This window comes from Chelon labrosus, assembly GCF_963514085.1.
Source record: "Chelon labrosus genome assembly, chromosome: 21".
Lineage (NCBI taxonomy): Eukaryota > Metazoa > Chordata > Actinopteri > Mugiliformes > Mugilidae > Chelon > Chelon labrosus.
In genome coordinates this window covers 24,119,885-24,181,239 of record NC_140354.1, presented here as the reverse complement: position 1 = coordinate 24,181,239, position 61,355 = coordinate 24,119,885, and the positions used below count along the sequence as shown (strand labels likewise).

General features: G+C 47.8%; 9 protein-coding genes across 11 annotated transcripts; 3 read left to right on the top strand and 6 right to left on the bottom strand.

Annotated features, from left to right (window-relative positions):
• Window positions 1-1,492: 1,492 nt before the first annotated feature.
• Window positions 1,493-7,296, bottom strand: drg2 (developmentally regulated GTP binding protein 2). Its single transcript, XM_084569967.1, has 14 exons — window positions 7,230-7,296; window positions 6,971-7,085; window positions 4,818-4,978; window positions 4,645-4,734; window positions 4,276-4,336; window positions 4,112-4,202; window positions 3,721-3,793; window positions 3,442-3,532; window positions 3,256-3,353; window positions 3,108-3,184; window positions 2,947-3,035; window positions 2,283-2,341; window positions 2,110-2,163; window positions 1,493-1,742 (listed from the first exon to the last, which is right to left on the bottom strand). Exons 2-14 carry the CDS (start codon window positions 7,032-7,034, stop codon window positions 1,656-1,658), a joined length of 1,095 nt encoding a protein of 364 aa, XP_084426093.1. The 5' UTR covers window positions 7,035-7,085; window positions 7,230-7,296; the 3' UTR covers window positions 1,493-1,655.
• Window positions 7,297-7,334: 38 nt separating this feature from the next.
• Window positions 7,335-8,595, top strand: gfer (growth factor, augmenter of liver regeneration (ERV1 homolog, S. cerevisiae)). The gene is made up of 3 exons (XM_084569968.1): window positions 7,335-7,778; window positions 7,876-8,081; window positions 8,189-8,595. Exons 1-3 carry the CDS (start codon window positions 7,515-7,517, stop codon window positions 8,349-8,351), a joined length of 633 nt encoding a protein of 210 aa, XP_084426094.1. The 5' UTR covers window positions 7,335-7,514; the 3' UTR covers window positions 8,352-8,595.
• An 875-nt stretch (window positions 8,596-9,470) lies between these two features.
• syngr3a (synaptogyrin 3a) lies at window positions 9,471-13,028 on the top strand. Its single transcript, XM_084570999.1, has 4 exons — window positions 9,471-9,601; window positions 10,689-10,923; window positions 11,012-11,157; window positions 12,560-13,028. The coding sequence occupies exons 1-4, from the start codon at window positions 9,500-9,502 to the stop codon at window positions 12,767-12,769; spliced, it is 693 nt and encodes a 230-aa protein (XP_084427125.1). The 5' UTR covers window positions 9,471-9,499; the 3' UTR covers window positions 12,770-13,028.
• A 3,136-nt stretch (window positions 13,029-16,164) lies between these two features.
• znf598 (zinc finger protein 598) lies at window positions 16,165-22,197 on the bottom strand. Of its 2 annotated transcripts, XM_084570998.1 has the most exons (13): window positions 21,836-22,197; window positions 21,076-21,188; window positions 20,413-20,542; window positions 19,864-20,075; window positions 19,571-19,788; window positions 19,390-19,483; window positions 18,960-19,039; window positions 18,792-18,929; window positions 18,638-18,716; window positions 17,668-18,551; window positions 17,354-17,519; window positions 17,130-17,277; window positions 16,165-16,790 (listed from the first exon to the last, which is right to left on the bottom strand). In XM_084570998.1, the coding sequence occupies exons 1-13, from the start codon at window positions 22,007-22,009 to the stop codon at window positions 16,422-16,424; spliced, it is 2,805 nt and encodes a 934-aa protein (XP_084427124.1). In that variant the 5' UTR covers window positions 22,010-22,197; the 3' UTR covers window positions 16,165-16,421. The 2 variants fall into 2 exon arrangements, with proteins under 2 accessions (XP_084427124.1, XP_084427123.1); XM_084570997.1 differs by having other exon boundaries at window positions 18,792-19,039; window positions 21,836-22,196.
• Window positions 22,198-22,906: 709 nt separating this feature from the next.
• slc25a17 (solute carrier family 25 member 17) lies at window positions 22,907-25,647 on the bottom strand. The gene is made up of 9 exons (XM_084571589.1): window positions 25,489-25,647; window positions 25,097-25,157; window positions 24,933-24,999; window positions 24,697-24,848; window positions 24,480-24,596; window positions 24,245-24,393; window positions 24,038-24,133; window positions 23,455-23,543; window positions 22,907-23,232 (listed from the first exon to the last, which is right to left on the bottom strand). The coding sequence occupies exons 1-9, from the start codon at window positions 25,543-25,545 to the stop codon at window positions 23,079-23,081; spliced, it is 942 nt and encodes a 313-aa protein (XP_084427715.1). The 5' UTR covers window positions 25,546-25,647; the 3' UTR covers window positions 22,907-23,078.
• Window positions 25,648-26,251: 604 nt separating this feature from the next.
• On the bottom strand, window positions 26,252-29,042 carry rpusd1 (RNA pseudouridine synthase domain containing 1). The gene is made up of 6 exons (XM_084571450.1): window positions 28,954-29,042; window positions 27,787-28,003; window positions 27,589-27,712; window positions 27,413-27,515; window positions 27,218-27,319; window positions 26,252-27,133 (listed from the first exon to the last, which is right to left on the bottom strand). Exons 2-6 carry the CDS (start codon window positions 27,972-27,974, stop codon window positions 26,739-26,741), a joined length of 912 nt encoding a protein of 303 aa, XP_084427576.1. The 5' UTR covers window positions 27,975-28,003; window positions 28,954-29,042; the 3' UTR covers window positions 26,252-26,738.
• A 1,876-nt stretch (window positions 29,043-30,918) lies between these two features.
• arhgdig (Rho GDP dissociation inhibitor (GDI) gamma) lies at window positions 30,919-39,347 on the bottom strand. The gene is made up of 6 exons (XM_084570412.1): window positions 39,072-39,347; window positions 35,615-35,785; window positions 35,249-35,332; window positions 34,721-34,797; window positions 32,482-32,545; window positions 30,919-32,265 (listed from the first exon to the last, which is right to left on the bottom strand). The coding sequence occupies exons 1-6, from the start codon at window positions 39,142-39,144 to the stop codon at window positions 32,069-32,071; spliced, it is 666 nt and encodes a 221-aa protein (XP_084426538.1). The 5' UTR covers window positions 39,145-39,347; the 3' UTR covers window positions 30,919-32,068.
• Window positions 39,348-40,736: 1,389 nt separating this feature from the next.
• clcn7 (chloride channel 7) lies at window positions 40,737-50,981 on the bottom strand. 2 transcript variants are annotated; one of them, XM_084571317.1, is made up of 25 exons: window positions 50,363-50,981; window positions 49,125-49,202; window positions 48,449-48,514; window positions 48,275-48,340; window positions 48,062-48,194; window positions 47,181-47,290; window positions 46,853-46,933; window positions 46,707-46,769; window positions 46,527-46,610; window positions 46,356-46,449; window positions 45,783-45,847; window positions 45,570-45,686; window positions 45,435-45,489; window positions 45,295-45,355; window positions 44,185-44,326; window positions 43,846-43,939; window positions 43,583-43,755; window positions 43,104-43,155; window positions 42,895-43,022; window positions 42,319-42,404; window positions 42,109-42,241; window positions 41,945-42,004; window positions 41,688-41,864; window positions 41,526-41,606; window positions 40,737-41,425 (listed from the first exon to the last, which is right to left on the bottom strand). In XM_084571317.1, the coding sequence occupies exons 1-25, from the start codon at window positions 50,474-50,476 to the stop codon at window positions 41,339-41,341; spliced, it is 2,400 nt and encodes a 799-aa protein (XP_084427443.1). In that variant the 5' UTR covers window positions 50,477-50,981; the 3' UTR covers window positions 40,737-41,338. The 2 variants fall into 2 exon arrangements, with proteins under 2 accessions (XP_084427443.1, XP_084427444.1); XM_084571318.1 differs by lacking the exon at window positions 49,125-49,202.
• Window positions 50,982-51,934: 953 nt separating this feature from the next.
• slc2a6 (solute carrier family 2 member 6) lies at window positions 51,935-56,526 on the top strand. The gene is made up of 8 exons (XM_084570124.1): window positions 51,935-52,983; window positions 53,679-53,950; window positions 54,281-54,377; window positions 54,482-54,581; window positions 54,663-54,856; window positions 54,938-55,113; window positions 55,195-55,469; window positions 55,703-56,526. The coding sequence occupies exons 1-8, from the start codon at window positions 52,936-52,938 to the stop codon at window positions 56,029-56,031; spliced, it is 1,491 nt and encodes a 496-aa protein (XP_084426250.1). The 5' UTR covers window positions 51,935-52,935; the 3' UTR covers window positions 56,032-56,526.
• Window positions 56,527-61,355: the final 4,829 nt, after the last annotated feature.

The following is a 61,355-nucleotide window of genomic DNA, read 5'->3' as shown; positions in this document are numbered from 1 at the left end:
GTGTAGCCGGTAGTAAGTCGGACCTGTTCCCAGTGAGGGTTGGACTCCGCCAGGGCTGCCCTTTGTCACCGGTTCTGTTCATAACTTTTATGGACAGAATTTCTAGGCGCAGCCGGGTGGGGGAGGGTGTTGTGTTCGGTGATCGGAGGATCCCGTCCCTGCTTTTTGCGGATGACGTGGTCCTCTTAGCTTCATCGAACAACAACCTTCAGCTCCTGCTGGGGCGGTTCGCAGCCGAGTGTGAAGCGGCTGGGATGAAGATCAGCACCTCCAAGTCTGAGGCCATGGTCCTCAGTCGGAAAAGGGTGGATTGCCCACTCCGGGTCGGGGAGGAGGTCCTGCTTCAAGTGGAGGAGTTCAAGTATCTCGGGGTCTTGTTCACGAGTGAGGGTAAAAGGGAGCGAGAGATCGACAGGCGGATCGGAGCGGCATCTGCAGTGATGCGGATGCTTAACCGGTCGGTCGTGGTGAAGAGAGAGCTAAGCCGAAAGGCGAAGCTCTCAATTTACCGGTCGATCTACGTTCCAATCCTCACCTATGGTCATGAACTTTGGGTAATGACCGAAAGAACAAGATCACGAATACAAGCGGCCGAAATGAGTTTCCTTCGTAGGGTGGCCGGGCTCAGCCTTAGAGATAGGGTTAGGAGCTCGGACATACGGGAGGAGCTGCTCCTCCACGTCGAGAGGAGTCAGTTGAGGTGGCTAGGGCATCTGGTAAGGATGCCTCCCGGACGCCTCCCGGGAGAGGTGTTTCGGGCATGTCCCACCGGTAGGAGACCTCGAGGCCGACCCAGGACACGATGGAGGGATTATATCTCTCGTCTGATCTGGGAACGCCTGGGGGTTCCTCCGGAGGAGCTGGCTGAAGTGGCTGGGGAGAGGGCTGTCTGGGCTTCCCTGCTGAAGCTGTTGCCCCCGCGACCCGGACCCGGATAAGCGGAAGACGACGAACGAACGAACAAGTCAGTTCAGTAGTTGGACAAAAATAAAACCCAGTAGAATCAACATCTCTGTCAGTTATTAGAAACTAAAGCTGAAACACCAGAACCTTCATGGAGACTAGATTTAGAGCAGGAACATTTTTATACCACCTTAAACTTTAAAACATATTAAACCTTTAATACCACCTTAAACCTGTAATACCACCTTAACACATAAAACAATAATAGGCGTGTTCGACTTCATGCAGATCTGCTCGTCGAACACGCCTCATGAGATAGAAACACTGATGTCATCACAGAGTGATCCCTGCCCTCTGGTGGCCACACTGAGGAACTGCAGCTAAACAACAACAGACTACCAGGGACAGACTGTAGAAAATACAACCAGGAGAAACACTGGAAACAATGACTTCAAAGAATCTTAAACCTTTAATACCGCCTTAAAAAGACTCCAGGGAGGATTTAAATAAATCTCAATCATCATGTTTATTCTGTGTTGACGTGTGACAGCCTCTATGACTCTGACTCTGTCCATATATTTATGATAACAGAATTAAAAGAAGCCAGGCCTTGTTCAATGTTTTATGAGCTTTATTTCCTGACCAGGTTCAGGTGTGATGCGTCTCTCAGTCATTCTTAGTTTCATGTATAAAATAATGACGTTGGCTGATGTCCTTGGTATCTACAGTTTGTCTTTAATCAGCAGCTGGTTTCACTTCTTGACGATCTGGATGACGTCCTCGTGCTCCATGATGTGCGTCAGACCGACTCTCTGAGGACTGTACTTGGTGCTGGTTCCCTGAAACAGAACCAGAGGTTTAATCTGTGCTGTGGTTCTCATACGTCACAGAGAACATGTCTGAAGAACGTCAGGGACCTTTAAACCAGAGTTAACGTTAATATTAGTTTATTTTATTAGAAGAGAAGAAGAATCAGACTAGTTCATCAGATGTGTTTAACTCTGAGTTAAATAGAGTCTGATGGTCAGAGCCTGAAAGACTCCAGACGATGCTAACGCTGATGCCAACGCTGATGCTAACGCTGATGCTAACAGCTAGCATGTTTCTATATCTACAGCAGGCAGACTGGAAACTGGACTTGTTTCCATGTCTTATTGATGTGGTGTCAGACTCTGGACCAGGACTCAGCCTCAGAGATGGACTCACCCAGACCAGGGCGTATTTGAACTGGCTGGCTAAGGTTCTGTGGATGCGATGGCACTGAGGGGGAAACAGAAAGAAATGATCAGACAATGACAACGTCCACCACAACGTCCACCACAACGTCCACCACAACGTCCACGTGTCCTGAGTGTCTCCTCAGAGACAGTTTGACTCACCACATGCTCCACACTCGCTCCTCTCCTCATGATGATGGCGTCGTTAAAGTCTGGACGCTCTGATGGAGACAAGGAGGAAAGAGGAGGATCAGAGGAGATGAGGGGGGCGGGGGGAGGGAGGGAGGAGAGAGGGAGGGAGGAGGGAGGGGGGAGGGGGGAGGGAGGGAGGAGGGAGGGGGGAGGGAGGAGGAGGGGGGGTAGATGTTTGTATGTACGTATGTATGCAGTGTGTGTGTGTGTGTGTGTGTGTGTGTATGCTGTGTGTGTGCAGTGTGTGTGCAGTGTGTGTGTGTGTGTGTGCGTGTGTGTGTGTGTGTGTGCAGTGTGTGTGCAGTGTGTGTGCAGTGTGTGTGTGTGTGTGTGTGTGTGTGTGTGTGTGTGCAGTGTGTGTGTGTGTGTGTATACAGTGTGTGTGTGTTTATACAGTGTGTGTGTGTGTGTGTGTATGCAGTGTGTGTGTGTGTGTGTGTGTGTGTGTGTGTGTGCAGTGTGTGTGCAGTGTGTGTGTGTGTGTGTGTGTGTGTATACAGTGTGTATGCAGTGTGTGTGTGTGTGTGTGTGTGTGTGTATGCAGTGTGTGTGTGTGTATGCAGTGTGTGTGTGTGTATGCAGTGTGTGTGTATGCAGTGTGTGTGTATACAGTGTGTATGCAGTGTGTGTTGACCTCCTCTCTTCTTGGTGTAAATACAGATCAGAGCCAGATATTCCCACAGCGTCTCCAGGAGATAATCCAGGTTCAGCTTCATCCCACAGCTGAAACAATCACGAGGTTAAAACCAGGAGGTCACAGATAAGAACCTGGAACATGACGGAGAGAGGTCTGACCTGATGACCACACTGTTGGGTCTACGAGCCAGCCGGTCCACCTCCTCTATGGAGATCTGATCCACCTTATTATAAACCTGAGGACACAGAGACCACGTTAGAAGCTGTCCACCTGTAAGGAGGTGATAGCTGCAGAGAGGAGGCGTACGTAGAGGCAGGGCATGTAGACTCTGCTCCCAACGATGACGTCGATGAACTCGTCTGGCGTGCTGTCCTCTCTGAACAGAACCTCAGCGTTAAAGATCTCTGAGGAGCACGGTTAAAGGAGGAAACATGGGAGGAGGAGGAGAGGAGCAGCTTCAGAGGATGAAGGGATGAGAGGATGAAAGGATACTGTACTCATGGAGGATGAGCTGGACCAGCTTCTCTGAGCACTGGGTCAGAGGAACCGTGGAGTTGTAGGACAGACCGCCGCCTTTCTTAGGCTGCAGAGAGAACACATCAACATTTATCAACATTTAACAGAGACGCAGAGGAAGAGCAACTTTAGATCAGACTGATGAGTCCATCAACATGTGGATCAGTTCAAAGGTCACGACTGTCTACGTTGTCAGACATAAGCTGTTAATGATGGTGATGATGATGAAGATGAAGATGAGCAGTGAAGCTCTACCTTGAAATAAATATTTGGTTTCGTCCTGTTCAGTCTGATTCCCACTGACTCCAGCTCCTTTTCTAGAAGTTCCCTGAGGAGACAAAGATGAAGATGAGTAAAGTCACTGATGGTCAGGTTAAACTAGCCCCGCCCCCTCTCTAACCTCTGATGATCAGGTTAAACTAGCCCCGCCCCCTCTCTAACCTCTGATGATCAGGTTAAACTAGCTCCGCCCCCTCTCTAACCTCTGATGATCAGGTTAAACTAGCTCCGCCCCCTCTCTAACCTCTGATGATCAGGTTAAACTAGCTCCGCCCCCTCTCTAACCTCTGATGGTCAGGTTAAACTAGCCCCGCCCCCTCTCTAACCTCTGATGGTCAGGTTAAACTAGCCCCGCCCCCTCTCTAACCTCTGGACGTCTCCTTTGGTGGCGTCCAGCATCATGATGACAACGTCCGCCGTCCGGGCCACAGCGATGACCTGGCGTCCTCTGCCCTTACCTGGAGACACGTTACAATGAGGGACCATCACCTGTCAAACAGTCTGGTCTAAACCAGCGGAGGCGGAGCTAACCTTGGGCGGCGCCCTCAATGATTCCTGGCAGGTCCAGCAGCTGGATGTTGGCTCCTTTATACTGAGACAGCAGAGGACAGCAGAGGACATCAGGGGACAGCAGAGGACAGCAGAGGACACCAGAGGACAGCAGAGGACACCAGGGGACAGCAGAGGACAGCAGAGGACACCAGGGGACAGCAGAGGACACCAGAGGACAGCAGGGGACAGCAGAGGACACCAGAGGACACCAGGGGACAGCAGAGGACACCAGAGGACACCAGGGGACACCAGGGGACACCAGAGGACAGCAGAGGACACCAGAGGACAGCAGCGTTAAACACTGACTCTTCACATGATCAGAGCTGTGGCTGTGACTCAGGGACGTACCTCTATGACTCCAGGTATACAGGTGAGGGTGGTGAACTCGTAGGACGCAGCTTCACTGGCGGTGGACGTCATCAGACTGAGGAAGGTCGACTGAAGGACATGAGAGAATCAAACCAGCACGTCTCACACATGGTAGAGACGAGGACAAGTCTTCAGGCTGTGTGTTGACGTACCTTACCCACGGAGGGGAAACCAATGAGAGCGACTCGAGCGTCTCCTGACTTCATGACATCGAAGCCTTCACCTTTGGCCCCCGCCGACTTGGACGGCTCCAGGAGCTGAGACCGGTACTTGGCTAGTTTGGCCTTCAGCAAACCCAGATGGTACTCAGTGGCTGCAGCCAGGACCAGGACAGGGGACAGGGGACAGGGACAGAGACATGTTAATAAAACCTCCTCAACCAGGACCAGCACAAGACCAGGGACAGAGACACGTTAATAAAACCTCCCCAACCAGGACCAGGACAGGGGACAGAGACATGTTAATAAAACCTCCTCAACCAGGACCAGGACAGGGGACAGAGACATGTTAATAAAACCTCCTCAACCAGGACCAGGACAGGGGACAGAGACATGTTAATAAAACCTCCTCAACCAGGACCAGGACAGGGGACAGAGACATGTTAATAAAACCTCCCCAACCAGGACTGGGACAGGGACAGAGACACGTTAATAAAACCTCCTCAACCAGGACCAGGACAGGGGACAGGGGACAGAGACAGGGGACAGAGACACGTTAATAAAACCTCCCCAGCCAGGACTGGGACAGGGACAGAGACACGTTAATAAAACCTCCTCAACCAGGACCAGGACAGGGGACAGGGGACAGAGACAGGGGACAGGGGACAGAGACACGTTAATAAAACCTCCCCAACCAGGACTGGGACAGGGGACAGAGACACGTTAATAAAACCTCCTCAACCAGGACCAGGACAGGGACAGAGACACGTTAATAAAACCTCCCCAACCAGGACCAGGACCAGGACAGGGGACGGAGACACATTAATAAAACCTCCTCAACTAGGACCAGGACCAGGACAGGGGACAGAGACAGAGACACGTTAATAAAACCTCCTCAACCAGGACCAGGACAGGGACAGGGGACAGAGACATGTTAATAAAACCTCCTCAACCAGGACCAGGACAGGGACAGGGGACAGAGACATGTTAATAAAACCTCCTCAACCAGGACCAGGACCAGGACAGGGACAGACTGATGGATGAGGACTAGAGGTTCTGGTGGAAACCTTTACTTCCATGTGGACAGAGACATTGGAGACGTGTGGACATCTTCTTATACTCCACACGTTGAGGACATAGAGAAGGAAATACTACTTCTTCTTCTACTGTCCATACACAGCCCGGCCAAAATAAAAGTCTCCACCTGGCTATAAACTAATCAACAGGTGTTCACCTCCTGTTGGATAATTACTGCATGGGTGATTATCTTTCAGCTGACAACAAGTTATTTAAGCCCAACTGATGCAATGAGTAGCTTCTCATTTCTTCAACAACCATGTCTAAAGACACATCCTGTGGTCGTCTGTTTGAGAAGGGTCAAATCATTGGCATGCATCAAGCAGAGAAAACATCTAAGGAGATTGTAGAAACTACTAAAACTGGGTTAAGAACTGTCCAAGGCATTATTAAAAACTGGAAGGATAGTGGAGAAGCATCAGGGTAAGAAGAGAGGCAGATGAAGTGATGCACCCATCATGCCTAGTGTCTACTGTACAAGCCTGTGCTATGGGGCAGTGCTATGATCTGGGGTTGCTGCAGTTGCTCAGGTCTAGGTTCAGCAACATTATGAGGTCAGCTGACTACCTGAATATACTGAATGACCAGGTTATTCCATCAATGGATCATATTCCAAGATGACAATGCCAGGATTCATGGGGCTCAGATTGGGAAAGAGTGGTCTCCATGGAAACGGTTCAGCTCTGATCAGAATGTTGATTAAACACAGTTACAGAGTTTAATTGGATGTAAAAGTAAGCCACGCCCCTCGGTGCAGGATGAGTCATCAACATTTTAAACTCCACAATAACTTTAACAAAACAACAGAGTAACTCTGTATAAACAGATTTATAAATAGATTTATAAATCAGGATCAAAACTGTTAAACGTTTAGTTTCATGTGAACATTTAAAAGTTAACTCTAATTAAACCTCATCCAGCAGAGCTAGTTAACGGAGTCAGCTCCTCCTCTTTAATCAGTAGCACAACACTCACTCCAGCCTGCTAGCTGCTAGCTGTTAGCCTGCTAGCTGTTAGCCTGCTAGCCGTTAGCCACCGTGTAGCTAGCTCGTAGCTCCGCCCTCCCTCACCTTTGTTTTTCTGTGTTCGAGAGATCTCCTTCTCTATCTCCGATATCTTCTCCAGGATGCCCATGGTGGCGGGTCAGGTGAGCTCCAGGTGAGCTCCACGTGAGCTGCAGCTGCTCTGAGGAGGACAGAAGAAGAAGAAGAAACGTGTCAGCGTGAGCTAGCTCTGTTGTTAGCCGACATGCTAACACGTAGCACAGACAGGAGACACGGACATTTAAAGGAACAGATGTTAAATGTTTAAATAAAGAGAAGCGTTTACATGTGATCACAGACTGAACTCAGCGGCAGCACCGACCACTGACGTCACACACCGGAACCGGAACTGGGTCCGTCTCCGTCAACGCTCCGCCGGAAACAGGAAACAGACGAGACGCTGGTGTCGTAATGGTCTAGTGGTGACCTGAGCCGAGCCGAGCCGAGCCGAGCCGAGTCAACACGGAGGTAATGATGAAGATGAGTTCTCTCTGAGAGGAAGCTCAGGTGTCAGCTCCACCACGTGGGTCCAGGTGTCAGCTCGAGCTCACACAGCGGACAGAGAGGAAACATGGCTGCGCCCACAGCACCGGCAGCACCGGGGGGACCGGCAGCACCGGGAGCACCGGGAGGACCGGGAGCACCGGCAGCACCGGCAGCCTCCAGCCACACCGCCTTCCAAGGTTTTCCGTTCCCAGCGGCTGACAGACGGGACGGTCCCGACAAGGAGCCTCAGCAGCCTCAGGCCGGGGGGGCCGCTAAGAAGCCGTGCAGGGCCTGTACGGACTTTAAATCCTGGATGAAGCTGCAGAAGCACCAGACTGCTGCTGCACAGGTGACAGGAGGGGGTCTGGGGGGGTCTGAGGGGGTCTGGGGGGGGGGGGGGGGATGATGTGAGGACAGCTGACTGGTTCTGTGCTCTGATCCTACAGGAGACTCCACCACAGACTCAGACGGACCCCCAGTGTCCTCTGGACAGGGAGGAGCTGGGCCGTAGCACCTGGTCCTTCCTACACACCATGGCAGCGTATTACCCCGAGCAGCCGTCCTCCAGCCAGCAGCAGGAGATGGGACAGTTCATCCACCTGTTCTCCAAGTTCTTCCCCTGTGAGGAGTGTGCAGAGGACCTGAGAGGACGGTAGGACCATGATGCACTGCTGCAGACGACAGACAGGAGGTTAAAGGCCTCAGTAGGTGGTCAGGTGATTAAAGTCCAGGTCTTGTGTCTTCTCTGTCGTCTCACAGACTAAAGACCAACCGACCCAACACCAGCAGCCGTCACGCTCTCTCTCAGTGGCTCTGTCACCTCCACAACGACGTCAACGTCCGTCTGGGGAAGCCAGAGTTCGACTGCTCACGGGTGGATGAGAGGTGGAGGGACGGGTGGAGGGACGGGTCCTGTGACTGAGTCCTCCTGTCTTCACCTGTGTCTCTGGTTTTATGTTACGATGCTGATCAGATGAAAACAGAATAAAAGAGTGAACTCTGCTGAGAGACTTTTAAACTGATCATTTAGTTCATGATGTTTCTTTACTGTGTTTATGAATCTATTAAATATCTACTGATATAATTCTGATTAATTCTGTGAATAATATAAATATCTATGTTTATATGAAGATGACTGCAGACGTGTGTGTTTGGTTGTTTAAATTATAAACTGATGAAAGTTTAAATGATGTTGTTTTCTAATTACTGATGTTCTGTTTGTTCAAAGTTTAACATTTAACATTTAACAGGACACTTTATACAATAATCAGGTAAAACACAGATTAATAGGTTTATATAGAAATTATTAATATTCTAATGAACCAGTAGAGACACAAACACTCTTCACTCTATATTAAACCTGTTTGATTAATTGATCACTGACCTCTAGTGGCGGGAGGAAAGAATACATTCACTGTGGAGGGTCATGGGGGTCTGGAGTCTATCCCAGCTGTCATCGGTCTAGAGGGGGGGTCCACCCTGGACAGGTCTCCAGTCTATCACAGGACTAACACAGAGAGACACTCACACCTACGGCCAATTTAGAATCACCAATGAACCTAACCAGCATGTCTTTGGATGGTGGGAGGAAGCTGGAGAACCTGGAGAGAACCCACACAGACACAGGGAGAACATGCAGACTACACACAGAAAGGAACCAGTGGGAACATGATGGATTAGAACCCAGAACGTGAATGTGACTGTTGACCAGAGAGCTGAGGACGGACTGAAATAAAGTCAGACAATAACTCATGTCTCTATTTATGTCTCTATGTCTCTATTTCTAACAGACACTAGGACTAACCGTCTCTGTTCTTGGTTCATATCTCCATCTCACACATCTTCTACACTTTGACTCATTTATTCTTCTTTTATATCTGACTCTGAAGCGCGGCCACGACGCGCGGCCTGCACGTCAGCCTGTGCGGCCGCGCGCCACGCCGTGAGCGCGCAGGACCCGTCCCTACAGCGGCGCGCAGCAGCAGCAGCATCATCGTGCCGTGGAGCCGGGAGGAACCGCGAGGAACCGCGAGGAGTGAAGACACACACGGAGAGAGAGAGAGAGAGAAGATGGACGGAGTGGGATCGTTCGGAGCGGGACGGGTCGGGACCACCGTGGACCCGATCACCTTCGCCAAGCAGCCGCAGACCGTCCTCAGAGTGCTGTCCTGGGTGAGAGGCGTTATCACGGGGGGGGGGGGGGGGGGGGGGTCTGAGTTGACGTGTTCTCACTGCTAATAGCTGCTGATCAGGGTGTGAATGGAGACATGATGTTTATTTCTTTATTCTCTGAGGCCGGGCCTCCTCCTCCTCCTCCTCCATCCCGTCTCGGTTCATTATATAACCTCCTCCTCTCCTCTCCTCTCCTCTCCTCTCCTCCTCTCCTCCATGTCTCCACTCATCTTTTACTGATTTACCCTCAGCGGCCGTCGTCCGTCGTCATCTCACCTGTGATTGGTCCGCATGCGTCTTTACGCACGCGGCGCACGCAGGAGACGCGTCGCGCCCTGACGCATCAAGAAGCGCATCACCTCTGGGTGAAGTTCTCCTGTAGGGAGAAGCTGATCAGGGACGAATCTGATTGGTCGGTTTGAATCTAATTAGGATCAAATGTACAAACATTAATGATCAGATCAGATTTATGGAGGTGAAGGGAATCAAACCTGTGGCCTCCTGGTCCCAGAGCTGCTCCTCTGACCAGAGTCCAGAGTCAGAACAGATGTAAGAGCTTTAAAAGCTGAAATGATTCTTTATCAGTTTAATCATCAGGAAACTTTAACGTTTATTTTATAGACGAAACGTTTTAGTTTGTTAAAGTTTAACAGAAACTAAAAGTCACATTTATTAAAACCCTAGAGATTAGTCCAGACATGTGATCAGTGTGAGCCCCCCCCCCATCACATGTCTGTGTGTGTGTGTGTGTGTGTGTGTGTGTGTCACATGGCCCAGTTCTGCCACAGTGTGTCAGTCAGCTGATCCAGAACCCAGGGAAGAGTAAAGACTCCAAAGATGGCCGCCGTGTCCAGTGTGTTTACAGCCTGAGGACGATGTGACTGCTGAGGAGCAGTGAGGCGTCCTCCTCAGTCAGAGGGACGTCACTGAGGCGTCCTCCTCAGTCAGAGGGACGTCACAGAGGCGTCCTCCTCAGTCAGAGGGACGTCACTGAGGCGTCCTCAGTCAGAGGGACGTCACAGAGCTCAATGTCTCCGTTCTGAGCGCGCTCAGAGAGAACTTGACGTCTGACGTGTTTCCTCCTCAGATCTTTTCGCTGGTGGTGTTCGCCTCCATCGTGAACGAGGGCTACGTCAACCTGGGCAGCGAGCGCCTCCACTGCGTCTTCAACCAGAACTCTGACGCCTGTAACTACGGCGTGTTCGTGGGTCTGGTGGGGCTGCTGGCCTGCTCCTTCTTCTTCCTGCTCGACTACAAGTTCTCCTCCATCAGCTCCGTCAAAGACAGGAAGAAGGCCGTGATGCTGGAGATCGGCTTCTCAGGTGAGGAGGGAGAAATGAAACCAGCAGCTCTTAGAGAAACAAGAACAGGAACCATAGAGTTTGAGACATTATCTGTGTCTCTCTGCAGGGTTCTGGACCTTCCTCTACTTCGTGAGTTTCTGCTTCCTGGCCAATCAGTGGTCGAGAACCACCTCAGAAGATCTGCCGCTCAACCAGGGAGCAGACGCCGCCCGAGCTGCCATCGCCTTCTCCTTCTTCTCCATCATCACCTGGGTAACACAGACACCAAGAAAAACTACACTAGACTAACAAACTAAAACCAAAGAGCACAGGGTAACGCTAACAAAGCTACGCTAAACTAAACAACAACCTGAACTAAAATACCTCAGACACACATTCTGGTTCCTCATGAGGGAGTCCCTAGGTGTTCCCAGACCAGATATGACCTCTAAAGGTAGAGGTCTGGAGGAATCCTCTCCAGATGAATCATGAAGCAGCAGCAGCTCTACTCTGAGCTCCTTCCAGATCAGTCTGAGCTCTCGTCTCATCTCTAGAGCTGAGGTGGTCTCTCTGTAGACCGGTTTAACGGCGTCTCTCTGTGGACCGGTTTAACGGTGCATGTTGTCTCTCTGTAGACCGGTTTAACGGTGCATGTGGTCTCTCTGCAGGCCGGTTTAACGGTGCATGTGGTCTCTCTGTAGACCGGTTTAACGGTCCATGTGGTCTCTCTGTAGACCGGTTTAACGGTGCATGTGGTCTCTCTACAGGCCGGTTTAACGGTGCGTGCTGTCTCTCTGTAGACCGGTTTAACGGCGTCTCTCTGTGGACCGGTTTAACGGTGCATGTGGTCTCTCTACAGGCCGGTTTAACGGTGCGTGCTGTCTCTCTGTAGACCGGTTTAAAGGTGTCTCTCTGTAGACCGGTTTAACGGTGCATGTTGTCTCTCTGTAGACCGGTTTAACGGTGCATGTGGTCTCTCTGCAGGCCGGTTTAACGGTGCATGTAGTCTCTCTGTAGACCGGTTTAACGGTGCATGTGGTCTCTCTACAGGCCGGTTTAACGGTGCATGTGGTCTCTCTGCAGACCGGTTTAACGGTGCATGTGGTCTCTCTGTAGACCGGTTTAACGGCGTCTCTCTGTAGACCGGTTTAACGGTGCATGTGGTCTCTCTACAGGCCGGTTTAACGGTGCATGTGGTCTCTCTGTAGACCGGTTTAACGGTGCATGTGGTCTCTCTGTAGACCGGTTTAACGGTGCATGTGGTCTCTCTACAGGCCGGTTTAACGGTGCGTGTGGTCTCTCTACAGACCGGTTTAACGGTGCCTCTCTGTAGACCGGTTTAACGGTGCATGTGGTCTCTCTACAGGCCGGTTTAACGGTGCCTCTTTGTAGACCGGTTTAACGGTGCATGTGGTCTCTCTACAGGCCGGTTTAACGGCGTCTCTCTGTAGACCGGTTTAACGGTTCATGTGGTCTCTCTGTAGACCGGTTTAACGGTGCATGTGGTCTCTCTACAGGCCGGTTTAACGGTGCATGTGGTCTCTCTGTAGACCGGTTTAACGGTGCATGTGGTCTCTCTACAGGCCGGTTTAACGGTGCATGCGGTCTCTCTACAGGCCGGTTTAACGGTGCCTCTCTGTAGACCGGTTTAACGGTGCATGTGGTCTCTCTACAGGCCGGTTTAACGGTGCGTGCTGTCCAGAAATACCTGCTGGGTACAGACATGACGCTGTTCACCACCGAGCACATGGACGGAGGAGCCCCCACCCAGCCGTACCCCTCCAACTCACCTGGAGCAGGTCCCACCGACACCACAGACACCTACCAGAGCCCTCCGTTCACCGAGAGCAACGCCGCGCCCACGTACCAGGTTCCCATCTACTAGAACCCACAGAGCCGACGGTGGAAACAGATGTTACAGATGTTGATGTGTCGATCCGGGTTTAGACGGCGGCCTCTGCTTCCCCGTTTCCTCCTCTGGTTCCCGCTGCTTCACGACGTCCTCAAGCATCGAAGCAGACGACGGAGAACCCAGAGGAGGAGGAGCGGAGGTGGAGGCGCTCGTACAGTACAGCACCTCGTCTTCTTGGTTTCATTCAAACACGGAGGTGAACGCTCACCTGCATGTTCCACGCGTAGAGATCAATAAGTGCCATACTGTGTTCAGACAGTGACTTCATTTCCTCATGCTGTAAAGGTGTTCTGTGACCAGGTGCATCATGTGTCAGCTGTACTGTAGGTAGACCAGACGCCGCCTCACGTCACACACCGTCAGCTCCAGGTACAGGTGTGTGACGTGGGACGGCGTCCTCTCGTCAGGTGTCGTTTAAACGAGATGTTCTGGATTAATTCGTTTGTGTTTACGTTTCTGAAGCTGCCAAACTGCCCTGAGTTCTTACTGCTAACGGCCGCTAGCTGGCTAACGCTACCATGAGGGGAGGGGGGTTGTTATTAGTTGCCATGGGGACGGGGCTGGGTGGATGCGGGTCACCTGATGTAGATAGTTGCCATGCCGACCATGTCAGTGTGTAGCAGTGTCTCCGTGTTGTGGTTCATCGGCTGTAGCTCGGTGTGAACGGGTGAATGTGTGTCCAGTTGTCGTGCTGCGTTCAAGTGTAGAGGCAGAGGAGGAAATCACAACTCCCCCACATGAAGAGTGTTCTCTCAGATAAATGTCTAAGGAAATCTGAATGAAGGTAGTTTTTTCTAAACCGACTCTTTACCTGCTGATCAGACTTATCAGATAATGATGCATGAATTTATTATATATTAAAGAGAAGAAGAGTTTATAAATGTGGCAGCTCTGCTGATCACGTTTCTATTTATGTGTCAGAAACAAGTCAGATAGTTTCTAAACGGTAAAACAAAGACGACTGGAGACGTGTTCAGCTCTAAATGACTGATGGAGGTTAGTTTAACATCTGGTTTCCTCTGTTAGTGGCTCTGTCAGAGTTAAACTGAGACTGATGTTAAAACCTGAACTCCAGACGTCGTTTACTCTGTGAATCTGTCGACCACTCGTTTATGTTCATGTATGTATTAATATGTAATAACTCCACACGTCTGTAGACCTGGAGCCAGAGCTAGTGTCTGTAGACCTGGAGCTGGCGTCTGTAGACCTGGAGCTAGAGCTAGCGTCTGTAGACCTGGAGCTGGCGTCTGTAGACCTGGAGCTAGCGTCTGTAGACCTGGAGCTGGCGTCTGTAGACCTGGAGCTAGCGTCTGTAGACCTGGAGCTGGCATCTGTAGACCTGGAGCTAGTGTCTGTAGACCTGTGAAGACCTGGAGCTAGCGTCTGTAGACCTGGAGCTAGCGTTTGAAGACCTGGACTAGCCCCAAAGACCAGTGACGGAGTTAAAGATCTAAAACGAAGACGTCTGGAGCTGCTGAGTTTTACTGAAGACGTTTCACCAGAGTAGAAGGTCTGAGCTTCAGCCAACAACGTAACCTGATGTTTACCTCCTCAGAAACGTTGCATCACTTCCTCCCTCCTTCATCCTCCAACAAACCGTCTCCTCAGACCCAGAGATTTCAGTCAAACTGTTGATCCACGTTATAAACTTCCAGCCTGATCAGTCACCACCTAGAGCTTTAGAGGCGTCATGACAGAGCACAGGTAGAAATGGAGACTCCTCAGTTACAGGAGAATGAACCAATGTTTTATTTGGAGCTATTCTGCCTCAAATGCATTCTGGGATACCTGGCTGCACCAAGTCCACACAAGACCAGTTCTGTTCAAAGAACCAGAACCCCGTGGCTGAAGGTTCCCCAAACCGTTCCCCAGGAGTCCTCCATGGCTGGATGGGTTAAACCACCTCAGCCTGGTGGTGGGGGGGTCCACCTGTAGGTCACATGACTAGAGTCTGTTCATCACCTGATGCTCCCTCCAGGTGTAACCTTCCAGATGTTTCCTCGTCTCAGTCCAACTCCTCCTCTCTGAAGAAACGTCTTCAACAAACCTCAGCGTGTCCAGTCTCAGATGAACCTTCACTGACTCGTCACATTAAAAGCTCTGATCAAATTAATTAATAAAAGGTTTAACTCGTTTCTCCAGAACTATTTAAACGATGGATGTGTTTTTATTTCTTTACGTTTTATTCAGAACCGTCAGTGAGTTAAATATTAGTCTGAAGGAGGAACGGAGGCTGGGATGAGTCTAATACCTGGAGTTAAAGGACTACACGTTGTGTGCCGACTACTTCCTGCTGCTTTTAGTTCTGTTCAGACCGATCAGCCATAACAATATGACCCCTGGTTCTCTGGTTCTGGGTTTATTATTTGACCGACAGAGTCGATGTTAGCCCTGGACCCAGGACATCATTAATGAGCTCATCAGTGTTGGTGGTTTTAATGTTGTGGCTGATCGGTGAACTCACCAGAACGATTAAAAATAAATTAAAAACATGTGTGACGTATCTGTCAGTCGTTTCTCTGCAGGAATTAAACTGAGCGACTGATGGTTGATGTTTTAGGAAGTGTCTGAGGCGGCGGCGTGGGTGGGCGGGGATGTTGGCGGCGGCGGCGGCGTGGTCCTTTAAGTCCTCGGTGTTAAAGCAGTGTCGGGTTCTGTGGGTTCTTCTTGTTCTCAGTGCTTGAGTCAGTGTTCTAGATGAAGTAATAAAGCTGTGTGTGTCGTGCTCCGGCCCACGTTCACCGCCGTGGTGTTGATCGATGGTTATTGAAGTGTGATGCTGTCTGGGCTCCGGTTTGTCCCGTACTACTGAAAGAATAAAACCATCAGTGATGATGAAGCAGAGTGAACTCTTTGTCCCACGGCTCTGAGACGAGCCGGACGTGATCGGGCTCAATAAACTGCATGATCTGATGTAAACTGACGTGTTGGTGTCTCTGTCTGTGACATGAATGTTTCTGACGTCTCCAATAAAGAAGAGGTCACGTTTTAGAGCTTTATGTTTCTGGCTTTAATGTGTGAGAGGCTGAACGCTGCGGCTTTAGAACCACAGAAGAAGAAATACAGGAAGAAACTGGAAAAGTTCAGACTGGAAATCCTCTTCCTCCTCTTCTTCTTCTTTTCCATTTCCAGTAGATTTGATGCTCCACATCATCAGAACCACTTTATCAATAAAGTTTTAGTGATAAACGTTTTGATGTAAACACATAAATCTGATCACATCATTTTATAGTGTTTATTATTAATTATAACCTGGTCATCACTGATGCGTCCCAGCCAGAAGGTTCTGGGTTCCCTAAACAACTTTAAACGTACCTTAAACGCGTCCTCTCAGCGTTACCGTCCCGTAGAAAATAAAAACACAGGTGAACATGAAGATGACTTTTATTGGAGGCAGACTAAAGCTGCTGTCTGATGGTTGGACCAACGCTACAGTTCATTCACTCTGAGCTCAGTGTGCCTCTCTGACTTTAATGAGAACTCATTTTAACGTATTAAAAGATAACCTGCTGATTCTGATAATGACTCGTTAATTAACCGCTGACGTCAGCTGATCATGAATAAAATTAGAGTGAAATAAATACGGCGCTGGAACGGTTTATTGTGGTGTTGGACTCTGGAGAGGCTAGCTGATGATGCGGCTGATGGACTGCAAGGAGGGGAACTCCTCGCTCTCCCTGTTGTGCAAGGTCTTGTGGGAGTTGAAGTCTTTGGGGGCCAGTACCTGTCTGCAGGTGGGACACACGTGGCAGTCGAGCTCGGCGGCCGTGCTGGCGGGCGAGGCCGGCGTCTGCCAGGCGCTCTTCTTGTTCCTGCTCTTCTTCCCTCCTCCAGACTGCTTCTCCAGAGCCCTGCAGTCCCCGTGGGCCGTCAGCAGCTCCTGCTGCTTCCCGGTGTCCGGCAGCAGAACCAGCAGCTCGTTGAAGATGCGGTTGAAGTCGTCTCCCAGGAGGTCCTTACAGCAGCGGTGGTACTGAGCGGCTGAGATCAGACCCTGAGGACGAGAGGAGACCAGGTCAGACCAGGTCCTTCAGAGCTGGAGCTGATCCTATTTAACATATTTAACCTTTGACCTGGTGACAGAGTTCAGACTCATCCAGATGTAGTCTCCTCTGTCCTGACATCAATAATTAACGGTTGCTAACACTTAGCACTGAGACCAGAACGTTACTGGAAGTCTACCTGGTTCAGTTTTACATGCTAGCTGTTAGCATCACCATTAGACCACGCCCCCAGGCTCTGACCAACCAACCAACCATCAGACTAGACCAGGTCCTGGCGCTGCTCTGGCTGGTTGGAGGTCAGAGGATCTTCTCCAGTTGCTGGTTCTCACCTGTCTGAACTGAGCTGAGTAGTTCTTGAACTGGTTGAACTTGGACTCGTCGTTGTGGAGGTACTTCCTGATGGACTGGATCAGCTCCAGGTTCCTCTGGTGGAAGTCCTCTGGAACCAGGTACCCGCTGCTCGACACCTTGGGGGGACTGAGAGATAAAACCCCTGAGTACCAGACCAGGTCTAATCACAGAGATGACACTTAGACAAGAGAGAGCAGCTCACAGGTTGACTGCAGACGGTGAAGGCTCCACCACGTTGCTGTTGAGGGGGATTCCTGTGAAACCAGGAGGAGGTTTAGGAGCAGAGACTCCCAGACCAGGAGGAGGTGGAGGCATGGAGGAGGGTGGAGGAGGAGTGGAGGACTTCACTGGGAAAGAGGTCTTGAAGCCTGAGAGAAGAAAGAACTGATTTAGAGGATGAGACGCTAACGGCTAAACTAACGAGTTCAACACTTCCTGCTGCGCTGTCAGTAAAAGACTAAACATGAAACAGGATCAGCTGATATTTATAGACTTCTGAGTCGCTTCGTTCTGTACCTGGGGGGGGTTTCTTGGTCATGAGGGCAGGAAACTCTTCCTCTTGTTCGAGTGTGGGCTCTGTGTTGGCGTGAGGGCTGACCACGGCGCTCTCTTTGCTAACGGCTGGTGGTTTCTCAGCGTAGCCGTTAGCTAAGCTGCCCGCGGGCGGCGCCGTCACGGTGCTGGCGGTCGGTTTGTTCCACGTCTTCTCAGGGACGTTCTCCTTCTGCGCTGCCGTCTCCACTGACATGGCGTTTACAGGAGACGGCGTCGCTGCAGACGCTGAGGGAGCAGCTGTGTTCTTCTGTTTCTTCTTCTTGGTGGCTTTAGAGGCGGGGGGGTCGGCGCTGGGGGGAGGAGCCGAGGAGCTGGGGGCTGAGGGGGAGGGCTTTTTGTTGCCTCCTTTCCCGGTGAGAAGGGAGGAGATGTCTAACAGGTTGGGCACCGAGCGGAACTCCTGCTGCGTCAGTCCTCCTCCGTCATCGTCAGAGACGGGAGGAGAACGACTGGACGCTGCTTTCTCCCCGACTTTCTTCCTCCTCCGTGAAGACGAGGTGGTGGAGGAGGAGAGGAGCTGGGGGCCAGTGGAGGAGGAGGGGGAGGAGGAGGAGGAGGAGAGGGGAGGTGCAGGTCTGGAGGAGGGAGGAGGATGAGCGGCGGGTTTAGCTGCAGGAGTGTGGTTGGACCAAGCGGATCTGGAGGCGGAGTCTGCTGCAGGTCTCTGGGGTTTTATTCTGGAGACCAGAGCGGGGAAGTCTTCGTCCTGAAAGGAGGACGTCTTCCTCGGTGGGGCCGAGTACGCCGGCGTCATGGTGGTCGGCGCTCCAGCGGTGGAGAGACTCGGGAAGTCGTCCTCCTTCAGAGCGGCTGTAGCTGCTGGAGGAGGAGGAGCTGGCTTCACCCTGAACAAACACACCAAGAGAAACGTTCAGCAACACGACAACCTGCATGAGGACGACACGTCTCACTGGGGGGGGGGGGGAGTTACGTTGGTGCAGCAGCGGTGGCCCCCAGAGCCGGGAAGTCGTCTTCTTCGTCCCCTGGATTAGAGCTCTGCATCGTCCTGACTGAACGAGAGAAGACGAACCATCAGAGGAAGAAAGACAAGAAGCTGCAGCGTCCTGGTTCACCTGTGTCCTTACCTGGAGGTTTACTCGTGGGTTTGATGGGACCGGCCCGGTGTCTGGGTTCCTCTGGTTCCGTCCTCTCGGTCCTCTCCTCTCTGACGTGTTTGGGAGCGCTCCTCTCCTCTCTGACGTGTTTGGGAGCGCTCCTCTCCTCTCTGACGTGTTTGGGAGCGCTCCTCTCCTGCTGCGACGCTCTCTCCTCCTGCCTGTGCTTCATCATGGACGCCCTCATAGCAGCTTCCATCTGTCGGTCCTCCTCCTCCCTGGACATTAATCAATAACCAGTAATCACTGCGTTGCCATGGAGACCAAATACAATGAGTACATCCAAACATCAATCACTGTAGAGCTTTATTAATGAAGAGGAGCATCACAGCTGCTGGAAACAGAACAGAAGGAGGAGGAGAGGAAGAGGAGGAGTTAAAGGAGAACAAGAAAACAGGAGGGGACAGAAAAGTAGGAAGGAAGAATATAAAGGAGGAGGTAGAAGGAAGAAGGAACAGAAGAAGATGATGAAGGAGTTCAAGGAGATGATGCAAAAGTCAGAAAAGATGAAAGAGGAAGAAGAGGAACTAGAGGAGATGAAGAAGGAGGTAGGAGGAGGAGGACTCACCTGGAGTACCTCCAGCTCTTCTGTCCTCCCTGAGGTCTTCCTCGTCCTCCTCGGTTGTGTCGTACCTCGTCGTAGTCGTCTCCCGTCACCAGACCTGAAGATGATTCATGATTTATTATCCAGACCACGTTCACGTCACAGATCAACAACAACAACGACAACGATGCGTCTAGAAACCGACCGTCGTTCCTGCGCTGCGGCCTCGGGGCGTAGTTGAACTGCAGGTCGATGTGCCGGTTCTGTCGGGCCTCGGCTCGGTTCTTGCTGTGCGCTGCAGCCTTGTGGGCCTTGTAGTCGATCTCAGAGCGGAATGCATGAGTGAACTGTTCAGAGGCGCAGCGGCCTTCCTCACACAGGTAGTGGCTCTCTCTGAAGTGATCGCTCAGGTACCGGTAGTCGCTGCGGGGTCCGACACAGACATCAGCTTTACTTCACGCACCACACCTCCACCAGCAGACGCAGACAAGTCCTCACCTGTAGTATTCCTGAGAGCCGTCTGCGTCACAGAAGTGGCAGAAGTAGTGGTCCCTGCGCAGGTGTTTCAGCAGCTCGTCGTTGTCCAGGTAGCGGTCGTCGCAGAACTTGCAGAGCGGGTGTCCTCTGTGGCTGGTGTCGTCTGGGTCTCCGTGCGCTCGGTGCCGCGCCAGCTCCTTCCGGTTATACCACTTCCTCTCGTGGGAGAAGATCTGGAGGGAGACGAGGCGTTTAAAGACCGTACGACCTGACAGCGCTCGCCTGGTACCGTTAGCCAACACGGTGAATGTAATGAGCAGCAAGTACTAACACACAGATACGATTTAATGTGCTCAGAGACGTCCTGAGTAGCTCTGTAGGACATCAACTTTATCCTGTAAATGACGTCAGTGTTCTCCAAGAACTTCTTTTGCTATTTAGATTTTTACAAAAGATTCTTAAACATACATCCATGTTTTATTTGCTTCGTTCACAGTGTTTTATTTCTTTACTGAGCCGATACGTGAGCTCTGCTTCATCCTGGGCTCCTACAGGCTCCTGCTCACTCACCTTCAGATGCTTCGTGCAGAGTTTGCAGCAGAAGAGCTCGTGCTGCTTCCTCATGTGCTGCTCCAGCTCCTCAAACCTGGAGAAAACCTTGGGCTCTGAGCAGCGGACACAGACCGACAGCAGCAGATGTCTGATAAAAACACACACACCGGGGAAAAGTTCAAACTAAAGAAGACAAAGGTTTCACCGTGTCAGGTTAATTAACTTTAAGATAAAGGCTCTGGTTCACGGTAAGGACACAGAGTGGAGTTATCACAGGAAGATCAGATGAGGTCTGATCCAGATCATGGTAGAACCAGAACAACAAAGCTGAGACAAAGACGTTGATCCTAGTCTCCAGCTCTGAATGACTAGTGGGGAGTTAACCACTGAGGTGTCTTATCTGAGGGTGTTGTCGCCTGAAGGTCACATGACTAGAGTCTGTTAAGGACCTGACACTCACCTGGAGCTGCTGCTGTACAGGAGAACACCTGGATGAATGAGTCCACCTGTCTCTGTTTGAGATTTGTTTATCTGGATCTAACAGTGGATTTAATAACTCAGTTTGTCTCATGACTTGACACACGTCCAGTATTTTAACCAGGTTTCACCTTTTACACTCATTAAAGTCTGACACCATCAGATTCAGTCTACAGATAATAACAGAACGGGGTCGTCCAGCACCTGTACTGGCTGTAGATCTTCTCATCGCCAAAATAGATGTCGTGCTTCTTGTCACAGGGGAACTGCTGACAGGGCAGAGACTGATAGGCCTCCAGCTTCTTCACAAACACCACCTGAGAACAACAAGGCAGAACATGAGAACATGAGAACATGAGAACCACAACAATGAGACAGAGTCAGACTCTGAAGTTTATGTGTTGGACATTAAGGACTACATCCAGACACTAGCAGCCCCCCAGCACTAACAGCTAGTAGCTGACAGCTAGTAGCTGACAGCTAGCTTAACTTGTGAAGGGAGTGGTGTGCTCCGAGGCCCCCGTCATCATGACCGTCCACCTGCGTTAACAGCTTGGATAAAGTCCTTTTATTCACCTGTACATATAGCCTATTCTACCGTTAGCACCACTCTGCTATCAGTCTGGTGCCACATAAAGCCATAAAGCTAGCCGGTTAGTTAGCATGCTGTCTCCTGCTCCCGTACGGAAGCTACACTAGTTAGCTAACTCTGAAGTTGACATGCTAGCTTACCTAATGCTAAACTTAGCTTAGCCGCTCTAACGATAGATTAGCCATGCTAATGGTAGCAAGATAAAAAGTATCCTGAGCAGTTAGCTGTTCATATTTTAAATGTTGTCTGTTTATAATGAATCCCACTGAAAAACTGTCATGAAAAATATTTTTGTTTTCTAAAATAAATCAACCAGGAAGTCGCGGCCTAGCTCGCTCCGTCCCCGGGCTCGAGTAGGCGGTGAGGCCGAACCTTGTCGAGCTCCTCCCGGCAGACAGCGCAGTACTTCTGGTCGCACAGGACCCGCATCTTGGTGGAGCAGCGGTAACAAACCGGGTGGTCGCATTTCCCTAAGGCGAAGATCTCGACCTCTTGGCAGCACAGGACGCAGTTCTTCTCGGTGTCTTTAGTCGTTACCGGGTCCATGTCGGTGGGAAAGGCACAAAACGAGCTGAACAGTCCCGCAGAGCTCCGCCGCTCAACCGCTTACGTAAAGAGGGAGTGTGAGCCGCGGCCGGTAGATCTCTACGGTATGTGGATGGGCTCCCGGCAGATCTCTACGGTATGTGGATGGGCTCCCGGTAGATCTCTACGGTATGTGGATGGGCTCCCGGCAGATCTCTACGGTATGTGGATGGACGAGCGGCAGATCTCTACGGTATGTGGATGGACGAGCGGCAGATCTCTACGGTACGTGGATGGACTCCCGGCAGATCTCTACGGTACGTGGATGGGCTCCCGGTAGATCTCTACGGTATGTGGATGGACTCCCGGTAGATCTCTACGGTATGTGGATGGGCTCCCGGTAGATCTCTACGGTATGTGGATGGACTCCCGGTAGATCTCTACGGTATGTGGATGGACTCCCGGTAGATCTCTACGGTATGTGGATGGACTCCCGGTAGATCTCTACGGTACGTGGATGGACGAGCGGCGGCGTCTCAGACCATCCCACGGTTTATAGATCAGCTCAGACCGGAATCCACGTGTGTGACACGGAGCGATGGTGACAGAGGAGCAGCTACTGGATGAAAACACAGAATATAATATGCACATACAGTCACTACATATAAATATATATAACTGTATATAAACTCTAATATACTCTCACTTGTGTTGGACATTAACCTTTTATATTCTCACTAAATCATATTAGATAATACACTACTATATAAACTGTATATATTTATGTATATGAGCATATTTATTTTACCATTTAAAAGTTTTTTCGTCCTGAAAGTAGACAAATAGAACCCAATAAAACACATGAAACAGAAAACAATCTATTACTGATGTACCATTACAGTATTCATTTTACAAAAGAGGAAGAAGAGGAAGAGGAAGAAAAGGGAACTCAGAGGTTTGTTGTGTTTTATTGGAGGGAGTATTTACAGCATGAGGAGTTTACAGCAGAGTTTTTTATAAAGTTTAAGGCTCCAGGCTCGTGGGCGTCTGAACAGTTCATCATCAGCGCTCTACGCTGTCCAGAGTCCTGTCAGCGTTTCCTGTACTGGTTGCTGCTCAGTCCCATGACTCTGAAGGTACCGCTGGCTATCTTCTCGTAGAGGAGGAACATGAGGGCGGCAGTCAGCACCGTCTGCAGCAGCTTGGCCTCCAGACCCTTAAACAGACCCAACACACCGGACTTCCTGCAGCAGAGAACCAGGACACATCACATCACATCACATCACGTCACGTCACGTCACGTCACGTCACGTCACGTCACGTCACGTCACGTCACGTCACGTCACGTCACGTCACGTCACGTCACGTCACATCACGTCACGTCACATCACATCACTGACAGAATGAATCTAAAGGATGAGTGAATATCAGATCACATGCAGGTGATTTATTTGTCTCTCTCTCACCTCACCCTGTTGACCAGCAGACTCTGGACCGTCCTCAGACTGGACAGAAGTCTGGACCTTCTTTCTGTCGACGCGTTGAACTGACCGAACTGAAACGTGGATGAAAACATGAAATTAAAGGTTCCTCTGCTCTAAAAACAGATATATGACATCATTAATACGTCTTTAACATGTTCACATCAAAACACTGATCAGTGTAGAACTACTGATGAAGAGGAGCATCTACTGGAAATAGAAGAGAGGAAGAAGAAGGAGACTGAGCTGGAGGAAAGGAGGTTTCTCCTCCATGTCCTCCTCCATGTCCTCCTCCATGTCCTGAATGTGTAGAGTCTTAAGACGAGTCCACGTCTCCAACGTCTCTGTCCACATGGACTCCATCTTGGTTCATCTTTTCAAACACTAGTTTCATCTACTGGTTGTGTTCCTACCTCCATGTTTCTGTCCCTCCTGTTTATCCCACGTGGATCAGATGGATTTATTAGTAGATGATTAGTAAACCTTATCTGACCTCTACATCTGAGCAGTAGTTTAATCCCAGAGGTTAGTGGTATAATATGAACGTAGTCAGTCCTATGAGACCTACCCTGAGGATGGACTGAATCGTCTGCAGTGGATACGTGACAGTGGTGGCGACGGTTTTGGCCACAGCTCCGATGATGAAGACCTCCAGAGACGAGAGCTTTGAAAGACACAGAGCGGCGCTGGAGTGAATCACATGCTGACCTCTGACCTCTGACAGTCATGTGACCAGGCATATCTAGTGTCCTCTCATCCAGATAATGTCTCTCACCTCCCTGGGAGCTCCTCTCCTCAGCTGCCTCTTCAGGCCTTCATATATCATGAAGTGGACGGCCGGGTTCAGGACCAGCAGCAGTGACGGGAAGGTCCCGTTCCACAGAGCTCCCAGACCCTCATCCCTGAAGATCTGCACAAACGCATCTGCATCAGAGGAGGAAAAGAAACCCTCAGTGACTGCAGCTGTGGTGGTAGCTGAGATGATAAACGTCCAGATATTAAGTGTTTACCCAGAATGCCTGAGTAGTTGGTGGTCTGGAGGTCTGCGCTGCGAAACCTGGAGCCCTGAAGCTTCAGTCTGGTGTTGACCACCCACAGAGGAGTGGTGACCAGGACATTTACTACACCTGGACGGACCGGAGGCAGGTGGAGGTCAACAGGTTTTACGTTTAACCGTGTAGAACGCTGAGCTGTGATAGGTCACCCTGCTCCGTCATGTGGTCTCACCTGCAGCGATGCCTATGAGCAGGTCAGTGCTGGGCGTCGACTGCCTCCCCTTCAGCCAGCCGGCCTTCAGCCAGTGGAAGCAGTAGAAGTAGACAAAGTTGGAGCAGCACAGGCTGCAGATGACCGGGAACCATCCTCTGTAGGGAGCCAGTCTGCAGGGGGACGACAAACACGGGGACACGTCTCATGAGTCAAACAGGTGGATGCAAATCTGATGAGACACTGGTTTCACTCACAGTCCCTCCTCTCTGATGATTTCTGCCAGGATGGCTGGCGTAGATTTGGCCTTCCTGTTTTCATCCACTGCTCAAACACAAGAGCAGACATTTAAACACGTCCTCCTGATTATTATTATTATTATTATTATTATTTTATTTAACATTATTAAATCATATCTCACCCTGAAGCCGTAGTCTGGCTGTGTCAAGAGGGAAGAAGACTGTCATTGCTGTCACACTTCCCTGAAACACACCAAAGGTAGAAAGCGACACTTTTACTCCAAACACACCAAACTCCATTCAAAAATCAAACTATTTAAGCAGACCTAAGCCCCAGCAGCAGAACACAGTAAAACTAAAGTTACTTTACTCTCTACGTGATCATAACACACTGTTTATTCCGGCAGGTTTAATGTGTTATAAATATATTATTACATGATGTCTAAATGTTTCAGGATGAACTTGATTTGTGTAACATCTGTGACACCAGAATGCGACAGATTCTGAATGGAGTTCTGTTCAGGAGCTGTAACGCTAACAACGTGAAGTAGCTAACAACGTGAAGCTAACTCACCACGGCCCCGGAAACAGCGTGAACTAAACTCTCATAGGAGAAGATCTCAGCTGCCATGGTCCCCGCGGCTTTTACTGCTTTTAACTAAACACTGGAACTAACTGACGTCTCTGTCTCAACGGCTGCTCTCGTATCAGCTGATGTTCCGCTTGTTGCGGGTGCATCGCTTCCGGGTGTATGAGTCGCGCCGCGGCATCATGGGTAATGGAGTTTTCTACGCGCGACACGTTTCTTTCACGTCAACATTCAGAACGTGATTCAGTTCTTCCTGTTTTAATATTTATTGATGTTTATTATTATTGTTAATTTAATTTCATACTATTATTTTAATTATATACATATTTTTTTTCTTGCATATTTGCACATGGTTGTTTGGTATTGGTTGTACATTTTTAATCTTACCTAATTCAGTACACCTCATTGCATTCTAATTGAACTTTTTTCACTTATTCACTTATCTTATAATTATACTTTTTGTTCTTTTTTTAGTTCTCTATTCTTTTTATTGTTTGTTATATTTATGTATGGTTGAATGTCTGTACAAGCTGCTGCAACAGAGAAATTTCCCAGTTTGGGATCAATAAAGAAACTATCTATCTATGTATATAATAATCTATCTGCTGTAAACCTCCAGTATTAAACTCTTTGATATTTCTCTGATGAAATGATTATTTAAATAAATATCTGATTATTCAGCAGAAACACTTTAAGTTGAGGCGAGATTAATATAAACTGTAAACAGAGACTTAGTCCTTTATGTGATTGCAGAAAGAAACTTTAATGGTGGACTCTTACTATATAATATAATATAATATAATATAATATAATATAGTAAAATAAAACATTTGTCATCCAGACACATTAATCCAATAAAAGCAATAACATGAACAGCAGCATGTCTCATCTAACCGTCCTCAGTTGATCTGGTTCATTTCAGTTTCCTTTCATTGCTGATGCATTCACTGACATTCAGGAGAAACGGTGCTGATGAAGGAAGGAAACACATCTATGACACACACATAAACGTCTGAGGATGGACGGAGGTATTTCTTTTACAATAAACAACTTATTACAGAGTTTAATAGAGTCAGTGGCTCGAGATGAAATAACAGAAAGACTTTATCTGACCACAGAGCCCATCCTCCACGAAGATGAATGATTTAAATAAAAACTCAACGTTAGTGAGTGTTTGACTTTTCATGGTTGATGATCAACAGCTAAAATTAATTTAAATGAAATAAAATCCTGCGTCAGTCTCCGGCCCATTCACTCAGCCACTCCTGACACCTCCTCCTCTGCTCCTCACTCTCCTCCTCAGTCCTCTGCTCCTTCCTTCGTCTCCTCTCCTCCTCCTCCTCCTCCTCTTTCTTCTTCCCGTCCTCCTCTCCTCTGTGCTGCAGCAAAGCCTCCACCGTGTCCGTTAGCGTCCGTAACGAGCGCTCCGGGAGCCATTTTGGATCCTCCGTGGGGACAAAGGGGTCTCCAGCGGTGACGAGCAGGGGCTGGGGCTCCAGGGGGATGTGGAGGAGGTGAGCGTGGAGCATCATGCGGTACGGGGCGTCGTCTGCTCCCGAGCTGTAGGTGAAGTCTCCTACGATGGGGTGGCCGATGGCGCTGCAGTGGACCCTGAGCTGGTGGGTTCGTCCTGGAGGAAATCAGATCATTTCATTTGGTTCATTATCTGGCAGGAAGTGAACGTTGTCATTAGAGACGTGTCTGTTGAAGGTACCAGTGAGCGGCTGCAGCAGGACTTTAGTGACTGGGTCTCCGTCGTACGAGCCGTACTCCAGCACCGTCAGCTCGGTCTGACACGGCTTCGGGTTCTCACAACCTGACGAGAGGAGACGGCAAAGATCAGACCAGATGTTTCATGTTTCAGCTGAATTCATTTACTCTAGAGGACACCAACTTAAAACACAGGTACCTTCTGTTCCCTCTGCACACATCATGTGTGTTTTTCCCTCCGTTGAGTTCCTCCCGATGGAGAAGCTCAGGGTTTGTGTCTCCTCTTGGACCCAACCTCGAACCTGGAACATAAACCTCAGATTAGAGTCTTTCCAGAGACACATTCATAGATGACGACTGTGTCTCAGCTCAGACCAGAGCGAGGTAAGCTTTGGTGACCGTCCGGTCCTTGAAGCAGCGGTAGGCTTTGCCAGCAGCGGCTTTACTGAGGGCGACGCAGAGAGCTCCGCTGGTGGAGAAATCCAGCTGGTGACAGAACCTGGAAGAAGAAGAAGAGACGATGAAGAGTCTGCTCTGAGTGATGAGGATGTTACCGGCTCATGTGACTCTGACCTGAAGCCGTAGTAGGTGTTGGGGTCCGCCAGGTGAGGGAAGCGCTGACGAAGCTGAGCCTGGACCGTGTGTTTCTCGTACCACATCTTGCTGTCGATGCGGATGTCCCAGTGTTTGTCCACCACGATGTAGTCGTCGCTCTGGTACAGGACACGCAGGCCGTCCACACGGGCCGGCTCTGTGCTCATCACGCAGCCGTCAGCTGACTCATCCAGACCTGCAGGGAATTTACAACATTATCCATCATCTGGTCTGATCATTGAAGGTTCTCTGATCCCTCAGCTGCAGATCATTACTGATCATTATTCCTCCAGATGTTAATAAGAACGTCCCTCAGAGTGGACACGACCTCTGAGGAGACACAAACAGACTGCTCCTGGTTTCCACCATCAGCTAGAGGAATCTATTTTTGTGGCTTCAGTATAATTTAATTTATTGTCCAACGTGGTGTTCTGTGAACATTTTACTTTCTGGAACATTTCATTTTATATAAAACATGTTTATTTTCTCAGAGCTATATTAGTTCTGCTGGTTTGTTCCAGATGTGTAGCTGCTCCTGCTTCCTGAGGATCAGATTTTTTATTTTTTACTTCTTCTTGGACCTTCACTGTTAAACAGACAGACCCTGTGATCAGCTGATCAGCTGATCACAGACTCTGTGATCAGCTGATCACAGACTCTGTGATCAGCTGATCAGCTGATCTCTACTGGTTCTAAACCTCATCTTCATTCAGTTGTCTCTGGAGCTGAAATAAACTCATAAATACAACAAAATAAAACCATCAGATTATATTTATATTAAAACCAGAGAAAACACTGTAAGTGATAATAAATCTGTTATTATTATTATTATATTATATTATCTGTGTCATGCTGTTGTGGATCTGAAGCTAATTTAACATTTAAACTATTCAAAGCAGATGTGTCATGATTTATAAAGAGATCATCTGTACATCATGATTATAAGAACACTAATAATATAAATGTCTTTAATAAATATCAGAAATAATAATGTCATTCATTAAGTGCAGTAGGTTGGATGGCGGCTAACTAGTTAGCATGCTAGCACCGTCGGTTTGCTACATGCTGTAAGCTAACGCTGTAAGCTAACTGCCTTTAGCTTCCTGAAGGACCGGATGTGAAGAATAAACTTGTTCTATAACTTACCTTCAATAAAAACAGAGAAAAACAATGAGAGAAACAATGAACAACGTCCCGACGGATGTAAACAAAACCACAGGTACACGAGTGGAATGCGCATGCGCCACTTTCTTCTTCGTCAGAGGTGACATGTCGCTAGCGCCCTCTGGTGGGGAGACGCTTTGTTTTGGTCTGTTTCAGGAAGAGGTTTTATTTTATTGTAGTTATTTGATGAAAACTAATGAATTAAAGAAAACAGATTATTTATCTTAAACATAGTTCATTTTATTAGATTTGAATGATTCTGAAGTTTAATAAATAAATAAATATATGAAAGAAGAAGTAAATAGAAACGTGTAGATGATGTTTTTATCTTAGAGTCATGTTCATGTTGTGACTCAGATTCAGATCTTCTCTGGATGAAATGCAGCTTTTACCTAAAACAGTGACTTTAGAAACGTTACTGCAGGTAAATCACAGGTGTTTTAAATGTCTTGATGTTGCTCTTTACAGGAAACAGAAGATTTTATGTGATTTATTTATTTACTAACAGTTAGTCCAGTATCAGACTGTTAAAGTGTCCATCCTGTAAAAGTTATGAAAGTTCAGAAGTTAAACCTCTCATCAGACGACGTCTCATCTACAGCTCAGGTCTGTTACACAACGAGGTCTGAATCATTTTCTATTCTGTGTCTCAATCACAAACCTTCACAACTCTGTAGACGGACAACTGAGCATGAATCCTGTAGCTCTGCAATGAAACAGAAGAGGTACTATGTCCCCCTCCATGTCCTCCTCCTCCATGTCCTCCTCCAGTCCTGAATGTCTTAGAAGACGACCAAGATGTCTCCATGTCTCCATCGTCTCTGTATACATAGATTCCATCTTGGTTCATCTTGTTTTTCTACCTCCATGTTAAACTCTTCACCTGATGCTGATTTACTAGGAGATGATTAGTGAAGGTTATCAGACCTCTACTCTTCATCCTTTAGTCTGGACCTGGTTCAGGTTTTCATTCTGGCTTTAATCCTGGTGGAGCAAACACTCTATCTATCCTCTGATTCTCTGTGACCTCTAAATATCCTGACGACCGTTTGTGTTGAATTAAGTTCAGTAATCCCTGAACACAGTCAGATATGAACGTGTTTAAGAAGATCAAGAATGATTAATAATCTCATTATATAATTGGCATTTCATAAAGCCACCACCGTCGTCATCCTGCTGTGAGTCAGGTGTTTGTGGTGACTGTTGTGTAACATCCAGATTAAATCGTGTCCATCCTGAGGACAGATGGTCGGTTTACCTGCAGCACGTGTCCCCCAGCTCCACAGGAACCCAGATGTTTGAGTCAGAGGAAGAGGACGGAGGCTCAGACTTTATTTCCAGCTTTTGTTTGATTCTGGTCTGGACGTATGTGACTTGATGTTCTGTGAAGCAGCTTCCTGCAGAGATGGATCCAGTCTGGTGATCTGTGTTCTTCACGCAGCGTCCGTCAAAGCTTTCATTTAGCTGAATAAAGAGTGAGAGCTTGTCTCTGACCTCCAGAGTGCAGCCATGCCTAAGTCCTTCCTGCAGGCTCGCTGTGATGAGCCCATCATGACGACGGACTGGGGCGTCCCTCTGCTGCTGGCCCTGCTGCTGCTGGCTCTGCTCTACTCCTTCCTCTACCTGCCGGCCACCGCCCAGCGAGCTCTGCTGGAGCAGACGCTGAGCAGCAACAACACCACGGACGCCACGGCCGCCACGGACGCCACGGACGCCATGGCCACGGCCACCGCCGGCTGACTCTGCAGAGGACGGGCACTGAGCCACGATGGACAGAGAGACTGAAGTTAAAGATGAAGCTGAAGCCTGCAGGAGAACCATTCATGAGTCTGTAGCTGATCTGTCTTCATGTTGGTAAAGTAATAAAAGAGACAATTAAAAACTCTTTTCCTTTATTTCTGTTGTTGTCACGTGTTAAAGGAGAAACCTGCTTGTTTGAATTATCTTTATTAAAAGATTTGACACCGATAATCGACTGTTCCAGGATCAGACTCAGGATCCGCAGCTCTTTGACATCTGGATATTTTTTTATTTTAATCACATTTTAGAATAAAGTTATAAAAAAAAAGGAAGGAGAGAATCTTTTCTAGACCATGCAACACCCAACGAGCCGACGTTCACAAGGATTCACTCAAATGGTTTCTCAGCTACAGACGAGATCCAAAAACACGGTAACGAAGCCTCTTACAGATTCATGTCCTCGGTTCAGAGAGATGATCAGATGAAGAACATGCATCAGCTTCTACAGCTCGTTCAAAAAGCTCCACACACACAAAACGTTTTAAATACACACAGATCCTCCGGGTTTACTCCACCAGAACATCATAAAAGCTTTTTCACTTCCTGTTTAGTAGAAAAGAAAAATTCACCGATCGACCAACAAAACCAGAAACTGGAGAAGAAATCTGTCAACGATTCAGACGGAAGAAAACTCAACGTCTGAGGTTTGAGCAAAGCTTCTTTTTACAGCGTTCATTTTATTTAACTTTGTTCCTAAATGTACGGAGGTCTGTAGAGGACACGACTTTAAAAACTTAATTCCACAACAGCTGATAAAGATTTATGAGTTAAAATAAAACTGTCACAGAATTTAAAACAATTATAAAATAAAACTTTAGATTTATTTTGATGTAACCTGTAATTCTGGAATCAGCAGACTGGGGGCGGTGTTTCATTAATTTAAAGTTAATTAATCAACTTTAACAGAAACATTTAACATCGATTTGTTTTCATGATCAGATTTTAATGTTAAATTTGACTTTAATAAAAACACCTTTATCTAAATTTTATTTTTGTAAATGATTTTAATCGAGGCTGTAAACTAAATGTGAATCAGATTAAAAGACGCAGGATCACAGATTAAATCAAAACTGGATTATGATGCTGTTGTAGGATTAGATTTAACAAAGTGTCCTGCGGCGTCTCACCAGACATTAAATCTGAAGTCAAACGTTTTCATTTAACGTTTTAACAGACTCTTGATTCTTAAACTGAGGACGGACGTGAAGCAGACGTAGTGAATCATCAGACGGACGAAGAGGAGGAGGAGGAGGAGGAGGAGGAAGAGGGGGAGGACAGCCTCCTGTCTCTGTCTCCGTTAGTTCCAGTCCTTGCTGATGTTCAGGTTCCACTCCCAGGACAAGAAGACGTTCTTGTCGTCGTCTACGAGGCAGGACTTGATCTGATACTGACCACGAGACATCAGACCTTTAGGAGCCTCGTCGGCCGGGGACACGAACTCCTGGTCCTCAGGCCGAGGGCCGTAACTCCCCACCATGTACACCAGCTTGTTAACTGGGGGAGACGGGGGAGAGACGGGGTGGGGGGACAGAGGAGTCAGTTGGTCTAAATTCACTACAGACCTGGAACTAACATGTTTAACTAACTAACATAAAATATATAAAAAATAAAACCTTTAATTAAAGAGAAAATATCCGTGTTCAAGTTCAAATAAAAGCTGATCCAGTTTCATGTTACTGACACTGATCCCTGACTCCTCACTGGTCTCACCTCTCACTCCTTTCCTGTAGGTCACATGACGATACTTCAGACCGGAGACGATTTCTCTGTTCACCTGCAGACACACGTCACATGACAGATCACTGGTACTAGTGTGAGTGGATCACAGATCACTGGTAGTAGTGCTAGTGGATCACAGATCACTAGTAGTAGTGTTAGTGGATCACAGATCACTGGTAGCAGTGTTAGTGGATCACAGATCACTGGTAGTAGTGTCAGTGGATCACAGATCACTAATATTGGTGTTAGTGGATCACAGATCACTGGTAGTAGTGTGAGTGGATCACAGATCACTGGTAGCAGTGTCAGTGGATCACAGATCACTGGTAGTAGTGTCAGTGGATCACAGATCACTGGTACTAGTGTGAGTGGATCACAGATCACTGGTAGCAGTGTCAGTGGATCACAGATCACTGGTAGTAGTGTTAGTGGATCACAGATCACTGGTAGTAGCGTTAGTGGATCACAGATCACTGGTAGTAGTGTTAGTGGATCACAGATCACTGGTAGCAGTGTTAGTGGATCACAGATCACTGGTACTAGTGTGAGTGGATCACAGATCACTGGTAGCAGTGTTAGTGGATCACAGATCACTGGTAGCAGTGTTAGTGGATCACAGATCACTGGTAGCAGCGTTAGTGGATCACAGATCACTGGTAGTAGTGTTAGTGGATCACAGATCACTGGTAGCAGTGTTAGTGGATCACAGATCACTGGTACTAGTGTGAGTGGATCACAGATCACTGGTAGCAGTGTTAGTGGATCACAGATCACTAGTAGCAGTGTTAGTGGATCACAGATCACTGGTAGCAGTGTTAGTGGATCACAGCTCACTGATAGTAGTGTTACTGGATCACAGATCACTGGTAGTAGTGTTAGTGGATCACAGATCACTGGTAGCAGTGTTACTGGATCACAGATCACTAATATTGGTGTTAGTGGATCACAGATCACTGGTACTGGTGTGAGTGGATCACAGATTACTAGTAGCAGTGTCAGTGGATCACAGATCACTGGTAGCAGTGTTAGTGGATCACAGATCCCTAATATTGGTGTTAGTGGATCACAGATCACTAGCAGCGGTGTTAGTGGATCACAGATCACTAGTAGCAGTGTTAGTGGATCACAGATCACTAATAGTAGTGTTAGTGGATCACAGATCACTAGTAGCAGTGTTAGTGGATCACAGATCACTAGTAGCAGTGTTAGTGGATCACAGATCACTGGTAGCAGCGTCAGTGGATCACAGATCACTGGTAGCAGTGTTAGTGGATCACAGATCACTGGTAGCAGTGTTAGTGGATCACAGATCACTAGTAGCAGTGTTAGTGGATCACAGATCACTGGTAGCAGCGTCAGTGGATCACAGATCACTGATAGTAGTGTTAGTGGATCACAGATCACTGGTAGCAGCGTCAGTGGATCACAGATCACTAGTAGCAGTGTTAGTGGATCACAGATCACTGGTAGCAGTGTTAGTGGATCACAGATCACTGATAGTAGTGTTAGTGGATCACAGATCACTGGTAGCAGCGTCAGTGGATCACAGATCACTAGTAGCAGTGTTAGTGGATCACAGATCACTGGTAGTAGCTTTAGTGGATCACAGATCACTGATAGTAGTGTTAGTGGATCACAGATCACTGGTAGCAGCGTTAGTGGATCACAGATCACTGGTAGCAGTGTTAGTGGATCACAGATCACTAGTAGCAGTGTTAGTGGATCACAGATCACTAGTAGCAGTGTTAGTGGATCACAGATCACTGATAGTAGTGTTAGTGGATCACAGATCACTAGTAGCAGTGTTAGTGGATCACAGATCACTGGTAGCAGTGTTAGTGGATCACAGATCACTGGTAGCAGTGTTAGTGGATCACAGATCACTGGTAGCAGCGTTAGTGGATCACAGATCACTGGTAGCAGCGTTAGTGGATCACAGATCACTAGTAGCAGTGTTAGTGGATCACAGATCACTAGTAGCAGTGTTAGTGGATCACAGATCACTGATAGTAGTGTTAGTGGATCACAGATCACTGGTAGCAGCGTCAGTGGATCACAGATCACTGGTAGCAGCGTTAGTGGATCACAGCTCACTAGTAGCAGCGTTAGTGGATCACAGCTCACTAGTAGCAGCGTTAGTGGATCACAGATCACTGATCCATCACTCTGGGTTGGTTACTTCCTGGTTTCATCTAATCATCAGTGATCATTAATCCCGGTTCAGTTTTACCTTGAAGTGGATCTTTAGTCGGTATCGAGCTCCTTCCTGCAGAGAGACGCTCTTCTCCCTCAGAGCGCTCAGATCTCCTACAGCAGCAAACACACCACAACACACGGTCAGTAAACTAGAAACTAAATAAATAAATGTCTTTATTGTATATTAGTTTAACAGTGAGAGCAGCAGCTGCTGGAGGAGGTTCAGTTGAAGATGGATCTGAGCAGTGGTGAGGTTTCTCCTGAGTCTGCTGCTGTAATCAGTTTAAAGGTGCTTTTAAAGACACTGGAGACAGACGGGGGGGGGACCAACATTCAAAATAAAAGCATAGATCATGACCATGGACGCTGCTGATACGGTTTAATTTAATTACTTTAACTGACGCTGCCTCTAAACGTCCTGTTCACTGTGTTAATATGAACAGATTAATGTTCTCTAATGGAAACATGATCCTCCATCACCTCCATCACCTCCATCACCTCCATCATTACTGCAGCACAGATCACTGTGATGGTGCGTTCAGGGACTCAGTGAACCAGTTACCTGTCAGGTCCATGCTGATTGGTTCAGGAGCGTCGTCACAGAGCAGAGTCAGTCTGGTCACCGTGACGTTTGGTCCAGAGTCGTCTGCAGGACATGAACACAGTGGTAAAGGGTCAGGATTAGCTTAGCTTAGCATCACTGCATGGAAGCAAATAAAATGTAACGAATGAATCGTTAGCAGCTCAGATGCTAAGGCTACAGTAATACGTTAGCGGCTCAGATGCTGAGGCTACAGTAACACGTTAGCGGCTCAGATGCTGAGGCTACAGTAACACGTTAGCGGCTCAGATGCTGAGGCTACAGTAACACGTTAGCGGCTCAGATGCTAAGGCTACAGTAAGACATTAGCGGCTCAGGTGAACTCACCTGCCATCAGGGCCTCGGGGCCCAGCAGCGTCTGCTTGTACTTCACCAGACTCTCGTCGTCTTTGTCCAGATCCTGGATCTCCTGCAGAGTCTTCTGAGCCGGAGGATTGTAGTTCAGGTTCCTGTCGTCGTCTTCCTCGTCCACCGGTAGATCCTTCTCACCGATCAGACCTTCCAGAGAGAAGAGGACGTCGTTATCAGAGGAACTGGTCTGACCTCCTCTCACTGAGCTCCTACAGTAGAACCATCAGACGACCTGTTCTCCACCATCAGCACCAGACATGAACCCAGCTGAGGTGGTTCTGGATGAGCTGGACCAGAACTCAACACCTGGAACACCTCAGGAACCAGACGGCAACTGCTTCACCTCCCCTGGCCTTGACATCACTCTGGATGAGGATCTGTTCCAACCTCTTTGTTGGAGCAGAACCAGTTCCCAACCAGATCAACCTTCCTCCTCTACATATATTTGTATCCGGGGGAAGTTTCCAGGTTAATCAGACCCAGCTGACACCAGAGGACAGGTGAGCTCACCTACCTGTCACACTCATGTTCTCACCTGTCAGGAAACTCAGAGAGACTGAAGCTGGAGATGAGAGTGAACCTGATCTGAGTGAAGCAGCTGAAACCGTCTCCACAGAGACACTGAGATGATTTCTGCTTCCAAGTCTCTAATCTAAACGAATCATTTTAATATCAAGCTTTTCTACCTGCTCCATCCGTCTCTAGAGCTCCCCTGTCTAAAGCAGATCAAGGGTTAAAGGCGTGGCCTCTTTGATTGACTCCAAACAGACACCAGAAGTCTGTTGATAATAATCTGATGTCAGATGGTTCCAGTTCAGTCTCTGCAGAGCTTCCTTCCACTGACTCCTTCACCATCGACTGTAAAACGCTCCAGACTGAACAGCTCCATGTTTACATGAGCAGTAAATACCAGAAGGATCCAACTTCAGTCTCAGAAAACAAAACCACGACTGATTTAAAGCTGCAGATCTTTGGTTTTAGTTGATTAAAAGTCCAGATTTATATCCCAGACCAAGATGAAGCTGTTTATGAACACGTCTGTAAATGAATTAGCTGAGGATTTAAATCTGATGCACTTTGTTTCATTCTAATCGTCATCGTTTGGCAGAAAGAAAAAAGCTTTTAACTAAAGATTTAAGGAGGTTTAACGAGGACGTCCAGAATTTATGGAGAGATTTAATATCCCGACTGATCTAGAAACATCTATAACCATATGACCTGATGATGTTCATACATAAAGAACAGATCAGAGGGTTTGTCTCAGCTCTGTCCAACAGTAACAGTCGACCTAAGATGAATTAAAACATAAAAAGAAGCAGCAGCATCAGATCCATCGTGTGTCTGTCAGACTGGTCCGTTATCAGGGAGCTGATGCATTAGAAGCTCTAATGGCATCAGATGGAGAACACTTCCTGTCCTGGAAGAGGAGGCTGTCAGACGTGAACGTTGCCAGAGCTGCTTCTGTCTTTTCATTACTTTACTCTCTAGCATTAGGTTAGCATCTAACAGCTAGCTAGCTCACACAGGCTGCTGCTCACTGCAACTAGCATTAGGTTAGCATCTAACAGCTAGCTAGCTCACACAGGCTGCTGCTCACTGCAACTAGCATTAGGTTAGCATCTAACAGCTAGCTCACACAGGCTGCTGCTCACTGCAACTAGCATTAGGTTAGCATCTAACAGCTAGCTCACACAGGCTGCAGCTCACTGCAGCTAGCATTAGGTTAGCATCTAACAGCTAGCTCACACAGATTCTTCTCTCTGAAAATGAGTGTTTTAAGACCAATATGACTGTGACGTCCCCTGGACCAAAACGTTGCACCTGAATGCACCACGAAGACCCTAGCCAACGATCAGCTGGTACCTGTACTACACCTGAGAGGAAATAACTGTTAGCTAGGAGGCTAGTAAGAGCTAATATTAGCTGGTGAGGATAGTAAGAGATGTCCTCTCCTGAATCATCCGATCAGGTATTCTATATTTATTCTAGATCATCATGCGGTTCTGGTCCTGGTCCTGGTTCTGGTTCTGGTCCTGGTTCTGGTAGACTAGAACTAATGGAGCAGGACCCACCAGAACCACCAGAGGTTCTCAGAGCTGCTTCGTCCTCTTTTGACCCAGATAGCTGAGCTGTGGTCGTCTGAGGCCGTCACTGATCTAATACGATGACGAGGCCTCTGGGACTGAGACATTAATATACAACTAGTGAAGGACGATGAATGTGAGGACGGATCCAGAGTCAGCTCACACTGATCTGTCCTCGGGGTTTCTAACTGACCAACTGGACTGGTCTCAGGAGTCTGCTCCTCCACAAACACCTCCTTTATCTGCAGGAGACGATCCTGAAACACTGACCTGAGGACGAAACAGGAGGAGGAGGAGGAGGAGGAGGAGGAGGAGGAGGAGGGAGGTTTTCAGCCTCCAGAAACAAACCATAGAGGACTGATATGATGTTTCACTGGTGATGGACAGATAAACAGTTAAACCACATGGGCCTCACCCACTCTCTCTCTCTCTCTCTTTCTTCCTTTCTTCGTCCTCTCGTCTCTTTTCTTTCACACCTACTTCTAATCATTTCCTCTTGCCTTCTTTTCCGCCTACTCTTCTCCTCCTCCTCCTCCTCCTCTTCTTCTTCTGACTCTCTCCACTTATCCTCCACTCAGTCACCTCCCACGTTCCTGTCAAATCTCTCCGTCCTCACTAAGCGTCTTTTTGACAAGATTAAATTCCTCTGGATCACTTTATACTTTATACTTGTTTCTTTCAGGGCTAATTAAATGTTTTCATTCAGTCAAATCAAATAAACCAGTCGCCTCTTAGAGGACCTGGACCTGGACCTGGACCTGGACCTGGACCAGGACCAGGACCTGGACCCGGACCAATCAGCCTTTGGAAACTCTTTACAGACGGGTTTGAACCCTGTGAGTGTCAGCATTAACCACTGCACCACCGTGCCGCCCAACACGAGGCGGTAAAACAGTCGGATGGAAGACGTTGAGGATTCAGTGAATTTAGACAAAGAGAGAAACCGTCTGGATATAAATCTGATCTCTGAGCTTCGTTGTTAGATCTTTCTTTTTAAATGACTTCACTCTTTTTAAATCTCAGAAAACACACCCAGCTTTATGAGGGGACCCCCCCCCCCCCCTCCACCCAGCCACCCCCACCCATCTGAATCAACAGCACTGCAGTGAGAGAGTTGCAAACACAAAAGCCTCCGGTAGAAATAATATCAGACGGTGGTGACATCATTTAAGTCCTGCTGCGGAGGAGATCAATAGCTATTGATCGCCTCCTTCAGCTCGTCTTCATGCTGGACATAAAAACGTCCACAGCCTCCAGGACGGAGACAGACGATCCTAACTGTCCCCCTACGTGTTTAAAGCTTCAGATCAATGAGCATAAAACAAGCTGAAGTTGGTCCACGGCCTCACCTCTGTAGCACATCGTTAGCCACAGCAGCTCCAGCACCTGACCCCCAAACTCACACACGTCCACCCCCAGCATGGTGCCTCGGTCTGGGCTGCGCTCTGTGAGCCGGCGGCTGACGGAGAACCAGAGAAGCAGGAACCTCCACAGGTAGCAGCAGCGTCTCTGGTCAGACGAGCATCGCTCTCCACAGCCGAGGAAATGATAGAAGAGAGGATCCTTGGGTGTGGATGTGATGGGGATGTGGGTGAGCTACAGAGAGAGAGGAGGGAGGGAGGGAGGACGAGAGGGAGGGTGAGGCAGCAGAGATGCAGCTGGCTTCCTGCACTTCTTCTTCTTCTTCTTCTTCTTCTTGTGTTTCAGACAGAGATGTGTGTGTTCATGTAGCAGGAAGCTAACGGTGGAGGCTGCTTCAGCCGTCTGAGTTCAGACGCTATCGATTCACAGAGGACCCCTCCCATCCTCCCATCCTCCCATCCCTCCCCCCGTGCCTCCCCCCCTCGTGTCTTCAGCCCACCGACTGCAATGAGCTCATCCTTTACCTCCCCCCTCCTCCTCCTCCTCCCCCTCCTCTTCCTCCCTCTCACATGCTTTCACTTCATTTCCATCACTTTCATGTGTCCACTGTCTCCCTCCACCCGTCCATCATGATGTCTCTCTGTTTGTCTTATTTCCTCTCTTCCTCTTCCTCTTCCTCTGTCTGGTAGCAACCACGCCCTGACAGCTGATCTCTTCAATCATCCTCCTTTCTTCTGCTGCAGACGTCATGTAGCCGTGTTATTATTGTTCAATGTTTTAAATATAATTAAATATAAACCTCCTGATGCTGCTCATTAAACTTATTACGTTTGAACCAGTTAGTTTGACATTAACTTGTTTATTTAGCTTTTTAAACTGACCATGTTAGCATTAGGAAATAAAATTTAATGGATAACTCGAGGTAGCACACCTGTTTAGCTTTAGCTTCAGATTAGCTAGTTAGCTGGCCCTGTTAGCTTCAGACAGACTTACTGGGTTAGCATTTAGCAACAAATTATTTACGCAATAAAATAAATGAGCCAAACAAATGTTGTGGTTAGCTTGTGAGTTAGCTTTTAGCTACTTGCTAAGCTTTGAAGAACAAAACCAACTACTTATGTTTAGAAAACATAACGTTCATCAAACGTACTGGTTAGCATTAGATAATTAGCTTTAAGCAACCTACTAGGTTAGCATTTGATGATAGCATTTTGTGGTTAGCTTTAGAAGACAAAGGTACATGGTTACCTTAAGAGAGCAACATTACTAGCTTAGCATTAGATGTGAAAATGAGTTAGCTAGCTTCAGACGACTACATGTTTTAAGAGATAAATGAGTGAAAAGGTTCAGTTGAAGTCAAATAAAAAAAAGATGGAGACCACAACCTGATCCACTGCTACAGCTAACCAGGAATAAATCCAGCAGAGCTAAGGTAGCTACACCTGAAAACCTGAGCAGGTGAGCAGGTGACTGGACCTGAACACCTGAGCAGGTGACTGGAGGAGCTGCAGTGATGTGTCCACCAGGTGTCAGGATTCACCTTCAGCTGTTATAAAGAGTGACTGGTTCTGTAGACGGTTTATTATTCAGAGACAGGACGTTATAATAAACATTTATAAATATTAAACTTCACAGAGAACAAAGAGACGTCGTGCAACAATAGATAAACTTTATTAATTCACAAAAGATTCAGACAGTGGTTATAAAATAGACATCTGTACATCAGAGCTGTACAACAGAGACAATTAACACTGCTCATTAGAAATGTTAAGACAAAGGGTTAATCAGGAGTGATCATCAAACACAAAGATATAAAGTTTACATTCATTCAGAGCTTCTTCTCTAACGGGTCAAAGTGCAAACATCTCAAAGGTTTCTGGAGAAGGAGAAGTTAGATGAAGCTGACAGGTCCTGTCTCCTGAAGAAGCAGAGCTGACGTACTGAACCTTCAACCATCTTTAAATTAAAACAATAAATAACAGCAACCTTTCAGTGCAAAACTACACCAACATCATCCTGACGAGTGACGACCAACCAGCTGCTGGACACAAACATCTTTAAAACGTCTCCTCTCCTCCAGCTCCTTATCATAAAACCGTCCTGCTGTAAATTAACACAGGACAAAGAGAAGGTACCGTCTGAAGCCTGGGACAGAAAACTGGTGACAAATAATAATAACAGTGACTGATTTCACTCTGATGGAGTCCTGCATAGAAGCTGGTCACCAGTGGTGCCAGAGTGGGTTCTATGTGTTCTATGTCTGGGCCAGCTGCAGCTCCTCCAGACCGTGTTTCCCCACGTGGTACCTGGCCAAGTCCTTCCTGGTCACCAGCCCGACCACCTGGAGGCGGAAGGACACCCGTTAACGTTCAGAGGACACACACAGGTTAGAACACACACCACACACACACACCACACACACACACCACACACACTCTCACCCTGTTTTCGTCGTCGACCACCACCAGGTGTCTGAGTCCCAGAGCTCTGAACAGCTTGAAGACACGAGGCAGAGACGTTTCCTGCAGAAAGACGGAGTTCATTCACACTGAGTCTGAAACGAGACAGTAAAGAGACCGTGTGTGTGTGTGTGCGCGCGTTACCATGGGAACAGTGTAAGGCGTCGGGTTCATGAACTCCGTGAGGTCCATCATACACTCCCTCTCGTCCTGGGACACGTGGATGCTCTGGATGGGGGGGAAGCGAGGGTACGCGTCCCTGAAGTCCTTCAGCTGGAGCTTCCTCTGAGTCAGCCGGGACCGAGCCAGCTCCACAAACACCTGCCAGGTGAGACGACAGCCATCACAACCACAGCCTCTACACACACACAGAGTCACAGCAGCAGGGGGCGAGGCGTTACCTTGTGTTTGAGCAGGACGATGAGCTGGGAGCGCAGGATCAGGCCGCAGAGCTTGGCTGGCTGTAAGGACAGAGAAGACGTTCAGATCTCTGCAGCGTCTCCGTCTCAGTTTCTATTCAACCTTTAAACAGCTCAGACTTTAAACGAAGAAAACCAGACTGCACCTCATCATTGTCAGACACTTGCACGACGACAGGGAAGCCGTTGTGATTGGTCGACGTGTTGCTAAGGACGTCCACGATGGTTCCCACCTTCTCTATTCTGTTGAAGCAGGTGACTGGAGAACTCATCACCTCCCTGCGTCCAGAGGAGACGGCGTTGAGTGTTAACAGAAATAACTTCCTGTATCAGGTTACGAGTCAGACGGGACGTACCTGGCCGTCAGCCAATGGGAGGTGGCGGGAGCCTCCCAGTGCAGGAAGGGAACACTCTGCAGCTTGATGTGGATGTCGTACAAACCCTGCAGGAGGTTCCAGACAGTTACAGAACAATGAAAACACAACCTGAGGGATAACGCTCTAATGACGCTGCAGGTAAACATGGACAGGTTGTTATTTACTCATCTGTTTAGAGTCTGGAAAAGAAATCATTATAAAATCTATGACTGAAATCTTTCTCATGAAACTTTAATCAAATAATATTTAACTCCGTCTTCTTCTCTGTGTCTGTCTCAGTGTAGACATTTTCATTTCAGCGTCTGTAACGTCATCAAAGCTCAGGACAAACTCTGGAGCTGGTTTTTATTTTCTGGTTGAAGTTTTCTGCACTTAGTTGTTAATGAAGCTGACGAGTGGTGACGTTATGACGGTTAACTAAACTAAAACAAGGCGGGAACAAATATCTGAACAAAGATAAACAGGACATGTCTTTCATTTCAGTGACAGAGTACTCCAGATTATACTCCTTAGAAATACTAAAATAATTCAACCCTAACGTCCGTCTCCTCTCACCTCTTCAAAGTAGTCTCCAACGATCTTGGCGGTCATGAGGACGAGCATGATGGGAAGTCCGTACGTCACGTTCCCGGTAGCTTCCACCATGATGACGGTCAAACTCAGAGTCATCCTCACGATGCCGCCTGTGGACGTCGGACCGTTAATTCATTAATTAATTGATTGATCAGATCAGAACCAATCATCACAGGATCAGTGGGACTCACCTAACTGAGCTGCTGCTCCAATCAGGGCGTATTTCCCCGGGACGGCCCAGATCTAACAGAACACAGGAAACTGAAATAAGAACTGGACCAAGAGTTTAGAGAAATACCACAAAGGTTCTAGTAACAATAGAACCAGGCCCACTCTCTATTTAGACATGTGGAGAACCAAAGAACCCAAAGTGTTCCACGTTGGGTTTAATCTGACTACAAATAAAACTGGTTCCACTACAGGAGGCAACGTAGACACATTTTATTTATCCTGGACATCATCACATTCTACCATTGTGATCATTATACTCTAATCCAGAAGAAGATTGATGTTTCCTCCAGGTTCTTCACACATGGAACTAACTAATAAATATCTCAGCGTTTGACGTCAGTTCAGACTCAAAGGCTCATTTTTCATGTTTTCCTTCCTGACTCATCGGGTCGCCACCGCTGGCTCTAAAAACGAGAAGTGAGAGGAGTCATGCACCAACCGAGTCTGAGGAGGAGATGGAGGCGAGCAGGATCCCACACAGCCTCCCCCAGGCGGCGCCGATCAGCAGCGACGGGATGAAGACTCCGGCCGACACCGCCAGGCCGTACGTCCAGCACGCCAGGAAGAAGTAGGTCAGCGTGAAGAGGCCCAGCGTCAGAGGGTTGTAGGTCCCTGAGCGACGCAGAGAGGACGTCAACCTTCATGTTTAATCAGTCACACAGGTGTTAATGAGCGACCGCTGCGGCTGGGACGAGGCCTCACCTGGAGGGTTGTGGAAGAGGCTGCGGACGCTTCTCTCTGGAGTGTTGAAGAAGGCCGTGGCCATGGAGTTATACTCACCGTCTGCACAGAACAGCTGCAGACAGAGGGGCTCATTAGTAACACCCATCACATGCAGCCAATCACATGCTTTATGGGACGTCCCGATCTGGACCAGGGGGGTGACCCAGGGATTTTTAAAATGACCGGGTTCATTTTAGGTCAAAAACAAACCACGTCCCTGTCGAGTCAGGACGTCTTCTTCCTCTTCTGACTGAGTCACTGACTTTAGCCGACGCGTTTCTATTTATGTTTAATATTAGAAGATAACAGAGTGTTGACCTGCAGAGGATACTCCTCGCTGTGGTCCGGTCCCAGCGGCTGACAGTCGGTGGAGAAGTAGATCATGGTGAAGGACACGGTGGCGGTGACGGCGGCGACCAACATGGCCTCCATCACCTGCAAACACGGCCGATGGACGTACCTGAAACACAGGAGGCGTCAGCGCGGAGACGGCTGTAAAAACACACGGGAGTCAAACAAAGAGTCAGAGCAGATGTGACACGTAACGTCAGACTGAGGACGTATTTATAGAAAACAAGAACAACCTGAAACTATCAGTGAGAGGATTTATTCACCAGAGAGCAGCCTGCACACACCCAGAGGTTAAAGGGACGGTTAGGAGTTAACAGGACAAAGAGTCAAAGAGAAATCACTGACCTATGCTGACTCACTCACACTGAGACACTTAGAATAATAAACCCAGAAAAGGAAGTATGGTATAAACAAAACATAAACAGAGATTTAAAGACAACATGACAATAAAATAATCTATTTAAATCTCCTGTGGTGATAAATCAGAGTCTGAACTCTGGATTTAAAAAGACAAAGAGACAAGAAAGATGAGACGACGGAGGAGACGCCACAGACTCAAACTAAATAAATACGTGTGAATAAATCTGTTCAGGACAGCTGCAGTGACCCAGGACGGATGTTTAGGTCAGAGAATATCTACAGGACTCAGAGATGATAACATCTGATTTAATAACTGATCTCTGAGCTCGTTATTCTTCAGTCAGCTGGTCCTCCAGGTAGAAGCTACCTGACTAACGTCCTGTAGCAGCTCATTAACAGACATTTATTACTGATGAGGACTCAGATCCAGTGTTTGTTATAAGAGCTGCCCCGGGCCTCTGCCCCGGGCCTCTGCCCCGGGCCTCTGCCCCGGGCCTCTGCCCCGGGCCTCTGCCCCGGGCCTCTGCCCCGGGCCTCTGCCCCAGGCCTCTGCCCCAGGCCTCTGCCCCAGGCCTCTGCCCCAGGCCTCTGCTCCAGGCCTCTGCTCCAGGCCTCTGCTCCAGGCCTCTGCCCAGGTCTCGTGTTGAGCCACACCCAGGACAACACTAACCCAGCTGCTGCTCTGACATGTGACAGGTGAGGGCCAATGAAGCTCACCTGATCCTGAAGATGGTCAGCCAGTAGTTGAGGACGTTGAAGAGCGCTCCCAGTAACCCTCCTGCAAGAACACCAGCACACAGTCAGAGCCACAGACACAGAACAAACAGAAATGTGAGCTGGTCTCATGTGTTCGTCACCTAGAGCTCCCATGGCGATGAACAGGGGGATCTCATAGAGGTTATAGGCCATGCTCTGGAAGAAGAACGGTCAGATCATCTTAGACCGAGCAGAGAAACAGAGAACAGCAGAAAGAGAAAGAGAAGGTTCCTCACGTCGCTCTCAAAGCGTCCGAAGTTGATGAGACCGGGGTTGGAGAGGTCTCCAGGTTTATGGTGATAGATGCTGAGGAAGAAGTTCAGAGTGAAGGTGGAGAACATGGAGGCGAAGAACTGTAGGAGAGAAACAGACTCAGACTCAGACTCAGACTCAGACTCAGACTCCTCCTCCTTTACTCTGACTCGTTACGGTTTAAGGGTCTGACTTACGATCCTCCACGTCAGCATCTGGTTCCAGAAAGAAGCTCCTTCCTCCAGAGAGAACAGAACGCCGCCTGTCGACCAATCACAACGACTCGTGTAAAGACGGGACCGCCACAGAGACGACCACACGGTATCCTACCAAGCTCTACGGAGCGCCGCCGTTACAGAGCGCCGCCGCCACAGATATATTTTCTAATCTAGACTTTTACTGAGCTCATTTATTAAACATCTACTAAAGTGTTTCTGCTCTACTGATGAATCTGAGTCCATGAGTTCAGCTTCATTATCACAACGAGTCAATTCAACCTTTAAATATAAAAATATGTTTAACTTTAAGATTTAGAATTAAATGAAGTAAATAATTTTGTCTGGAAACTGGAGATTAAGTCTTTAGTTTAAAGTTCTCCATGTAACGTCTGTTCCTGTTGATTCCAGGTTCTGGAGGTTCTTAAAGGTTCTGGAGGTTCTGGAGGTTCTCAGTGTTTATTCTGGCCGTGCAGCCGAACCATCCAGCAGCTGAACCGTCTGCGCCACTAAAGCTGATTAATAACAAAGGTCTCTGTGTTCTGGGTCTTTTACCGACTGGAGCTCCAAAAGCTGCAGAAACTCCGGCAGCAGCTCCGGCAGAAACAAAGTCCCGTTTCTCTGTGTCTCTGCGGAAGTATTCAAAGATCTGAGGACACAGAAAGACACTGGTCACTGGACATGTTCTGATCTACAGACTGAGAGCAGCTTCAGAGACGCACCGACCTTGAAGTCTCTCTTTAGAGACGTGCTCCGTCCCTGAGAGACTCCTGCAGCTATAACAGCACCAGAGTGAATCATGGGGCCTTCCTGAGGGATTGTGGGTAAACGGGAGGACAGGTCAAATTAAAACTGAATCAGATGAAACTATTGTGAGAAGCTCTGATAACAGCTGATCGTGTTTACCTTCCCGACAGCCAGACCTCCGACCACCGAGCAGATCACACCGGCCACTTTGACCAGCAGAGTCTGAGGACGGTAAATAAATCAATCAATCAATCAATCAATCACTGACACCTGAGGCTGCACCTGTTAATGCGTTCGTCTGGTACCTTGAGTCGGACCACTCTGGGAATCTTGACTCCGTTCAGGTAACATTTAATCTGAGGAATCCCACTTCCTGCTGCGATGGGCTGCACCACAGAGAAGAGGCAGAGTTGAATATCAGGAGGAATATCTGTGTCCCTCACACCAACACGTTGACTAATTCATCTTCACTTCTGCTTTGGTTTGAGTGGTTTGGAACAAACCGAACAAAAGGCTCAGATGCAGACGTCTTCAAAAATCTATTCTCACACTCGAAGGACGGGATTAAAGGAACAGAAGAGGAAGGAAAACCGACCACAGCGACCACCAAAGAGTTTCTGCTTTCAGTCTCACCTCCCAAAACGCCACGATGATGGATCCCAGCATGACGATGGCGGCGTTGAAGACGGCCCAGAGGAGGAGAGAGATGGACAGGCCGCCCACCTCCGTGAACTTCTCTATGTCTGAGAGGGTTCAGAGTTAAGAGTCACACGGAACAAGAAACAAGAACCTCCACACGCCTGCAGGCTGAAGCCAGACCAATCACTAAAACATGTCTGTTCCTGCAAAGACCTAAAGAAATAATACATCTCCAAACTAGAAACCTCCTCGTCTGCTTAAAGCATATAAATATAAAATCATATTTTAAAAGAAGCTTCATAATAAAGTTCAGTCTTCTCTACTCATCGTCCTGGAGAGAGAAGTTGTTCAACTGAAACGTTTCAGTCCGAAGCAATAAAGTAAAAACACAAAGAAATAAATGTGTAGATAACATTTAAATAAACCCTTTTAATAATAAAGTCCAAATATCATCAGGTCAGTCTGGGTAACACGTCTCCAGGAGACTTGGTTTAATCTCTATAAAGTAAAGAGGAAGTAAACGTGCTCAGGACTCTGAATGAAAGGACAGTTGCTCAACGTAAAGTCTGGACCTGTCACATGTAATAAATCTGTGTCCTCCACCACAGACAGACCTTCTCTGCTTTTACTTCTTATAAAGTCATAACTCATTTTACAGTTCATAGTGATCAGCTCTGGGAGCTTCCTCTTATCATCCACCTGGAGATAACGTCATTCACAAACATTTAAAAACACGAGGAAACAAATCTGCTCGGCACCAAGAACTGGTCGAGTCTGTCACATGAACTAAAACCTGTCCTTCCAATAACAAACGCTCCCGTCAGCCTGCTGCTAACAGCTGGGACTGAGTAAAGATGAATAACTCTCCAGGATACTCTCTTTGACCACTTGGTATTTCAGGCCAGCCAGCTCCTCCACCGCGATGTCGATGAAGCAGGCGACGAGGCCGGTGAAGAAGCCGATGAGGCCACAGATCACCCAGCGACTGATCTCCAGACACCGGAAACCCTGGAGACACAAAGACACGAGAGTTCATACAAGAGTAGAAACAATAAAGACACCGTGGAGGACAGTCAGGCTCCACTCACCATGTAGCTCATCCTCCTCTCCTCCTCCAGGAACAGCTGGTTCTCACTGTTATCATAGTCCAGACTCTGAGAGAGAACACACCCGTCACGTTAGGAAGCAGCAAAACAAACCAACCAGACGGAGACAGAGACGGAGACGGAGACAGAGACAGAGACAGAGACGGCGGGTTTCACCTCATATTTAAGAGACAGCAGCTTCTCGTTGTGTGGGATCTCTTTGGGACGTCCTCGGAGCGAGTCCTGCCGGGGACAAACACATAAAGACAGAGGTCACCACGGTAACGCCGACCTCCGACCCCAACCATGTGAGAGACCGTGTGACTCAAACGGCAGCAGCGACAGGCAGACGGAGGACGGAGGACGGAGGACGCTAGCTGCAGAACATTTAGTCTGAAGCTCTGAGAGACGGGAAGCTTCACATCCACATGCAGCAGCAGCAGCAGCAGCAGCAGCAGCAGCAGAGATGTCCTCAACACGTCACATGCAGAGCGACTCAAACCAAGATAAAAACAGCCTGAAGCTTCAGATTATTATTATTATTATTTCTAATATAACTGAGTCCTCTGCTTTTAGACTGGGAGCTGGAGGATAAACTTCGTCTGCAGCGGTCACAGTGGAAACTGAAACAGTTTCCTACATGTGTGTTTCACTCACTCTACGTGAATCATCATTTCTGCTTTTACCAGAATACTATGAAACCTAGAGGCTGGTGAATGGGTGGAGTGATCTGGTGGAGGGGAGTCATTAATACTCTAGTCTATGAGGTTCAGGTTCTAACGGAGGGACGGGGGGGTCTAGGCGACAGACACACAGAGAGACAGAGAGGAGACGCTGGGAGCTGGGACTTTACCTCGTCTGATGTCATCTCCTCTTCCAAATCCACCGTGCTGAGTCTGCCTATCTGAAATAAGCTGCCTCCTCCAGACAGCTACAGACAGCAACAGTTACACACACGCTGATCAACGTAGAGGCTCCACAGGTTTAATAAACTCAGTCTGCATGGGTGGACACGTCCCTGCATGGGTGGACACGTCCCTGTATGGGTGGACACGTCCCTGCATGGGTGGACAAGTCCCCTGCATGGGTGGACATGTCCCTGTATGGGTGGACACGTCCCTGCATGGGTGGACGCGTCCCCTGCATGGGTGGACACGTCCCTGCATGGGTGGACACGTCCCTGTATGGGTGGACAAGTCCCTGCATGGGTGGACACGTCCCTGCATGGGTGGACATGTCCCTGCATGGGTGGACGCGTCCCTGCGTGCGTGGACGCGTCCCTGCGTGCGTGGACGTGTCCCCTGAATGGGTGGACACGTCCCTGCATGGGTGGACGCGTCCCTGCATGCGTGGACGTGTCCCCTGCATGCGTGAACGCGTCCCTGTGTCTCTTCTACACGTCCCTGCATGCGTGGACGCGTCCCTGTGTCTCTTCTACACATCCCTGCATGGGTGGACGCGTCCCTGCGTGCGTGGACGCGTCCCTGTGTCTCTGCTACACGTAGATTTATTCTGGATCCGTTTACAACCTTCAAACCAAACTACGGTCAAAAGGAGAAGCAGGTAATTTGTGTTAAACTGCAGAATTAATTACAAAAAGCCACTTGAACACATTTAGTTCACTCCACCTGTAGCGTGGTCCTGATGAACAGGAAGTAGGTGAGGAGGGAAACAGGAAGTGGGATTTTCCAGTGTTTTCAATCTTACTTGTTTGGATAAATCTCAGATTAATGATAATTAATTAACATAAATATATTAAACCATGAGGGTAACAATGAGCCCTGGTGAGCTGTGACTCTGTGTGACCACTTCTGTGTTTGTCTTTTCTATAATCTGATTATTTTTCCTCAGCATCATGTCAGTCATTTGATTCCTGTTAGTTTATGCTAAGCTAACATCCAAATGCTAACGAGCCATAATCTCCATAAACAAGTCATAACGGAGCCAGTGACTCAGCATTCATCTCACATGCGGAGTGTAAAGAGTCGACCTGGTTGGTGGTTAATGAAACATCACACAGGCTCCTCACGGCGCCGACAGCTGTCAGCTGATTAGCTGAGCTAGCTGAGCTAGCCGCCATGCTAGCTGTACCTGTCTGGAGGCTCGCGGCGGCTCGGAGCCGTTCAGCAGCGGCGTCCTCTCCGCGGCTGCCCCGGACTCGTCAGCGCGGCTGGACCACGACACTTTCTTGGTGATGTTCGCCATGACGGCCCGCTAGCTGCTCCGGCTGCCCGCTAGCTGCTCCGGCTGTCCGCTAGCTGCTCCGGCTGCCCGCTAGCTGCTCCGGCTGCCCGCTAGCTGCTCCGGCTGCCCGCTAGCTGCTCCGACTGCCCGCTAGCTGCTCCGACTGCCCGCGGCTCAGGCTGGTTGGTAGGCTAGCTGCTCCGGCTGCCCGCTAGCTGCTCCGACTGCCCGCGGCTCAGGCTGGTTGGTAGGCTAGCTGCTCCGACTGCCCGCTAGCTGCTCCGGCTGTCCGCTAGCTGCTCCGGCTGCCCGCTAGCTGCTCCGACTGTCCGCTAGCTGCTCCGGCTGCCCGCTAGCTGCTCCGACTGCCCGCTAGCTGCTCCGACTGTCCGCTAGCTGCTCCGGCTGCCCGCTAGCTGCTCCGACTGTCCGCTAGCTGCTCCGACTGCCCGCTAGCTGCTCCGGTTGGTCTGTTTGTCGGCTAGCTGCTGCTGCTGCTGCTGCTGCTGCTGCTGCTCTTCCTCATCTCTCCATTATCACTCAGAGAACTCGTGATGCTGGGGACGGGGCGCGTGCAGGGTCAAAAAGGCTTTGTTGGCGCGTTGCATGCTGGGACTTGAAGTGTTACTGTTTGTGGGTGAATCCGACAAAACCTAACCCGAGGCTTCTAACCCTAATTTAATTTAATTTAATTTAATTTAATTTAATTTAATTTAATTTAATTTAATTGGGCTTTAATAGTATTTAATCTGTATGAAATAACATTACGTTTTATTTTATTTAAATGTATTTATGATGTTACTTTACGTTATTTTATTATTATTATTATTATTATTATTATTATTGTTATTATTATTATTATTATTATTGTTATTATTATTATTACTATTATATTTGATCGTGTATTATTTTATTTTATTAATAATAATACATTTTATTTAAAAGCGCTTTTCAAGATACTCAAAGACACTTTACATAAAAAGAACATCAAATTAGCAAAACAATGTGAAATATAACATTAAAAACACAATAAACTGAGCTAAACATTAAAAGCAATTTTAAAAAGGTGTGTTTTTGTCAGAGATGTGAAGGTAGGAAGGTCGGTACAGTCACGGATGTGTTTGGGGAGAGAGTTCCAGAGGGAGGGGGCAGCTGCAGAGAAGGCTCTGTCGCCCCAGGTTCGACTACATTATTACATTATTATACATTTTAATTAGCTTTATTTATGTAATTTTAAACTATATGTTATTGTCTATTCAGTTCAATTCAATTCAATTTTATTTATATAGCGTCAATAACAAAACAAATCGTCTCAAGACACTTTACTAAACCCGTCCTGAAGCCTCCAGAGCAGCCTGAAGGCGACGGAGGCAGGAAAAACTCCCTTATTATTTTACATTACATTTTATTTTTTTTTTACATTAATTTTATTACATTACATTTTATTTTATGACCTTACGTTATGTTTTATGTATGTATTATTACATTTCTATGACATTACACGTCACATTTCCTCCAGAATGAAGTAATATCAGTTTTTTCTCATAGTGATTTTATCAGTGGGTCTCAATGACCCCTTCGTTGTCCTTATATTTCAACATTTGCGGTCTAGTAGACATTCCTGGAAATGAAATGCAGAACAACACATACGTCGCCTCACAAACATCAACACACATAACTGCCATACTTACCACATTCCTTTCCTGTTCACATTAAACCGTCATAAATAGATTCACCTGTAACCTGACACTCTGTAAAATGTCTTGGTGACGATCGCTGAGTTTCTGCTCTGGTTCAGGGTCTGAGGAAGGACTGAACTCTGAGGACATAAAAGTATTTCTGCAGCAGTTTGATGAAAAGTCAAGAAAATACAGAAAATCTCCAGAAGGTTGAAACATACACGACACGTCTGTGACGACGCAGAGCGTTTCCATCATTACGAAATAACGTCTGAATGTAGCATGAAATAAATGGATCTGAGTGTGTCAGTGTGTGTGTGTCTCAGTGTGTGTGTGTCTCAGTGTGTGTGTGTTTCATGGTGTTTGTGTTTCATGGTGTGGTAGAATAGTAGACGGTAGAATCAGCTGTTCTTTCTTCCTCCCTCTGGTTCAGCTGGTGGATCTGATTCTCTTCTTCTTCTGCTTTCTCTGGTGAGCCAATCCAGGAATGTGCAGCTCATGGTTCCTTCTGCTTTCTGTTCATGACCTGCAGCCCTGATTTTCACTGGTCAAGTGGAACTTACTTTAACCAAACGGCTGTTAATGCATCCGTCATCTTTTTCACTCTGGGACTCTTTTTTTTTTGTTGTCACGGGACTTGGCCTACCAGTAACACCCCACTCAGAATGAAAGTAGTTTTCAGGTGTGGAAAGTTTGGACAGTTTCTGTTTCAGCCTCAGATGAAGCCTCTGCTCTCAGTCAGTCTGGAAGCCTCCTAGACTGAAGCAGTGTCTCTGGAGCAGGACGACCGTGGACGCAGACATGGACGAAGAGACACCACTGCTGAGGAGGACGTCCCCTGAATCTAAGGTCTGAGTCTGATCAGTTCATTTATCTGTGAATCTGATGGAACAGGAAGATTCATCTGAGAAGAGTTTGATTCATGACGTGAGAACTTTAAATCATGTGTTGTGGTCAGAGACGGGTCAGAGGATTTAGTTATTTAAATATAATTTATTACTGCAGACATTTTAGTTTTTGTCACAGTCTTTTCTGATTTAAAGTCTGTTATTAGTCTGTTATTAGTCTGTTATTAGTCTGTTATTTACTGAATGTGTGCAGCTCTAGACTCCACAGGTAACGTAGGAAATGAAACAAACTGGTTCACTAGAGGAATTATTCTTATTATTCTTATTTTAATAGTTTTAAAGCGTAGAGTGAAGAGAAACGATCAGCGGTGTCATAAAAGAGAAGTAAAGCAGCCTGGGACTAGATGCTTCCTGTTACCATGCAGCTTCTTATCTGAGGTTTTATTTAATATGAAGAGAGATTCAACCGACTGGTGCTCTGCTAGCGAGGCTAACTAATGCTAACAGTAGAAGGTTAGTAGTCAGAGTCAGTCAGTTTTTATTTTAATGAATCCTCTTTTTAGTCCACTGAACGTATTGTCATGGAGACGACAGAGTGGTGTCAGGTGGGGGCCCTTTCTCGGGGCCCCTCCCTCCTGTCCAGACTCGTCTCTTCACTTCCTGGTTTTTTATTTTCTTTTCTTCTTTCTCCATCAGATCAGGAACTCCACCCTCTACCTGGCCGTCTTCTCCGCCGTCCTGGGGAACTTTGTCTTCGGCTACTCTCTGGTCTACCCGTCCCCCGTCCTGCCCGTGCTCATCGGTCCCGACGCCGACCCTGGGCTCAAGATGGACACGGACCAGGCCGCCTGGTTCGGCTCCATCTACTCGCTGGGGGCGGCGGGCGGCGGTCTGGGCGCCATGCTGCTCAACGACAAGATCGGACGGAAGCTGACCATCATGATGTCGGCGGTGCCCTCGGCTGTGGGGTGTGTCTCAGTGTCTTAGTGTCTCTGTGTCTCTGTGTCTCAGTGTCTTAGTGTCTCAGTGTCTCTGTGTCTCTGTGTCTCAGTGTCTGTGTCTCTGTGTCTCAGTGTCTCTGTGTCTCAGTGTCTCTGTGTCTCTGTGTCTCTGTCTCTCAGTGTCTCTGTGTCTCAATGTCTCAGTGTCTCTGTGTCTCAGTGTCTCTGTGTCTCTGTGTCTCCCTGTCTCAGTGTCTCTGTGTCTCAATGTCTCAATGTCTCAGTGTCTCTGTGTCTCCGTGTCTCAGTGTCCACTCCTGACGGTCCCACTCAGACTCTAACCTGTGGTTGTCTCAGGTACCTGATGATGGGAGGAGCCATAAACGTGGAGATGCTGCTGATTGGCCGATTCCTGACGGGTATTGCCGGGGGGATGACCGCAGCATCCATCCCTGTAGGTTACCATGGTTACAGTGTCTCTTGTTTTGTGACAGCAGAGACTCACGAGGCTAATAAACATACGTGTGTGTGTCTCGTTGTGTATCTTGTGTGTCTCAGGTGTACATCTCAGAGATCTCCCACAGGGGGGTCCGTGGGGCTCTGGGCTCCTGCCCCCAGATCACGGCCGTGTTCGGGGCCCTGGTCCTCTACGCTCTGGGTAAGATCCTCCAGACGTTGCTGCAGAGCCTCGGCTCAGAGTCTCCTATCTGTCCCGTCTCATTCTGGGTGTCGCCCTCAGGTCTGGTGTTGCCGTGGCGATGGCTGGCCGTGGCGGGCGAGGTCCCGACGTTGCTGATGGTGCTGATGCTGGTGTTCATGCCCTCGTCGCCCAGGAGGCTGCTGTCTCTGGGGCGGCCCCAGAAGGCGGAGGAGGCGCTGCGCTGGTTGAGGGGGCGTGACTACGACACTCACCCGGAGCTCAGCGCCATCCAGGTGAGGGCGAGAGGAGGAGCTTTGACCTGAAGAACGACCTTCTGAACTCTGACCTTTGTCTTGTTCTCGTCTCTGATGCAGCAAAGCATCGACGCAACGACCAAGGTCACATGGTCTGAGCTGGCCCTGCCCACCTACTACCGGCCGATCTTCATCTCCGTGGCGATGCGCTTCCTGCAGCAGATGATGGGCATCACGCCGATCCTGGTCTACCTGCAGACCATCTTCGCTCGGAGCCACATCTCCCTGGATCCCAGGTGCTCACCTCATGTCTCCATGACAACGCAACGTCCACATGGACGCTGACATGTGTACTGACCTGTCCCCGTGTCTCACAGGGTTGGCGCCACCATCGTGGGAGTGGTCCGCCTCGTCTCGGTTGCCATAGCAGCCAGTCTGATGGACAGGGCGGGGCGTAAAGCTCTGCTGTACACGTCCAGCATGCTGATGTTTCTGTCCACTCTGACGCTGACCATGGTCTCACACACCACGCCCTGCCCTCCAAGCCCCACCCCCCTCAACGTCACCGCCCTGGACTACAGCTCCCATCATGCCTTGGTGCAAACGGGGTCGGCCGTCATCCCTCTGATCTGCACCATGGTGTTTATATTCGGTGAGTGTGAGGGAGGATCAGAGCTGCTGTTGTGTGTCTGCTGTTGTGTGTCTGCTGTTGTGTGTCTGCTGTTGTGTGTCTGTTGTTGTGTGTCTGTTGTTGTGTGTCTGCTGTTGTGTGTCTGTTGTTGTGTGTGTGTTGTTGTGTGTCTGCTGTTGTGTGTCTGTTGTGTATATGTAGATGAACACACCCAGAGCTGCTGTGCCTGTTGCTTTAACTTGTCCGTCTCCTAGGTTACGCCATGGGGTGGGGCCCAATCACGTGGCTGCTGATGGCAGAGGTGTTGCCGCTGGTCGCTAGGGGCGTGGCCTCCGGTCTGTGCGTCACCGTCAGCTGGCTGACAGCGTTCATGCTCACCCACGCCTTCACCTACATGATGGAGAGGTACGGCCTGATGGCGCCCTACCTGCTCTTCACCATCGTCTCCGTCCTCAGCCTCCTCTTCAACGCCGTCTGCATCCCGGAGACCCGCGGCCGCACGCTGGAGGAGATCGAGAACTACTTCAGGACGGGACGCAGCTTCACCATCAACCAGTGCGCGACCACGGCGCGGGAGACATGAGACACTATGAGTTCACCTGATCGTTGTTTTATTAACTCATGTTCTGGGAGCTGACCCTCGTCCTGACCCTCGTCCTGACCCTCGTCACGACCTTTTCTCTTTGGACGTCTCAGATCTATGACCTCACCATCGTTCCCTCAGACTTTATTCAGTTTCAGATCCTTGAAGGTTTAGTAACACTGGACTGGAGCTAAACCAGATCAGAGTGACTCAGTCTTCCTCCTGGTGTTAGGGTTAGGGTCCTCATTTATCTGATGTTCTCCTCAAAGACTCTGATGTTTACTCCTCTCTCTTTATCTCACATACATCACCGTCTTATCTTTGAATCTATGTTTCCTGTTACCTTGGCGCCTCATTAGTTCCTGTCAACAATAAAACCTTCTACTTCCTATTTACACTGGTTCGCACATGCTCAGTGTGCTTGGGGGTCATGTGACATGTGTCATGTGATAGTGTTGTACCTGTAACAGTTACCTGATAATTAAAGCTGACAACATAAACTGTGTAGAAACACTGACCTCCTGCCTCCTCCTCTTCTTCTTCTTTCCTCTGGTTGAACTGAAGCTCAGAGTCAGAGGACACGTGCGCCGCCATCTTGGCTGTTTAGAGTCTGTGCAGTAGAGTTTGGGGGTGGAGCCACAGTGTCGGTGCCCCGCCCACAGTTAGACTAAATCACAGGCATAGCCTTGTGAACTTTAGCCTGGCTGATTTATACGTCGTTTGTCTTTGCTACTAAATTTTATTTCATTTAATTTGATGATTTAATTTTCAGAATAACGACGCCTGAACACGAACAACGTGATAAAAACAACGGAAAACAACAGAACCCAACTTTAGTTTTACTTGATGTGTAATGTTTTAGTTTTTTTTTTTTATTTGGCTCATGTCTATTGGCTAATATGGAGGGGGCGGGGCTTAATGGCCATTACTGCAGCCAGCCACCAGGGGGAGCTCCACGTGTTTCCTTATAATCTAAAACATCAGTTCTAGTATTTTTCTGTTTAATTCTTTTGTATAATTATAATTTCCATTGGACGCTTGGTAAACATTAAATAAGAATTATATAAAAACAGAAGAAGAAAAGTCCAGGAGGAATCAGACAGACTCCACGTCATCATCCTGCTACAGACTGAATTCAGTAAAACATATGTTAAGAGCAGTGGTGTAGTCGTCCCTGGAGAAGTGGGTATACTCTCAGTTTTGCCTTTTGTCATGACCTGGCTCGTAAGCCATGGCAACAAAAGGAGAGACACAGATTAAGCCTAAAGTTTAACCACTTTATTTAAATAAGGTCAACAACCAAGAAAGAAATGTGGTTTGAGTGGGAGTATCAGTGTGTCTGTATAGCACAGTAACTACTCTTTTCATTGTTATCTGTCCCTACACAAAATAAGACAGACTGGTTAGACCTCAGTATAATGTTAGGTCGAATCTTAAACTATTTGTCTCCATTTTTGTACTTTAACTTACTTTAAAATCAACTACCAGCCTAGCTATTATAAACTTGTAGCTCAGTCAGTCAGGTGAAGTAACTTGGCTAACGTTATACTTTTAGACCTTTACAATAACAAACGAGCTTCATGGACATTGATATAATCTCTGGGCATTTATCACAGTTTCATCTAACGTTACAGTCTAGTATGAAACTCTTATGAACTGGGCTGATTATACACTTACTGAAAACCAACAATGACCCCCCCCCCCCCCCCCCCCCACACACACACACACACCCCACATAGCTTCATAGCTCCAGGCTAACATAACATTAGTCTTTCATAACCGTAGCCTACTGTGACTACTGACATCAACTCTCTTCTCTAAATGTGTAGTCATTTTGCGAGTAGTTTAAAACAATAACGTCATGATGTTTAATTGTTTTGTTTTATGTGGATATATGTCCTCTCTTGTAACATTAGGGACCATGATGGAAATAAGTGCTTGCACTTTGTCATGATCTATCCCTTGGATATGTCTTTATTCCAATAAATCATGACTCATTTGGAAACTTAGTACTTTAAAACAATGACTCATTTGGAACTTTAAAGACACTGCATTTCTCCATCAAATTCAATTCATTCGAATCGCGCATCTTTCAATGGGACGTGCAGTGACCTGTCAATCAACTGGAGGCACCTGAGGTGTCCAATCAGGTTCCAGAGGCGGTCAGCGCATCCCCCGCCCTACTCTGCCTCTGACTGTCTCATTAGTCCTCGTGCCTAAAGTTAACCAGCTCAATCAGTGAAGGCCCTGGCAGCGAGTACTAGCCGCATCAGGGAGGATTTAGAAGTGGGTATACGCAATGCTGACTGAAAAATAAGTAGGTATACTCCGTATACCTGCGTATACCCTGGACTACACCAGTGGTTAAGAGTCACGGTTGTGTTTTAATAAAGTGTTTCATGAGAGAACAACAGATGCAGCGGCAGCAGAGGTTGGTGAAGGCAGAGCTGTTACACCGTGACCTTCCACATCAGGAAACGGTGGACGAGCTGGTTAGACGAGACACATTACTGGAATAATTACCGACATCTCCTTCACTCACACATGTTTCTGTGTCAAACACATTGTCCTCTGAGAGCTCACTAAATATTCTGGTTCCTGTTTGGAGACATTTCAGGAAAAAAAAGAAAAGTAGAATCAGCTCAAAGGTTCAGTTTTCACCCTCACAGCTGCTGTAACTCTGACTCTAACTCTGACTCTATCAAACACGGTCTGAAATGAACCCGTTCTAGATTCGTTGTGACGTGTGGTGCTCTAATTCAGCAGCTATTCAGATGAACCCAGATAGAAACAGAACGACGACGTCACTGGATCTTCGCTCTGCGTTTTTATACCTGCTGAGTCACAGATTATTTTTAAATCCTGATCCACCCACCGTCAGCACCTCCCTCCTTCCCCATCTTCCCTCCTCCCCCTTTTATCTGGGAAACATTATTGTTGTGTTAAAAAACAAACGTTAGCATGCTAACCAGCTAGCTTTGCTCCAAACTAATCACTAACTGTAGATGTGTCTGTTTTCCTGCACTAATCATTTTAACTAATAACTAAAGGTTTAAAATACAACATGATGAGACTGATGAAGATGTTTCAGGGCTGATAATTCATGAATTAATTCAGATTCAGATTCAGAAAACTTTATTTGTCCCTGGGGGCAATTTAAGGCACAAGTGATCAGCTTAACGTTCAAATACAGAAACAGATCAAGAAACAAGATATAAAGTATATATAAGTTACCATGCCATAAATGTTATGACTATGGAGAATGTAAACAGACTGTAGAAGTGAAGTGTAAATGTAAACAGTGAACAGTAGCTACAGGGATTATATATGAACTCTCATTTAACTCAGCTCTGCCTTCAGTTAACATGATGAACACATTAATTCATAAAAGTAAAATATAACCCATGATAATTCGTCCATCTCATCGTCCGACCGCGGTATCAGACGTCAGGATGAAAATAAAACCTGGAGCGCCATCTTTTCTCTTAAATACTGTGGAGCACCACAAGGCTCAGTCCTGGAGACTCTGATGTTACGCAGACGATTCTCAACTATATCTCTGATATATTATAATTATAAAACATTGTACTGTTTGTCTTGAACCGATCAGATCAGTGGAGACATTAGAGCGTTGCAGCAGCAGACGGTTTAGAGACAGAGAGGAGATAAAAGAAATAAACATTAATTAATATAATACATCTGTTTATACATCACACATGACAGAGTTAATGGACACATATTAAAGATGTTTGTGTCGTCTGTCCACGCTTGATGTAAAATGTTGCTGAATGTTGATTTCAGTGAAGATAAAAAACAGGAAACAAAAAATCTTTAATAACAGAGAATTAACTTTGAGTCAAATCACATTTTTATTCAAGAAAACAGCAGAATATAACTTAGTAAAGGTCTCTGACTGTGTCGGTGTGAGGACACAACGCATCCTGTAACCCGTGACCCCTAACCCCTATCCAATAATAACCCCTATCCAATAATAACCCCTATCCAATAATAACCCCTAACTAATAATAACCCCTATCCAATAATAACCCCTAACTAATAATAACCCCTAACTAATAATAACCCCTAACTAATAATAACCCCTATCCAATAATAACCCCTATCCAATAAGTTGGTTGTAACCTTTGACCTATAACCAGGTGTGAACAGGTGAGATTCCTCCGACGGTGGTGGGGCCACAGCGTTGGTGTTCTCTGACAGACACACGCCTCAGTCTTTTCAAGGAATGTAAAGCTCTGCAGGGATTGGTCTATTCTCTGGAATGTGGTTCTTCTGGCCCATCGAAACAAACAGAGCCGCAACCATCACACCCAGCTGACATCATGAGGACTACGCCCGACACACACCTTCACCCGACTCCACCACGGGCCGAGGGACAGTGAACGTTCAAACTGATGTCTTTAGACTTTTAGTTGTGAGATTTAAACTCAGAGGAAGCTTTTAGTCAGAGTTTTTGCTTTTTACTGCAGATAAAGATAAAGAATGAAAGATCAGAGAGGTCGCAGCCTCTCGCTCAGAGGATGATCGATTAAAATCCTTAAACGTGATGGAAACCACAGCCTTCCTCAACATGAACACGCATGAGCCAGTGACCAGCAGCAGAAACATGTCGTCTGACTGGTCTGATGCCAACGCCGTGAAGGAACCTGGACGTCTCCCAACGGAAGTTCAACAACGCCAATAAGACATGAGTTTAAAGAGTCCATCGAATGTCTCTGGTCAGGGCTCAGGGGTCAGGGGTCAGGGGTCAGGGGTCAGCAGGGGGACGGGATCTGTTTTATTCTCAGAGTAATCATATCTCCATCATATCTGTCTATTAGAGGCAACAACTAGCAGCTGATTAGCTTAGCTTAGCATTGAAACCAGCCTGACTTTAGTTCTGACAGAGACAAACAAGACAATATACCAGAATATATAGAAATGTAATAAACACGTATAAATACTGTGAACAATAAATCAGTTTAAACAGTTTATACTGAATATAAATATATAATCAACCAGTGGGAGCGCTGACCCGTGTAAAGTTGTTTTGGTTCCTTTTAATGAAGTTAAAGAAAGTGACTCAGCTTCTTGTTCTGCAGCTGAAAAGAAGTTGAATGAACTTGATCGGATCGTGTTTAACGTTTAAACTCTTAATAAAATAAATCTGATCTGCTTCAGTCGCTTTAATGATCAGAGGAGCTGCAGGAAAAAACTCAGGAGCTGCTTCAATCTGCAGGAAAGACACACACAGTAACACACACACACACCCACACACACACACACATGCACACACACACACACACACACACACACACACAGTAACA

What these genes read in the sequence shown, in the direction of transcription:
- clcn7 (XM_084571317.1), bottom strand. Translation starts at nt 50,476, where the DNA reads ATGGCGAACATCACCAAGAAAGTGTCGTGGTCCAGCCGCGCTGACGAG. An exon ending in CCTCTTCCACAACCCTCCAG is followed by an intron (nt 43,756 to 43,845) that starts GTGAGGCCTCGT and finishes TGCGTCGCTCAG; the next exon opens with GGACCTACAACCCTCTGACG. An exon ending in CCATCTCCTCCTCAGACTCG is followed by an intron (nt 43,156 to 43,582) that starts GTTGGTGCATGA and finishes GTGTTCTGTTAG; the next exon opens with ATCTGGGCCGTCCCGGGGAA.
- gfer (XM_084569968.1), top strand. Translation starts at nt 7,515, where the DNA reads ATGGCTGCGCCCACAGCACCGGCAGCACCGGGGGGACCGGCAGCACCG. An exon ending in ACCAGACTGCTGCTGCACAG is followed by an intron (nt 7,779 to 7,875) that starts GTGACAGGAGGG and finishes CTGATCCTACAG; the next exon opens with GAGACTCCACCACAGACTCA. An exon ending in GCAGAGGACCTGAGAGGACG is followed by an intron (nt 8,082 to 8,188) that starts GTAGGACCATGA and finishes GTCGTCTCACAG; the next exon opens with ACTAAAGACCAACCGACCCA.
- rpusd1 (XM_084571450.1), bottom strand. Translation starts at nt 27,974, where the DNA reads ATGAGCACAGAGCCGGCCCGTGTGGACGGCCTGCGTGTCCTGTACCAG. An exon ending in GTGTGCAGAGGGAACAGAAG is followed by an intron (nt 27,320 to 27,412) that starts GTACCTGTGTTT and finishes TCCTCTCGTCAG; the next exon opens with GTTGTGAGAACCCGAAGCCG. An exon ending in CCTGCTGCAGCCGCTCACTG is followed by an intron (nt 27,134 to 27,217) that starts GTACCTTCAACA and finishes GATTTCCTCCAG; the next exon opens with GACGAACCCACCAGCTCAGG.
- drg2 (XM_084569967.1), bottom strand. Translation starts at nt 7,034, where the DNA reads ATGGGCATCCTGGAGAAGATATCGGAGATAGAGAAGGAGATCTCTCGA. An exon ending in ACCAAAGGAGACGTCCAGAG is followed by an intron (nt 3,794 to 4,111) that starts GTTAGAGAGGGG and finishes TTGTCTCCTCAG; the next exon opens with GGAACTTCTAGAAAAGGAGC. An exon ending in GAGCGAGTGTGGAGCATGTG is followed by an intron (nt 2,164 to 2,282) that starts GTGAGTCAAACT and finishes TTTCCCCCTCAG; the next exon opens with TGCCATCGCATCCACAGAAC.
- slc25a17 (XM_084571589.1), bottom strand. Translation starts at nt 25,545, where the DNA reads ATGGCAGCTGAGATCTTCTCCTATGAGAGTTTAGTTCACGCTGTTTCC. An exon ending in CGATTCAGTCCATCCTCAGG is followed by an intron (nt 23,544 to 24,037) that starts GTAGGTCTCATA and finishes TCCACGTTTCAG; the next exon opens with TTCGGTCAGTTCAACGCGTC. An exon ending in CTGCTGGTCAACAGGGTGAG is followed by an intron (nt 23,233 to 23,454) that starts GTGAGAGAGAGA and finishes TCTCTGCTGCAG; the next exon opens with GAAGTCCGGTGTGTTGGGTC.
- znf598 (XM_084570997.1), bottom strand. Translation starts at nt 22,009, where the DNA reads ATGGACCCGGTAACGACTAAAGACACCGAGAAGAACTGCGTCCTGTGC. An exon ending in GCCGCAGCGCAGGAACGACG is followed by an intron (nt 19,484 to 19,570) that starts GTCGGTTTCTAG and finishes AATCATCTTCAG; the next exon opens with GTCTGGTGACGGGAGACGAC. An exon ending in ACTCAGCTCAGTTCAGACAG is followed by an intron (nt 16,791 to 17,129) that starts GTGAGAACCAGC and finishes TCTCGTCCTCAG; the next exon opens with GGTCTGATCTCAGCCGCTCA.
- arhgdig (XM_084570412.1), bottom strand. Translation starts at nt 39,144, where the DNA reads ATGCTGGGGGTGGACGTGTGTGAGTTTGGGGGTCAGGTGCTGGAGCTG. An exon ending in CCCCGAGGCCCTGATGGCAG is followed by an intron (nt 35,333 to 35,614) that starts GTGAGTTCACCT and finishes CATGTCCTGCAG; the next exon opens with ACGACTCTGGACCAAACGTC. An exon ending in GACTAAAGATCCACTTCAAG is followed by an intron (nt 32,546 to 34,720) that starts GTAAAACTGAAC and finishes GTGTGTCTGCAG; the next exon opens with GTGAACAGAGAAATCGTCTC.
- syngr3a (XM_084570999.1), top strand. Translation starts at nt 9,500, where the DNA reads ATGGACGGAGTGGGATCGTTCGGAGCGGGACGGGTCGGGACCACCGTG. An exon ending in GCTGGAGATCGGCTTCTCAG is followed by an intron (nt 10,924 to 11,011) that starts GTGAGGAGGGAG and finishes GTCTCTCTGCAG; the next exon opens with GGTTCTGGACCTTCCTCTAC. An exon ending in TCTTCTCCATCATCACCTGG is followed by an intron (nt 11,158 to 12,559) that starts GTAACACAGACA and finishes GTCTCTCTACAG; the next exon opens with GCCGGTTTAACGGTGCGTGC.
- slc2a6 (XM_084570124.1), top strand. Translation starts at nt 52,936, where the DNA reads ATGGACGAAGAGACACCACTGCTGAGGAGGACGTCCCCTGAATCTAAG. An exon ending in TGACCGCAGCATCCATCCCT is followed by an intron (nt 54,378 to 54,481) that starts GTAGGTTACCAT and finishes TGTGTGTCTCAG; the next exon opens with GTGTACATCTCAGAGATCTC. An exon ending in CACATCTCCCTGGATCCCAG is followed by an intron (nt 55,114 to 55,194) that starts GTGCTCACCTCA and finishes CGTGTCTCACAG; the next exon opens with GGTTGGCGCCACCATCGTGG.